A 72,089-nucleotide genomic window follows, 5' to 3' on the forward strand; every position below is an offset into this window, starting at 1 on the left:
CAGAAGTGAGGAGATGACACAAATTTTATTCTGAAGTTCAATCTTTCTTGGGGAAGAGGTAATCTCCGTTGGAGCGGCGCTGGAGCCAAAGCTTGTAGAATGTCACAGAAGACTCTGTTGGAAATATGCCCTAGAGGCAATAATAAATTGATTATTATTATATTTCCTTGTTCATGATAATCGTTTATTATCCATGCTATAATTGTATTGATAGGAAACTCAGATACATGTGTGGATACATAAACAACACCATGTCCCTAGTAAGCCTCTAATTGACTAGCTCGTTGATCAATAGATGGTTACGGTTTCCTGACCATGGACATTGGATGTCGTTGATAACGGGATCACATCATTAGGAGAATCATGTGATGGACAAGACCCAATCATAAGCCTAGCACAAAGATCGTGTAGTTCGTATGCTAAAGCTTTTCTAATGTCAAGTATCATTTCCTTAGACCATGAGATTGTGCAACTCCCGGATACCGTAGGAATGCTTTGGGTGTGCCAAACGTCATAGCGTAACTGGGTGGCTATAAAGGTACACTACGGGTATCTCCGAAAGTGTCTGTTGGGTTGGCACAAATCGAGACTGGGATTTGTCACTCCGTGTGACGGGGAGGTATCTCTGGGCCCACTCGGTAGGACATCATCATATGTGCAATGTGACCAAGGAGTTGATCACGGGATGATGTATTACGGAACGAGTAAAGAGACTTGCCGGTAACGAGATTGAACAAGGTATCGGATACCGACGATCGAATCTCGGGCAAGTACAATACCGCTGGACAAAGGGAATTGTATACGGGATTGACTGAATCCTTGACATCGTGGTTCATCCGATGAGATCATCGTGAAACATGTGGGAGCCAACATGGGTATCTAGATCCCGGTGTTGGTTATTGGCCGGAGAGGTGTCTCGGTCATGTCTGCATGATTCCCGAACCCGTAGGGTCTACACACTTAAGGTTCGATGACGCTAGGGTTATAGGGAAAGTATGTACGCGGTTACCGAATGTTGTTCGGAGTCCCGGATGAAATCCCGGACGTTACGAGGAGTTCCGGAATGGTCCGTAGGTAAAGATTGATATATTGGACGAAGGGTTTTGGAGTTCGGGAGTGTTCCGGAGGTACCGGGTGATGACCAGCATGACCGAAAGGTGTTTCGGGAGCCCCGGCAAGTGTTGGGGGGCTTCATGGGCCAAGGGAAGGGGCAAACCAGCCCACTAAGGGGCTGTGCGCCCCCCTCACCTATTCCCACGTGACCAGGGGGTTTGGGGCGCCCCATCTAGGGTTCCCACCTCCTGGCTTGGGGGCCAAGTCACCCAAGGGGGAGATCCCATCTGCCCTGGCCGCCGCCCCCCCTAGGGGAAACCCTAGGGCACCTCCCCCTCCCCCTTGCCCCTATATATAGTGGAGGTTTTGGGGCTGCCCAAGACACGAGATGAACTCTCCCAAGGCGCAGCCCTACCTCTCTCCCTCCTCGTCTCTCGTAGTGCTTGGCGAAGCCCTGCTAGAGTTCTGCGCTCCTGCACCACCACCACGCCATCGTGCTGCTGCTGGACGGAGTCTTCCCCAACCTCTCCTTCTCCCCTTGCTGGATCAAGGTGTGGGAGACGTCACCGGGCTACATGTGTGTTGAACGCGGAGGTGCCGTCCGTTCGGCACTAGGATCATCGGTGATTTGGATCACGATGAGTACGACTCCATCAACCCCGTTCACTTGAACGCTTCCGCTTAGCGATCTACAAGGGTATGTAGATGCACTCTCCTTCCCTCGTTGCTAGATTACTCCATAGATTGATCTTGGTGTTGCGTAGAAAATTTTGAATTTCTGCTACGTTCCCCAACAGTGGCATCATGAGCTAGGTCTATGCGTAGTTTCTATGCACGAGTAGAACACAAAGCAGTTGTGGGCGTCGATATTGTCAATTATCTTGCCGTTACTAGTCTTATCTTTATTCGGCGGCATCATGGGATGAAGCGGCCCGGACCGACCTTACAGGTACTCTTACGTGAGACAGGTTCCACCGACTGACATGCACTAGTTGCATAAGGTGGCTAGCGGGTGTCTGTCTCTCCCACTTTAGTCGGATCGAATTCGATGAACAGGGTCCTTATGAAGGGTAAATAGAAATTGGCAATTCACGTTGTGGTTTTGGCGTAGGTAAGAAATGTTCTTGCTAGAAACCTATAGTAGCCACGTAAAAAAAACTTGCAACAACAATTAGAGGACGTCTAACTTGTTTTTGCAGCATATGCCGTGTGATGTGATATGGCCAAAAGGATGTGATGAATGATATATGTGATGTATGAGATTGATCATGTTCTTGTAATAGGAATCACGACTTGCATGTCGATGAGTATGACAACCGGCAGGAGCCATAGGAGTTGTCTTAATTTATTTATGACCTGCGTGTCAACATAAATGTCATGTAATTACTTTACTTTATTGCTAACCGTTAGCTGTAGTAGTAGAAGTAATAGTTGGCGAGACAACTTCATGAAGACACGATGATGGAGATCATGGTGTCATGCCGGTGACGATGATGATCATGGAGCCCCGAAGATGGAGATCAAAAGGAGCAAAATGATATTGGCCATATCATGTCACTATTTGATTGCATGTGATGTTTATCATGTTTTACATCTTATTTGCTTAGAACGACGGTAGCTTAAATAAGATGATACCTCACTAAAATTTCAAGAAAATTGTTCCCCCTAACTGTGCACCGTTGCGAAGGTTCGTCGTTTCGAAGCACCACGTGATGATCGGGTGTGATAGATTCTTACGTTCGAATACAACGGGTGTTGACGAGCCTAGCATGTACAAACATGGCCTCGGAACACATGTGAAACACTTAGGTTGACTTGACGAGCCTAGCATGTTGGGGAACGTAGCAGAAATTCAAAATTTTCTACGCATCACCAAGATCAATCTATGGAGTAATCTAGCAACCAGGGGAAGGAGAGTGCATCTACATACCGTTGTAGATCGCTAAGCGGAAGCATTCAAGTGAACGGGGTTTATGGAGTCGTACTCGTCGTGATCCAAATCACCGATGATCCTAGTGCCGAACAGACGGCACCTCCGTGTTCAACACACGTACAGCCCGGTGACGTCTCCGACGCCTTGATCCAGCAAGGGGAGAAGGAGAGGTTGGGGAAGATTCCATCCAGCAGCAGCACGACGGTGTGGTGGTGGTGGAGGAGCGCAGGACTCCAGCAGGGCTTCGCCAAGCACTACGAGAGACGAGGAGGGAGAGGGGTAGGGCTGCGCCAACAGTGAGAGCAAATCACATGTGTTGGGCAGCCCCAAACCTCAAGTATATATAGGGGGAGGGGAGGGGATACGCCCCCACCTAGGTTTCCCTCCCTAGGGGTGGCGGCAGCCCCTAGGTCCCATCTGGGTGGCGGCCACAAGGGGGAGAAGGGGGAGGCGCACCTGGGGTGGGCCTTAGGTCCCATCTGCCCTAGGGTTTGCCCCCTTCCCCTCTTGGAGGCGCCTTGGGCCTTGGTGGGAGGCGCCCCAGCCCACCTAGGGGCTGGTCCCTTCCCACTATTGGCCCATGTAGGCCTCCGGGGCTGGTGGCCCCACCTGGTGGACCCCCGGACCCCTCCGGTGGTCCCGGTACACTACCTGTGATGCCCGGAACACTTCCGGTGGCCAAAACCATACTTCCTATATATCAATCTTTACCTCCGGACCATTCCGGAACTCCTCGTGACGTCCGGGATCTCATCCAGGACTCCGAACAACATTCGGTAACCACGTACATACTTTCCCTATAACCCTAGCGTCATCGAACCTTAAGTGTGTAGACCCTACGGGTTCGGAAGTCATGCACACATGGCCGAGACAACTCTCCGGTCAATAACCAACAGCGGGATCTGGATACCCATGTTGGCTCCCACATGCTCCACGATGATCTCATCGGATGAACCACGATGTCAAGGACTTAATCAATCCCATATACAATTCCCTTTGTCTAGCGGTACGATACTTGCCCGAGATTCGATCGTCGGTATCCCGATACCTTGTTCAATCTCGTTATCGGCAAGTCTCTTTACTCGTTCCGTAACACATCATCCCGTGATCAACTCCTTGATCACATTGTGCACATTATGATGATGTCCTACCGAGTGGGCCCAGAGATACCTCTCCGTTTACACGGAGTGACAAATCCCAGTCTCGATTCGTGCCAACCCAACAGACACTTTCGGAGATACCTGTAGTGTACCTTTATAGCCACCAGTTACGTTGTGACGTTTGGCACACCCAAAGCACTCCTACGGTATCCGGGAGTTGCACAATCTCATGGTCTAAGGAAATGATACTTGACATTAGAAAAGCTTTAGCATACGAACTACATGATCTTGTGCTAGGCTTAGGATTGGGTCTTGTCCATCACATCATTCTCCTAATGATGTGATCCCGTTATCAACGACATCCAATGTCCATGGTCAGGAAACCGTAACCATCTATTGATCAACGAGCTAGTCAACTAGAGGCTTACTAGGGACATGGTGTTGTCTATGTATCCACACATGTATCTGAGTTTCCTATCAATACAATTCTAGCATGGATAATAAACGATTATCATGAACAAGGAAATATAATAATAACCAATTTATTATTGCCTCTAGGGCATATTTCCAACAGTCTCCCACTTGCACTAGAGTCAATAATCCAGTTCACATCGATATGTGATTAACACTCAAGGTCACATCCCCATGTGACTAACACCCAAAGAGTTCTGGGTTTGATCATGTTATGCTTGTGAGAGAGGTTTCAGTCAACGGGTCTGCAACATTCAGATCCGTATGTACTTCACAAATTTCTATGTCGTCTTGTAGATGCAACTACTACGCTACATTTGGAGCCATTTCAAATAACTGTTCTACTTGGAGCTATTCTAAATTGTTGCTCCATTATAAGTATCCGGTATCTCTACTCAGAGCTATCCGGATAGGTGTTAAGCTTGCATCGACGTAACTCTTTACGTCGAACTCTTTATCACCTCCATAACCGAGAAACATATCCTTATTCCTCTAAGGATAATTTAGACCGCTATCTGGTGATCTACTCCTAGATTACCTTTGTACCCTCTTGCCAGATATGTGGCAAGGAACACATCAGGTGCGGTACTCAGCATGGCACACCGTATAGAGCCTATGACAAAAGCATAGGGGACGAACTTCATCCTTCCTCTTTCTTCTGCCGTGGTCGTGCTTTAAGTCTTAACTTCATACCTTACAACTCAGGCAAGAACTCCTTCTTTGACTGATCCATCTTGAACACCTTCAAGATCATGTCAAGGTATGTGCTCATTTGAAAGTACCATTAAGCGTTTTGATCTATCCTTATAGATCTTGATGCTCAATGTTCAAGTAGCTTAATCTAGGCTTTCCATTGAAAAACACTTTCCAAATAACCCTATATGCTTTCCAGAAATTCTACGTCATTTCTGATCAACAATATGTCAACAACATATATTCATCAGAAATTCTATAGTGCTCCCACTCACTTCTTTGGAAATACAAGTTTCTCATAAACTTTGCATACACCCAAAATCTTTGATCATCTCATCAAAGCATACATTCCAACTCCGAGATGCTTACTCCAGTCCTTAGAAGGATTGCTGGAGCTTTGCATACTTGTTAGCATCTTTCAGGATTGACAGAACCTTCTATTGTATCACATACAACTTTTCTTACGAAAACTTGGTAAGAAAACTTGTTTTGACATCCATCTGTAAGATTTCATAACCGAAAAATACAGCTAATGCTAACATGATTCTGACGGACTTAAGCATCGCTACGGGTGAGAAATTCTCATCGTAGTCAACTCCTTGAACTTGTCGGAAAAAACATCTTAACGACAAGTCGAGCTTTCTTAATGGTGATACTTACCATGATTGTCCGTCTTCCTTTTAAAATTCCATATGTACCTAACAGCCTTACGACCATCAAGTAGTTCTTCCAAAGTCTACACTTTGTTTTCATATATGGATCCTCTCTCGGATTATATGGCCTCGAGCCATTTTCGAATCCAGGCCCACCATCGCTTCTCCATAGCTCGTAGGTTCATTGTTGTCTAGCAACATGACTTCCAAGACAGGATGGCGTACCACTCTGAAGTAGTACGCATCCTTATCATCCCATGAGGTTTGGTAGTGACTTGATCTGAAGTTTCATGATCACTATCATAAGCTTCCACTTCAATTGGTGTAGGTGCCACAGGAACAACTCCTTGTGCCCTGCCACACACTAGTTGAAGAGACGGTTCAATAACCTCATCAAGTCTCCACCATCCTCCCACTCAATTCTTTCGAGAGAAACTTTTTTCCTCGAGAAAGGACCCGATTCTAGAAACAATCCCTTATTGCTTTCGGATCTGAGACAGGAGGTATACCCAACTGTTTTGGGTGTCCTATGAAGATGCATTTATCCGCTTTGGGTTCGAGCTTATCAGCCTGAAACTTTTTCACATAAGCGTCGCAGCCCCAAACTTTTAAGAAATGACAGCTTAGGTTTCTCTAAACCATAGTTCATACGGTGTCATCTCATCGGAATTACGTGGTGCCCTATTTAAAGTGAATGTGGTTGTCTCTAATGCCTAACCCATAAACTATCGTGGTAATTCGATAAGAGACATCATGGTATGCATCATATCCAATAGGGTGCAGTTATGATGTTCGGACACACCATCATACTATGGTGTTTCAGGCTGTATTAGTTGTGAAACAATTTCCACAATGTCTTAATTCTGTGCCAAACTCGTAATTCAGATATTCATCTCTATGATCATATCATAGATATTTTATCCTCTTGTCACGATGATCTTTCAACTTCACCCTGAAATTACTTGAACCTTTCAATAATTCAGACTCGTGATTCATCAAGTAAATATACTCAACATCTACTCAAATCATCTGTGAAGTAAGAACATAACGATATCCACTACACGCCTCAGCACTCATTGGACTGCACACATCAAAATGTATTACTTCCAACAAGTTGCTTTCTAGTTCCATTTTACTGAAAACGAGGCTTTCAGTCATCTTGCCCATGTGGTATGATTTGCATGTCTCAAGTGATTCAAAATCAAGTGAGTCCAAACGGTCCATTTGCATGGAGTTTCTTCATGCATATACACCAATAGACATGGCTCGCATGTCTCAAACTTTTCAAAAACGAGTGAGCCCAAAGATCCATCAACATGGAGCTTCTTCATGCGTTTTATACCGATATGACTTACGTGGCAGTGCCACAAGTAGGTGGTACTATCATTACTATCTTATATCTTTTGGCATGAACATGTGTATCACTACGATCGAGATTCAATAAACCATTCATTTTAGGTGCAAGACCATTGAAGGTATTGTTCAAATAAACAGAGTAACCATTATTCTCCTTAAATGAATAACCGTATTGCGATAGACATAATCCAATCATGTCTATGCTCAACGCAAACACCAATCTCGATGGTAGAGGGAGCGTGCGATGCTTGATCACATCAAGCTTGGAAAAACTTCCAACACATATTGCCAGCTCACCTTTAGCTAGTCTCCGTTTACTCCGCAGCCTTTTATTTCGAGTTTACTAACATTTAGCAACCAAACCGGTATCTAATACCATGGTGCTACTAGGAGTACTAGTAAAGTACACATTGACACAATGTATATCCAATATACTTCTATCGACCTTGCCAGCCTTCTCATCTACCAAGTATCTAGGGTAATTCTGCTCCAGTGGCTGTTCCCCTTATTACAGAAGCACTTAGTCTCGGGTTTGGGTTCAACCTTGGGTTTCTTCACTAGAGCAGCAGCTGATTTGCCGTTTCATGAAGTATCCCTTTTTGCCCTTGCCCTTCTTGAAACTAGTGGTTTCACCAACCATCAACAATTGATGCTCCTTCTTGATTTCTACTTTTGTGGTGTCAAACATCGCGAATATCTCAAGGATCATCATATATGTCCCTGATATATTATAGTTCATCACGAAGCTCTAGCAGCTTGGTGGTAATGACTTCGGAGAAACATCACTATCTCATCTGGAAGATCAACTCCCACTCGATTCAAATGATTGTTGTACTCAGACAATCTGAGCACAAGCTCAACAATTGAGCTTTTCTCCCTTAGTTTGCAGGCTAAGAAAATCGTCGGAGGTCTTATACCTCTTGACGTGGGCACGAGCCTGAAATCCCAATTTCAGCCCTCGAAACATCTCATATGTTTCGCGACGTTTCAAAACGTCTTCAGTGCCTCAACTCTAAACCGTTTAACTGAACTATCATGTAGTTATCAAAATGTGTATGTCAGATGTTCGCAACATCCATAGACGACGTTCGAGGTTCAGCACACTGAGCGGTGCATTAAGGACATAAGCCTTCTATGAAGCAATGAGGACAATCCTCAGTTTACGGACCTAGTCCGCATAATTGCTACTATCAACTTTCAACTAAATTTCTCTAGGAACATATCTAAACAGTAGAACTAAAGCGCGAGCCACGACATAATTTGCAAAGACCTTTTGACTATGTTCAGGATAATTAAGTTCATCTTATGAACTCCCACTCAGATAGATAGCCCTCTAGTCATCTAAGTGATTACATGATCCGAGTCAACTAGGCCGTGTCTGATCATCACGTGAGACGGACTAGTCATCATCGGTGAACATCTTCATGTTGATCGTATCTTCTATACGACTCATGTTCGACCTTTCGATCTTCCGTGTTCCGAGGCCATGTCTGTACATGCTAGGCTCGTCAAGTCAACCTAAGTGTTTCGTATGTGTCCCGAGGCCATGTCTGTACATGCTAGGCTCGTCAACACCCGTTGTATTCGAACGTTAGAATCTATCACACCCGATCATCACGTGGTGCTTCGAAACAACGAACCTTCGCAACGGTGCACAGTTAGGGGGAACACCTTTCTTGAAATTTTAGTGAGGGATCATCTTATTTAAGCTACCGTCGTTCTAAGCAAATAAGATGTAAAACATGATAAACATCACATGCAATCAAATAGTGACATGATATGGCCAATATCATTTTGCTCCTCTTGATCTCCATCTTTGGGGCTCCATGATCATCGTTGTGACCGGCATGACACCATGATCTCCATCATCATGATCTCCATCATCGTGTCTTCTTGAAGTTGTCTCGTCATCTATTACTTCTACTACTATGGCTAACGCTTTAGCAATACAGTAAAGTAATTACATGACGTTTATGTTGACACGCAGGTCATAAATAAATTAAGACAACTCCTATGGCTCCTGCCGGTTGTCATACTCATCGACATGCAAGTCGTGATTCCTATTACAAGAACATGATCAATCTCATACATCACATATATCATTCATCACATCCTTTTGGGCATATCACATCACAAGGCATATGCTGCAAAAACAAGTTAGACATCCTCTAATTGTTGTTGCAAGTTTTACGTGGCTGCTATAGGTTGCTAGCAAGAACGTTTCTTACCTACGCCAAAAACACAACGTGAATTGCCAATTTCTATTTACCCTTCATAAGGACCCTGTTCATCGAATCCGATCCGACTAAAGTGGGAGAGACAGACACCCGCCAGCCACCTTATGCAACTACTGCATGTCAGTCGGTGGAACCGGTCTCACGTAAGCGTACGTGTAAGGTTGGTCCGGGCCGCTTCATCCCACGATGCCTCCGAATAAAGATAATACTAGTAACAGCAAGATAATTGACAATATCGACGCCCACAACTACTTTGTGTTCTACTCGTGCATAGTAACTACGCATAGACCTAGCTCATGATGCCACTGTTGGGGAACGTAGCAGAAATTCAAAATTTTCTACGCATCACCAAGATCAATCTATGGAGTAATCTAGCAACGAGGGGAAGGAGAGTGCATCTACATACCCTTGTAGATCGCTAAGTGGAAGCGTTCAAGTGAACGGGGTTGATGGAGTCGTACTCGTCGTGATCCAAATCACCGATGACCCTAGTGCCGAACGGACGGCACCTCCGTGTTCAACACACGTACAGCCCGGTGACGTCTCCTACGCCTTGATCCAGCAAGGGGAGAAGGAGAGGTTGGGGAAGATTCTATCCAGCAGCAACACGACGACGTGGTGGTGGTGGAGGAGCGTGGGACTCCAGCAGGGCTTCGCCAAGCACTACGAGAGACGAGGAGGGAGAGGGGTAGGGCTGCGCCAACAGGGAGAGCAAATCACATGTGTTGGGCAGCCCCAAACCTCAAGTATATATAGGGAGAGGGGAGGGGCTGCGCCCCCACCTAGGGTTCCTTCCCTAGGGGTGGCGGCAGCCCCCAGATCCCATCTGGGTGGCGGCCACAAGGGGGAGAAGGGGGAGGCGCACCTGGGGTGGGCCTTAGGGCCCATCTACCCTAGGGTTTGCCCCCTTTCCCTCTTGGAGGCGCCTTGGGCCTTGGTGGGAGGCGCCCCAGCCCACCTAGGGGCTGGTCCCTTCCCACTATTGGCCCATGTAGGCCTCCGGGGCTGGTGGCCCCACCTGGTGGATCCCCGGACCCCTCCGGTGGTCCCGGTACACTACCTGTGATGCCCGAAACACTTCCGGTGGCCAAAACCATACTTCCTATATATCAATCTTTACCTCCGGACCATTCCGGAACTCCTCGTGACGTCCGGGATCTCATCCGGGACTCCGAACAACATTCGGTAACCGCGTACATACTTTCCCTATAACCCTAGCGTCATCGAACCTTAAGTGTGTAGACCCTACGGGTTCAGAAGTCATGCAGACATGGCCGAGACAACTCTCCGGTCAATAACCAACAGCGGGATCTGGATACCCATGTTGGCTCCCACATGCTCCACGATGATCTCATCGGATGAACCACGATGTCAAGGACTTAATCAATCCCATATACAATTCCCTTTGTTTAGCGGTACGATACTTGCCCGAGATTCGATCGTCGGTATCCCGATACCTTGTTCAATCTCGTTACCGGCAAGTCTCTTTACTCGTTCCATAACACATCATCCCGTGATCAACTCCTTGATCACATTGTGCACATTATGATGATGTCCTACCGAGTGGGCCCAAAGATACCTCTCCGTTTACACGGAGTGACAAATCCCAGTCTCGATTCGTGCCAACCCAACAGACACTTTCGGAGATACCTGTAGTGTACCTTTATAGCCACCCAGTTACGTTGTGACGTTTGGCACACCCGAAGCACTCCTACGGTATCCGGGAGTTGCACAATCTCATGGTCTAAGGAAATGATACTTGACATTAGAAAAGCTTTAGCATACGAACTACATGATCTTGTGCTAGGCTTAGGATTGGGTCTTGTCCATCACATCATTCTCCTAATGATGTGATCCCGTTATCAACGACATCCAATGTCCATGGTCAGGAAACCGTAACCATCTATTGATCAACGAGCTAGTCAACTAGAGGCTTACTAGGGACATGGTGTTGTCTATGTATCCACACATGTATCTGAGTTTCCTATCAATACAATTCTAGCATGGATAATAAACGATTATCATGAACAAGGAAATATAATAATAACCAATTTATTATTGCCTCTAGGGCATATTTCCAACATAGCATGTACAGACATGGCCTCGGAACACGGAGGACCGAAAGGTCGAACATGAGTCGTATAGAAGATACGATCAACATGAGATGTTCACCGATGATGACTAGTCTGTCTCATGTGATGATCGGACATGGCCTAGTTGATTCGGATCATGTATCACTTAGATGACTAGAGGGATTTCTATCTGAGTGGGAGTTCATGAAATAATCAGATGAACTCAATTATCATGAACATAGTCAAAAGGACTTTGCAAATTATGTCGTAGCTTACGCTTTAGTTCTACTGTTTGATATGTTCCTAGAGAAAATTTAGTTGAAAGTTGATAGTAGCAATTATGCGGACTGGGTCCGTATACTGAGGATTGTCCTCATTGCTGCGCAGAAGGATTATGTCCTTAATGCACCGCTCAGTGAGCTGAACCTCAAGCGTCAGTTGTGGATGTTGCGAACATCTGACATACACGTTTTGATGACTACATGATAGTTCAGTGTGTAATGCTAAATGGTTTAGAATTGAGGCACCAAAGACTTTTGATTTTTGAAACATCGCAGAACATATGAGATGTTCCATGGACTGAAATGGGGATTTCAGTTTAGTGCCCACGTCAAGAGGTATGAAACCTCTGACAAGTTTCCTAAGCCTGCAAACTAAGGAGAAAAGCTCAATCGTTGAGCATGTGCTCAGATTGTATGAGTACAACAATCGCTTGAATCGAGTGGGAGATGATCTTCCAGATGAGATAGTGATGGTTCTCCAAAGTCACTGTCACCAAGCTACTGGAGCTTTGTGATGAACTATAACATATCAGGGATAGATATGATCCTTGAGCTATTCGCGACACCGCGAAAGTAGAAATCAAAAGGGAGCATCAATTGTTGATGGTTAGTAGAACCACTAAGTTTCAAGAAGGGCAAGGGCAAGAAAGGGATACTTCATGAAACGACAAATCAGTTGCCGTTCTAGTAAAGAAACCCAAAGTTGAACCCAAGCCCGAGACTAAGTGCTTCTGTAATAAGGGGAACGGTCACTGAAGCGATACTTGGTAGATGAGAAGGCTGGCAAGGTTGAAAGAAGTATGTATTGGACATACATTATATTAAATGTGTACTTTACTAGTACTCCTAGTAGCATCAGGGTATAAGATACCGGTTCGGTTGCTAAGTGTTAGTAACTCGAAATAAAAGACTACAGAATAAACGGAGACTAGCCAAAGGTGAGATGACGATGTGTGTTGGAAGAGTTTCCAAGGTTGATGTGATCAAACATCGCACGCTCCGTCTACCATCGGGATTGGTGTTAAACCTAAATAATTGTTATTTGGTGTTTGCGTTGAGCATAGACATGATTGGATCATGTCTATCGCAATACGGTTATTCATTTAAGGAGAATAATGGTTGCTCTGTTTATTTGAATAATACCTTCAATGGTCTTGCGCCTAAAATGAATGGTTTATTGAATCCTGATCGTAGTGATACACATGTTCATGCCAAAAGATATAAGATAGTAATGATATTACCACATACTTATGGCACTGCAATTTGAGTCATATTGGTATAAAACGCATGAAAAAGCTCCATGTTGATGGATCTTTGGACTCACTTGATTTTGAATCACTTGAGACATGCAAATCATACCACATGGGCAAGATGACTGAAAGGCCTCGTTTTCAGTAAGATGGAACAAGAAAGCAACTTGTTGGAAGTAATACATCTTGATGTATACAGTCCAATGAGTGCTGAGGCATGTAGTGGATATCGTTATGTTCTTACTTCACAGAGTCTGAAATATTGAAAGGTTCAAGTAATTTCAGGGTGAAGTTGAAAGATCGTCGTGACAAGAGGATGAAATATCTATGATATGATCATAGAGACGAATATCTGAATTACGAGTTTGGCACAGAATTAAGACATTGTGGAAATTGTTTCACAACTGATACAGCCTGGAACACCATAGTGTGATGGTGTGTCCGAACGTCATAACTGCACCCTATTGGATATGATGCATACCATGATGTCTCTTATCGAATTACCACTATAGTTTATGGGTTTGGGCATTAGAGACAACCACATTCACTTTAAATAGGGCACCACGCAATTCCGTTTGAGTCGACACCGTATGAACTATGGTTCAGAGAAACCTAAGCTGTCGTTTCTTAAAAGTTTGGGGCTGCGACGCTTATGTGAAAAAGTTTCAGGATGATAAGCTCGAACCCAAAGCGGATAAATGCATCTTCATAGGACACCCAAAACAGTTGGGTATACCTCCTGTCTCAGATCCGAAAGCAATAGGGATTGTTTCTAGAATCGGGTCCTTTCTCGAGGAAAAGTTTCTCTCGAAAGAATTGAGTGGGAGGATGGTGGAGACTTGATGCGGTTATTGAACCATCACTTCAACTAGTGTATAGTAGGGCTCAAGGATTTGTTCCTGTGGCACCTACACCAATTGAAGTGGAAGCTTATGATAGTGATCATGAAACTTCGGATCAAGTCACTACCAAAACCTCGTAGGACGACAAGGATGCGTACTACTTCAGAGTGGTACATAATCCTGTCTTGGAGGTCATGTTGCTAGAGAACAATGAACCTACGAGTTATGGAGAAGCGATGGTGGGCCCGGATTCCGAAATATGGCTCGAGGCCATAAAATCCGAGAGAGGATCCATGTATGAAAACAAAGTGTAGACTTTGGAAGAACTACTTGATGGTCGTAAGGCTGTTAGGTACATGTGGATTTTAAGAAAAAGACGGACGTGGACGGTAATGTCACCGTCTATGAAGCTCGACTTGTGGCGAAGAGTTTTTCACAAGTTCAAGTAGTTGACTACGATGAGATTTTCTCACCCGTAGCGATGCTTAAGTCCGTCAGAATCATGTTAGCATAAGCTGCATTTATGAAATCTGGCAGATGGATGCCAAAACAAGTTTCCTTACCAGTTTTCGTAAGGAAAGGTTGTATGTGATACAATCAGAAAGGTTTTGTCGATCCTAAGGATGCTAAAAGGTATGCTAGCTCCAGCGATCTTCCATGGACTAGAGCAAGCATCTCGGATTCGGAATATATACTTTGATGGAGTAATCAAAGTTTATGGGTTTATACAAAGTTTGTTAGAAACTTGTATTTATAATAAAGTGAGTGGGAGCACTACAACATTTCTGTTAAGTATATATGGATGACATATTGTTGATCCGAAATGATGTAGAATTTCTGGAAAGCATATAGGGTTATTTGAAAGGTGTTTTTCAATGGAAAACCTGGATTAAGCTACTTGAACATTGAGCATCAAGATCTATAAGGATAGATCAAAAAACGCTTAATGGTACTTTCAAATGAACACATACCTTGACATGATCTTGAAGGTGTTCAAGATGGATCAGCCAAAGAAGGAGTTCTTGCCTGAGTTGTAAGGTATGAAGTTAAGACTTAAAGCTCGACCATGGCAGAAGAAAGAGGAAGGACGAAGGTCGTCCCCTATGCTCTTATCATGGGCTCTATACGATATGCCATGCTGAGTACCGCACCTGATGTGTGCCTTGCCACATGTCTGGCAAGAGGGTACAAAGGTGATCTAGGAGTAGATCACCAGATAGCGGTCAAAATTATCCTTAGAGGAATAGGGATATGTTTCTCGGTTATGGAGGTGATAAAGAGTTCGACGTAAAGAGTTACGTCGATGCAAGCTTAACACCTATCCGGATAGCTCTGAGTAGAGATACCGGACACGTATAATGGAGCAACAATTTGGAATAGCTCCAAGTAGAACAGTTATTTGAAATGGCTCCAAATATAGCGTAGAGATTTGCGAAGTACATACGGATCTGAATGTTGCAGACCCGTTGACTAAAAGCTCTCTCACAAGCAACATGATCAAACCCAGAACTCATTGAGTGTTAATCACATAGTGATGTGAACTAGATTGTGAACTCTAGTAAACTCTTTGGATGTTGGTCACATGGCGATGTGACCTGTGAATGTTAATCACATGGCGATGTGAACTAGATTATTGACTCTAGTGCAAGTGGGAGACTGTTGGAAATATGCCCTAGAGGCAATAATAAATTGATTATTATTATATTTCCTTGTTCATGATAATCGTTTATTATCCATGCTATAATTGTATTGATAGGAAACTCAGATACATGTGTGGATACATAAACAACACCATGGCCCTAGTAAGCCTCTAATTGACTAGCTCGTTGATCAATAGATGGTTACAGTTTCCTGACCATGGACATTGGATGTCGTTGATAATGGGATCACATCATTAGGAGAATCATGTGATGGACAAGACCCAATCATAAGCCTAGCACAAAGATCGTGTAGTTCGTATGCTAAAGCTTTTCTAATGTCAAGTATCATTTCCTTAGACCATGAGATTGTGCAACTCCCGGATACCGTAGGAATGCTTTGGGTGTGCCAAACGTCACAACGTAACTGGGTGGCTATAAAGGTACACTACGGGTATCTCCGAAAGTGTCTGTTGGGTTGGCACGAATCGAGACTGGGATTTGTCACTCCGTGTGATGGGGAGGTATCTCTGGGCCCACTCGGTAGGACATCATCATATGCGCAATGTGACCAAGGAGTTGATCACGAGATGATGTGTTACGGAACGAGTAAAGAGACTTGCCAGTAACGAGATTGAACAAGGTATCGGATACCGACGATCGAATCTCGGGCAAGTACAATACCGCTGGACAAAGGGAATTGTATATGAGATTGACTGAATCCTTGACATCGTGGTTCATCCGATGAGATCATCGTGGAACATGTGGGAGCCAACATGGGTATCCAGATCCCGGTGTTGGTTATTGGCCGGAGAGGTGTCTCGGTCATGTCTGCATGATTCCCGAACCCGTAGGGTCTACACACTTAAGGTTCGATGACGCTAGGGTTATAGGGAAAGTATGTACGCGGTTACCGAATGTTGTTCGGAGTCCCGGATGAGATCCCGAACGTTACGAGGAGTTCCGGAATGGTCCGGAGGTAAAGATTGATATATTGGACGAAGGGTTTTGGAGTCCGGGAGTGTTCCGGAGGTACCGGGTGATGACCAGCATGACCGAAAGGTGTTTCGGGAGCCCCGGCAAGTGTTGGGGGCTTCATGGGCCAACGGAAGGGGGCAAACCAGCCCACTAAGGGGTTGTGCGCCCCCTCACCTATTCCCACGTGACCAGGGGGTTTGGGGCGCCCCATCTAGGGTTCCCACCTCCTGGCTTGGGGGCCAAGTCACCCAAGGGGGAGATCCCATCTGCCCTGGCCGCCGCCCCCCCTAGGGGAAACCCTAGGGCGCCTCCCCCTCCCCCTTGCCCCTATATATAGTGGAGGTTTTGGGGCTGCCCAAGACACGAGATGAACTCTCCCAAGGCGCAGCCCTACCTCTCTCCCTCCTCGTCTCTCGTAGTGCTTGGCGAAGCCCTGCTAGAGTTCCGCGCTACTCCACCACCACCATGCCGTCGTGCTGCTGCTGGACGGAGTCTTCCCCAACCTCTCCTTCTCCCCTTGCTGGATCAAGGCGTGGGAGACGTCACCGGGCTGCATGTGTGTTGAACGCGGAGGTGCCGTCCGTTCGGCACTAGGATCATCGGTGATTTGGATCACGATGAGTACGACTCCATCAACCCCGTTCACTTGAATGCTTCCGCTTAGCGATCTACAAGGGTATGTAGATGCACTCTCCTTCCCTCGTTGCTAGATTACTCCATAGATTGATCTTGGTGTTGCGTAGAAAATTTTGAATTTCTGCTACGTTCCCCAACAGACTCCTTATATTCTCCTCGAGTCATCCCCAATGGATGAGCCTCGAATCACTCGGGGTTGATCTTGAAGGCGACCACCACACCTTTACGTATGTCCCCGGAGCACGCCGTAAGCAAGGAAGCTTTCAGAGGAACCTCTAGCCGTCTAGGAGCCCAAGCTCCAAGAGTTGGAATCAATCATAGTCCTTTCGATAAGTAAGAGAGTTGAACCCAACGAGAAGCAGAAGGAATTGATAAGCGGTTTTCAGTAAAATATTCTTTGCAAGTGTTGTAAGAAAGTTTTGCCAGATAGTTTGATAACAAGATAATTGGTAGCAAGTATCAAAAGTAGCACGGCGCAACAAGTGGCCCAATCCTTAATTGTACTAAGGACAAGTCAGCGATATTTCTTATAGTGATTAACGCTCTTGAGGACACACGAGAATATTGTCAAGTTACCTTCATCACGATTCATCAACGTAGCATTCATTTTTTTAATAAGTATTATTATGTGTGTGGACCAGAGCTAAGGTACTTTTCTTACATGAACAAACACCTACTTATGATTATACCCTCCATGCAAGCATCCGCAAATACAAAAAAATTAAGATAAATCTAACCATAGCATTAAACGTATGGATCCAAAGCAGCCCCTCACCGAACAATTCATAAACAACACCACTTGAGGAAGAACCGAAGAACAACACAACATAATAATATCAAAACATTGTATGGTAATCAACTTCACATGATTACTTATAATAATAAGAGTGCAAGAAGGTGGTCCAATCCTTTTTATAGCAAAGGACAATCTGAAAGTACTTCTTATAATGAGCAAAGCGTTCTTGAGGATACATGTGAATTCTCATCTAGCCACGTTCATCATGTTTAGTTGATTCACGTTCAGTACTTTGATAATTTGATATGTGGGTGGACCGGTGCTAAGGTGTTGTTTTTATTTGAACAAGCAACCCACTTATGATTACCCCCTCTCACAAACATCCACAACTACGAAAGAAGAATTAATATAAATCTAAACATAGCATGAAACATATGGATCCAAATTAGCCCCTTACGAAATAACGCATAAACTAGGGTTTAAGATTCTGTCACTCTCGTAACCCATCATCTATTTATTACTCCCCAATGCCTTTCCCTAGGCCCAAACATGGTGAAGTGTCATGTAGTCGACCTTCACAGGACACCACTAGAGGAAGAACAACATACATATCATCAAAATATTAAACAAATATCAACTTCACGTAATTACTTATAACAAGACTTCTCTCATGTCCTCAAGAACAAACAAAACTACTCACAAATCATATTCATGTTTAAGATCAGAGGAGTATTGTATATGATTAAGGATCTGAACATATAATCTTCCACCAAATAAACCAACTAGCATCAACTACAAGATGTAATCAACACTACTAGCAACCCATAGGTACCAATCTGAGGTTTTGAGATAAAGATTGAATACGAGAGATAAACTAGGGTTTGAGATGAGATGGCGCTGGTGAAGATATTGATGAAGATTGGTCCTCCCACGGTGAGAGGAACATTGGTGATGTCGATGGCTTCGATTTCCCCCTCCCGGAGGGAAGTGTCCCCGGCGGAATCGCTCCGCCGGAAAGGAAAAGTGCTCCTGCCCAGATTCCACCTCAAGACAGTGGCGCTTCATTCCGGAAGTCTTCCTCTTGTTTTTTTCTAGGGCAAAAGGCTTCATATAACAGAAGGGTACCTTTGGGCCCCCTCCGATAGTTCTTCGTTCAAGTATTTTTTTTATATTCAATGAAAAATCTTCATAAAGTTTCAAGTTATTTGGAGCTCCGTAGAATAGATATCTCTGTTGTAACTCTTTTAGGTGAAGAATTCCAGTTGCCGGCAATCTCCCTCTTCATATAGATCCTATGTGATGCTCATCGTGTCATATAGTCGAGTAATCGCACAGAGTGACATTCATATAGGCAAACCCATTTCGTGTGTTCCATTCGCTGGCGGGATGCGGTTTTCTGGCGATTCCAGCATTTTTCATTCATGATATTTCAACTTTTTGCTGGTTTTAATCAAGGTTTTATCCTTTTCGTCTATTGACTTTCCCCTCGGTTCTTCTTTTGTCATTTCCCTTCTTTGCCTTTATCCTTTCTACTAGTAAAACATTTATGATGTGTGAATGAACGTTTTTGCCCCTATGATGAACATTTTCAAAATATACGATGAACATTTTTTCCAATACACGATGAACTTTTTAAAAGTAAAAGATGAAACTGTTTTTAAAGCGTTTATGCAATTTTAAAAATGTTTCCACTTTTCTTTAAATGTTTACACTTTTATATTAAAAAAATGTCCATGTATTTGAATAATCGTCCATATTTTAAAACTGTTTTTTTCTGGAAAAACAAACATACCAGAGCGAATTGGAAAATCCAAAGAAAAGAAAAAAAATCATGTAAATAACTTCTCTGAAATACAAATTTGATAATATACTTTTTTGTGATATATAATCAATATTTTTTGCTTAAATAGATTGTCAAAATTAATCTTAAAATACATGTAGGTCTTATAAACCTGAACAAAATAGACCAAACAAGGGAACTACAAGCACCGTTTGGCACCTATAAGAAAGTGAAATGAATTTAAAAATGGAGTTGTCGAGAGATTGGACATGGAGTTGTCGAGAGATTGGACATCGGATGTGTCGTATTTCTATGCCGTTTGGTCTCGAACGGGTACTTGTTGTGAAAGAGACTATTATTGACTAACTCTGTTCTGAGAACGACTAATCTTAGTAACGAAGATCTCCCTATCATCCTTCATCATCTCTTGGATCTCGCTGACTAGCCAAGGGATAACAACACAAGTTATAATGAAATGGTGGGACTTCTAGGATCTAAACTCTTACATCCAATCCCTCCGAAACTATCATTCCCTCCATTCTTATATACTCCCTCTCTCTATCTATGAAGTTGCTCGCCCGCTGCCACACAACTTCACAGTTGGTTCAAACCAGGTGAGTCGAGCAAGTCACTGTCTTACTCAATGACTTGCACAAGACGGAGAAAATATCGTTAGGAGTTACAGTATTATTTTTCTCTCTTGCAAGTCCGTTATGTACAACTATAGCTGTATGCTTTTTTATCTCAATATAAAGCAGTCTGTGTTCTTTAAAAAAAAAGGAAGTGTCTTACCAATGACTTGCACAAGACGGAGAAAATGTTATTATTCGAAATCCAGCTTAAGGATATTAAAAGAAAACAGTGCTACACCCACTGGACGGTGGAAACTATGAGATCCAAGTAACAAGAAAGTCTCTAGCAAATATGCTAGTGCCCCCCAAAAAATGCTGACACCTAGGAAAGCTGTATTAGTAGTAAAATTAAAGAGAATCATGACCAGGTCGAAAAACATCTGCCCAACGAAAATCTACACAAAGACATCCAAAAACATGAACGCGTGCCCTCGGGATGTTTCCGATCGATTATATCGCAAAATAAATAAAATAGAAATGCGTAGTTTATTTGATCGGAGAAGACCTGGTTGCTTCCGTTTCTTCGAGGAATAGGCTAGGCAGCTTCCAGGTCAGGTCGTTTTATAGCTCCCTTCGTCATTCTGCATCACAATAATTAACGGAACCACAGCAGCTGTTGAGCGAGAGAATGGAGTGTGATGTCCCTGCCGTGGAGCTGCAGCCGGCACTCCCGGCAGTGCCAATGGATCAGCCCGGCCAGCCAGAGGCAGCATCTCTGCAGCCGGCAATGGCGCAGGTGCAGCCGGCAATGGCGCCGGTGCAGCCTTGGGAGTACAACCTGCGGAAGTACCTCCTGCTGCTGGCGACCCTGGTGGTGACCGTCACTTACACCGAGGGGTTCAACCCGCCGGGAGGCGTCTGGCAGGCCGCCCACGACGGCCAGCCCGCCGGCGACCCCATCATCCGCTACACCCACTACCACCGCTACCTCGCCTTCCTCTACTGCAACGCCGCCGCCTTCGCCGCGTCGCTCGTGGTCATCGTCCTCATCCTCATCCTCGCCATCCGGCACGACAAGAAGGGGAAGGACAGCCAATGGGTTGTCGTGCCCCTGCGGCTAGTCATGGTGCTGGACCTGCTCAGCCTCATGGGCGCGTACGGTGCCGGTACCTGCCGCGACAAGATTTCAATCTTCTACTTCGCGGTGCTTGTGGCTATCGTCTTCCTTTACATCCTCGTTCTCAAGTTGATGGACTGCTGGGACAAGAACTCTGATTCCAGTGCTGGCATGATTCCTGCCCCCGTCGCCGGCTCCGTAGACGGGATGCCCGTCAACACGGGCTCCGACTCCAGTGGCACGACGCCCATTCCCAATCCTGACTCCGGCACCGGCATGAGTCCCGGCCCCGTCGCCAGCTGCAATGGCGGGATGCCCGTCTCCAACGACAACACCGGCTCCGGCGACATGATGCCCACTCCCAATCCCGACTCCGGCACCGACACGATTCCCGCTCCCATCTTCGGCTCTGACCCGGCCACTGTTGAAGAACGGTTCCGCGACCGCAAGGTCCTGAAGAAGCTGAAAGCCGAAGAACGGCTCCGCAAGGTCCTGATGCTTCTGGCTACATTCGCGGTGAGCATCACGTACGTCGCCGGGCTGAGCACGCCGGGCGGCTTCTGGGACAGCACTGGGGGAAGCCACCGCCCAGGCGACGCCATCCTCAAGGACCAGCACAACCCACGCCTGATGGTGTTCTTGCTCTGCAACACCACAGCATTCGTGGTGTCCCTTCTCATCACCATGCTGCTCATCATCGATGGCAAGAAGCTCCGCAAGAAGAAGACGACTCGGTCCCGCATGCTCTGTGGGTGCATTGTGGTCGCCCTGGTCGGCCTCGTCGGCGCATACATCGCCGGCAGCTGCAGGGAGATCGATACCACCGCCTACGTGGCCAGCTTGGTCGGCGCCGTTCTGGCAATAGCACACATCATCCTACTCTATGGTATCTGCACTTCAACGCAACAGACTGAAGAAATTCAGCAGACTGATGATAATGTCAGGTAAGGAGCACATACGTATTATCCTCTTCTTCCTTTCCTGTCTGCAAACTGAACTGTGTTTCCTATGTTCGTAGCAACACTGTTTCTTCCATCCTCTGCAAACTGAACTGAACTATGTTTCTTCTTCTCTGCAGTACAATACAGTGCAGTGGCAAGGAGGTGCTGGACAAGGCTCGCTCTCTTGTTCTACTGCTTGCCACTCTTGCCGCTGCCATCACCTACACAGCGGGGTTGAAGCCACCGGGAGGGCTTTGGCAGGACAACACCAACGGGCACATGGCCGGTGACCCCATCCTTCTCACAACCAATGCTAGCCGATACAAGGCCTTCTTCTACTGCAACTCGGTTGCCTTTGTGGCCTCCTTGGTGGCCATTGTCCTAGTCCAGATGGAAATTCTGGTCAAGCACCACGTGCTGGAGGCAGCCATGATACTCGACCTGTTTGGCCTCATTGGTGCATATGCCGCCGGGAGCTGCCGGGACGCGAACAACTCCATTTACGTCATCGCTTTGGCAGGCCTCGTCCTGGTCTATGTGGTGATCCATGTTATCTTCTTCACGCTGGACCACGAGGACAAACACCACGGCGACCAGGCAAATCAGTTGCTGGAGAAGAGGCGCAAACGGTTGCTCCTCTTCGCGATCTTGGCTGCGACCATTACCTACCAAGCCGGCCTCACCCCTCCTGGTGGCTTCCTGCTCCAGGATGACAAGCTCGGGCACCAGGCTGGCGACCCGGTCCTCTTGTACAACTTCCCGCGTCGCTACAAGGCATTCTTCTACTGCAACTCGGTGAGCTTCATGCTTTCCATCTCCCTCATCCTCCTCCTGGTGAACCCCAATCTATACAGGCCAGCCATACGAAGCAATGCGCTATCTGTTTGTACGGCGGTGGGCTTGTTTTGTTTGATGGTGGCCTACGCCGCTGGAAGCACCCAACACCTCAAGACATCCATCTACATCTTTGTGTTGGTCGCTGCGGTCCTCTTCGTTGCAACTGGACTGCTGCTAGTATTTGCGCTGAGGGAGCAAAATAATAGTGACAATTCAGCAGCTGCCGCCCCATCCATATCCCATGAACAGGAGGAGGAAGAAGAAGAAAGGAAGAAGGAGGAAGAAAGGAAGAAGCACGCGAGGCGCAAGTACCTGATGCTGCTAGGAATCTTGGTGGCGAGCGTTGCCTACCAGGCCGGCCTGGAACCGCCCGGCGGAGCATGGCAGAGCAGTGGCAATGGATATGAGGCGGGCGATCCGGTGATGCATGATATCAGGAGGCCTCGGTACCTCGTCTTCTTCTACAGCAACTCCTTTTCCTTCGTGGCTTCCATTGTTGTCATCATGATGTTACTGCCGCACTGGCTGCCAAACAGGAAGAAAGAAGAATGGGAGAAATGGTCGTTGAGGGTGATGAACTGGACGATCCTGCTGGATTTGGTCACTCTCCTAGTGGCCTATGCAGCCGGCTCCAGCAGGGGTTGGAAGACGTCTGTGTATGTCAGTATGCTCATACTTGCCGTTCTGGGCTACTTTGCAATCCATATGACGCTGTCAATATGGTCTGATCGTTGTCGTCGCCGTCGTCTTCGTGAGAGGCTTCAGAGCAGCCAAGAAAATCCTCGAGTGTGATTCGTTATTGGTGTGCTCGGTGGTATGCTCTAGCTAGCTGTCCCTGTTTTTAGATTCCTAGTCTAGTTGATGTAGTTGGATAAACCTGCTTCCCAATTAGAGCATGCCAACATTGTTTGTCCACTCACTAGGCAGGTGTGTGTATTGATCCACTGATTATGCAAGGTAGGTGATGCTTTCTGATCCTATTTGTACTCTCTGTCTCATAAGAACTTGAATCTGAAGTGCATATTTAGGAAACTGAAGCATTTGTTACTACTGAAACATACTAGTATGTCACTAGGTACAGCCTGAAGTACTTGTTAATCCACGGATTTTGCATGATAGGTGATTCTTTCCGATCCTATTTTTCTAGCCCTGAGGTATTGTCCAATCGTAATAAATGATAATCACTGACCGAGAGGGAACATACCCTGAAGCCGGAGCCGGGGCATCGGACGCCAGCAGTGCAATCTTCCCGGTGCGGCAATTCACCGAACAGCTGCAGGGCGCCCGATCCCCGCATGCGGATGAAGGCAACAGAGCTGAGCAGCGCGCCGCCGTTAGTCGATAGTAGATGTGTACGCTAGGATCAGAGGCTGGCGCCATTTTAGTTGGAGAGGATTCTCGAGCGTGGGGCGCCTCGATCGGAAGCAGCTGCTCGAGCGCGCGAATGCAGGTGCTGCGCGAATCTAGCTGGCTTAGCCGAACCGACCGCGCCAAGTCGCTCCTTGCGATCTTCCGCACGGGGGACACCGGAAAGCGGAAAGCCAGCGCAGCAGGTGCAGGTCGGGGCGGGCCGTCGACGGCGATTCCCGGAGAGAAGGCGCGGCTCCTGGTTCTGGCTCGCGGGCGGCTTTGTCTTGAGTGGACAGTGACATTCAAAAACAAACCGTGAAAACCGGCAACATGGGCACGTAGTTTTTTTAGAAACAACCATCATAACTAGCTCTATTACGATTAAATAATAAATATATCGTCTACGAGCTTGCTGACCAAAATGTCAGATGGCTCGTGCAACCAAAAAAAAGAGATCTTATTACAATTATTATGATTCGCTAACACATGAGCTGCTTGATTAGCGGACCAATAACAATGTTTATAGACGACCATTCCTATAGCCGTAGCCGTATCCACACACTCCGCAAAGATTGCCGTCGCTGCATCCCACCATCTCGGATACAATGTTTATAGAATCAGACTCCGTCTCAAGGCAATTGTATCCGAGAGAATTAGTTAGCTCAAGTCTTTCATAGCCATCGCTTCGGTTTGTGACTACGTCAACTGCAAAAGGGACAAACTTGCATTTGGCAGCAATAAAATTACCATATGCATCTCTTAGAATAGCTGAGATCGCTCCCATTCCCTCTTCCTCATAGAACGCTGCGTCCATATTTACTTTCACAAATTTTGGATCAGGTTTACTCCATTTTCTGTCTTGTGTTCCACTTGGCTTAGAGAAGGCTTTGTGATAATTGCTTGCAATCGCTAACACTGATATGGGCCAATGGATAATCGGAGGGACTGTCTCATTATGCGTAATGCGTCGCCCGATCCACCATAAATATCAGGAAGCCACTGCCACAACCTGCTTAAAATTCAGAGTTGGTTCGAGCACCATTGGGATATCCGACAAGTTCAGCAGAAACTCCAAAACCATGGACCCTGATCTATCCACTACTGTTGCCTGGTTAATTACTTCAGTTAGCCACAAGCACTGCCACATCTCCTTTGCACGTAGTTTTATTTACACACACATACATAAAAAAAATTACACTCAAATCTTTGGGGTTGCGGAAATCTTCTTGCTCCAAGCAACATAAGCTATGATGAAACTATAGGAGTTGTGTATGCTCTAAACTTCAACATCCAATCCCTCACAAACTATCATTTCCTTCATTCTCACTCCCTCTCTCTAGCTACATAGTTGCTATCCTTTTTGCCTCCTCCGTTTCAAACCCACGGCCTCTGCCCAAGAACATTTTTTTAATACTTCTACACTCTAAACAACGTTAGCATGGTTTATGAGAAAAAGAACCGACCACTTTCCAAATAGACCTCTAAAGAATAGTGAATTCACGAGCTGTCAAAGGAACGATGACATGGCATCCACATGGCCGGGTTTTTCCAGTTGGCTCGGTTTTGGCCTTATTTGATCAAATCAACGAGTTTACGGACTAAATTTGATCACTTCTCGAGTTGTTGGCCTAAAATGTGCAATCAATTTGAGTTCATGGACTAGTAACGTATTTCTTGTGTGTATGTCAACATTTTCCCCCAACTAGGATGAATATTTTTCTAATACATGGCAAATCTTTTTTAAGATAAAAGATGAACATTTCTAAAAGTGCTTATGCAATTTAGAAAATGTTCAAGCATTTTTTTAAAATGTTCACACATAAAAAATGTTCAAGTATTTTTAAATGTTCACTTATGTAAAAAAATCGTCCTTTTATGGACAAATGAAGAAAATGAATACCGGAGCAAACCGGAGAAACCAAAGAAAAGAGAAAAAAAACATGTAAGAACAAACTCAAGTTGACCAAATAAGCGAACTACAAGCGCATTTATTTAGCACCTATTGGAAGTGGTGCAGAGATTAGACATGAGATATGTCGTTTCAAACCCAATAATCTACTGTTTGGTCTTGAACTGGTACGCACACCGGCACACGGGTGACTGCTCCGTTTGCAATGCTTCCCCGTGTTCCTCTGCGACCACTGTTGTGCTTAATTATGTTCTCTGTACCCCCACGGAGAACATCGGTGCGGTTCTGGCAGAGGAGTTCATTTTCCATGGTCGCTTAGCTTGGCTGCACTTGTCCATTGCAGACGCGCGAGCTCCTGCAGTCGGACATTGATCCCTCCAACAACCTGCTTTCACTGCATCCCACGTCTTAAATCCTTGTGGGAGGAGAAGGCGAACTACTATTCAAACTGACTGCCGCAGGGCTGCTGCGGTGCTGCCCATGCCCTGCTTCCGCTGCTCCCGTCGATCCTGCTGCCGCTTGCATTGCGACGAGCTATGCTCTACGGTACGCAAACTTGTGGCCCATACTGCATTTTGGTGTAGTAAAAACAAATTTGACACTGACTACAATCTTGATGATACGCTGGCCCTTAGGAAAACAGTAGTAAAAACAAAGAAAACCACGCGCAGGCCAAAAAACATCTGCCCAACCAAAATCTACACCTAGACATCCAGAAAAGCAAAACTAGACTAGAACCGATTAGAGTAACTCCAACAGCTCCCGAACATCTAAAATAAATAACCACCGTTTACAAAAAGCCCGACCTATCAATGCCCAATCAAAAACAAGATGACCCAACCGGACCCCCTCCCACTTTCTCCGTGACCACTGTTGGGTCCTCGTGCCCACGCCGACGACGGTGCAGACGAGGACACCCAAATTAGAGGCGCGGGCCGCACACCATGAGTGGCGGTAGGCGAGGGAGAGGGCGGCAGCGGTGGAGGCGTTGGCCGCACGCTGGTGGATCTGGAGGACCAGATCCTCCGACACTCCCTCATGACAGCGAAGACGGACACGCGACAGCTCCACTACAGAAACGCCAAAGTGTTCCGGCTCACCATAAAGCAATCGGAGCGCGAGGCTACAACGGAAGGGCGGCCAAGGTGAAGGCGGCCCGACAGACCAAAGCGCAGGACCGCATGGTCGGGAGGATGATCGACAACATCTCCTCTGATGAGGACTCGAACCTCACCAATGGCTTATGTGATTGATGTCTGAATTATGTCCGTTTGTTGTTAGTGTGTGGATCTACATATTTTTCTGTTTTAAGTTTGCATGGGTTGTATAGATATGAGAGTTCGCATATGAGAAAGATGACTGGAGAGGCAGAAAAAATGGTGGGTGACCGGTCATGATCGCATACATTTTAGGGCCGGAGTAGCTACTCACTGCTGTAGATAATCTTACAAAACTAGACCAGAGCTGCTTACTACTACGGCCTCATTCGGTTTGGAAGATTTTTATAGGAAAAACATGGGAACAAGGATTCCAGAGGAAAATTTCCTATATATGCATTCGGTTTGTAGGAAATGCGTAAAGAAATTTCATAGGAATACTATTCATTTCCTATGCTTTTGGAGGAAACTACACATCCACTCAAAGCTCATTTTGTACGTAGGAACGAGGCAAGTCAATTCCTTAGGGTGGCAAGTGCCATCCTATCAAATTCCTATACTACTCCAAATTCCTACGTTTAGATTTCCTCCAAACCGAATGAGCCCTACGAGTTTATTTGACAGGAGAAGACTTGGTTGCTTTCCCTTCTCCAAGGAACCTGACACCCAGCAGTCCGCATGTGGGGATTGCTCCGCAGGGCGCAGAGGCTAGGGCGGCTAGGCGACGACGAGCCGAGTCAAGTCGTTTTATATAATAAAAAAAGACAAAACAGTGTCTCCTCTATGGTTGCTTCGCCGTTCTGCATCATAATTATGAAGGAAGGGAACCACAGGCAGCTGTTGAGTGAGAGGGCAAAAATCATATATTTGACCTCAGGGCCAAATCAAATCACAAAATGATCTGCTCTCAAATTTTTTTTACTCTGCTGACCCTTTTGTGTGGCGCCCGACAGCTAGGCGCCACACACCACTGTGCAGCGCCTCTGCCTTAGGCGTCGCACCTTCTGCCAGCGTGGCAGCCCTGGTTGGGTTGCGGCCCCACAGACAGCAGTGCAGCGCCCAAGGGATAGGCGCCACACTGTGTAATGTGCAGCGCCTATGGCTTGGGCGCTGCACATTGACTTAAGCCGCATCGGGCCAGCCCCTCCCAGCAGTTCTTCCCCCTCTGAGCAGTTGCTCTGTTTACAGAGAGCGGCGGCAGCGGCGCTCCCTTCGGATCCCCCCCACACCCCTCTCAGGTCTGAAGTTTTGAGGCCCGGATTCGATCTCCAATCCCTCCTACTAGGTAAACTCCTCTGTTCCCTTTCTTTTTCTCCGTAAATGCGTTGCAATTTTACGGATTTGCCCAAGATTGGGTGGAACCTTTGATTTGCTTGGTTTGGATCTTTGTTTGCCCAAGATTAGGTGGAACCTTTGACCCCCCCCCCCCACACACACACTATATGATTCTTGTTAGTGAAACCTAGATTGTAATTTTTTTAGATATATATGAGATGCCTAGTTTTGTAGATAGTTATGAGATGTTGAGTGTTGTAGCTATATGTGAGATGTTGAATTTTTTAGATATATATTAAATGTTGAGTTTATTTGAAATATGAGATGTTGATTTACTTGAACACATATGACATACTAGATATATATGAGAATTTACAATCATTTATTCATTGTGTGAGAAGGAGATGTTGAGATTCTTGTAGATGAATACATATGAGATGTTTAGATGAACACATATGAAATGTTGAGTGTTTACCGATATTTGAGATGAACTCATATATGTTTATTGTTTGAACTTTGTAAGGATGGTTTGGCTTCTCGACGATGTCTACGACACGAAACACCGGGCCTACATGATGCGCGAGAAGGAGATGGTAATAACGAGTAATCTAAAAATTTTGCCTTAAGTTCAAATTTACATGCCCTAAGATTTGTCATTACTTGTTTTTTGCAGAAGCTTGAACCTTTGAAGATTCGGTATCACGGGGTCTCTGGTCTTGCCATGCCTTACGATGAGCGGCACACACCGTACATCAAGCAGGCAGGACTACTCCCGTGGATTCAGTTGGTCAGCCGGTCCACGCCGAATCTGAACGCTCCACTGGTGTCCGCTCTTGCTGATCGGTGGAGGCCGGAGACGCATAGTTTCCATCTTCGGACCGGGGAGATGACCGTGATGCTCGAGGATGTCTCGTTGATCACCGGTCTTGCTATCGACGGGATGCCTCTCTGTATGAGCACCAATTCTGATGGGTGGCGCGAGCAGATGATTGCTCTTATCGGTATGGCTCCTACCGAGGCTGAGGCTGATGTAGAGGAGGGAGAAGAGAAGAAGAAGAAGGAAAGGAAAGCATCCGGAGCTGCTTTCACGTGGATTCAAACTCACTTTGCGACGTGCCCTCCTGATGCCACTGATGACGTGATCCAGACACATGCTCGTGTCTACATGTGATATGTTGTGTCGAGGACTTTGTTTCCTGACTCCACTGGCAAGAATGCTCCATGGATGTGGCTGAAGGCGTTGACCTTCTTCGATAGCAAATGGAGCTGGGGTTCAGCGACTCTTGCCTACTTGTACCGACAGGTAGTTGGTCTGTTTTGTGATCAAATCATTTCTTCATTAGCAATGCAAGCTTGCTGTCAAGTTAACATTGTTTTTCTTTCATATGCAGCTGGACGATGCGTGTTGCAGGATCACAGATAGTGCAGGCATTGGTGGTAATATGCTTCTACTTTCTGTATGGAGCTGGGAGCGTCTGCCTGTTGGACGCCCGAAGAGCGTTAGGTTTAATCCTTGGTATGAAGATGAAGATGACGAATTACGGCGCCCCACTTGGGCTTACAAGTGGGATGTGGTTTCCGAGATGACGAACGATGTCAATCTCATGTACCAGAAGTACGTTGCCGAGTTGGACACGATTATGCCTGAGCAGGTAACGAGGTCATTACTTCAGTCATTTCTCATGTTTGCCTAAAAAAATTCACCAATTTTGCATTGTTGCCCTATTTCATAGGTGAAATGGCAGCCATATGGCGCCGATGACAGACTTGGGTACACCCCGGAGTTTACCATCAACTCGATGTGCTTGCGGGATAGGGATCTCTGGCGTATGCGGTGCCCACTGATATGCAACTGGGCTGTTGAGTTTCATTTGCCACATCGCGTGTCTCATCAGTTTGGTCTGTTCCAGCCTCACCCGCCGGAATGGGTGGATACGGACAAAGCACTTCATAGGTAAGACAGCATGAACCGTATTGACTAAGCATCGTCACTCCTTGATTTTGCTAATGTTTGGTTTTGTACCATGCAGGTTGGACAGGAGAAGGCAGCGGAAGATAAAGGACTGGGACAAGCATCATGCTTCGTATGTTACCCGCTTCCAGCTTTGTGTGGAGGAAGCTCGTAGCAGTGCACGCGCCAAGCTTCGTGAGCATTGTCCACTTGCTTTTGATAACTACATACGATGGCTTCTTGAAAATACTCGAGTTGAGATATGCCCGCCAGCATATAATGAGGATATTCTTGAAGAACCCGTAAACTTTGAGGATCTATCAAAGGGGGAGTACAACAGAGATGTCAGGGTAGGGCACGGAGTCCCTGCTGTTCCGGTGATTAACTATGTGGTAAAGTGTTTCTTCTTTACTTTCTCGTTGGCCGTATTAAACATGTTTGAATGGCTAACGTGTTCATTCTTTCTCATCCGCAGCGCACCGAGATCAAGAAAGTAGCTGATGAGAGCCAGTCTATTCTGGAGGAAACACTGGTTGGAAAAGGCAATGATGATGGTCCACTATGAGCATTCCTCAAGGTACAAATCGCATTCACTATGAGAGGTAGTCTATGTTGCGGAGTTTCATATCTTCCACACTTGTTCATGTTACAGCGTCAGGCCAGGAAGTTAAGGAGGTTATCGAATCTTCTCGGTTGCCGTGATCCCGAAATTGATGAACCATCTGCCTCTAGGTCTGGTACACCATCAGACCCCTCATCTCACCATCAGAGGGACGATGTGAGTTCCTCATATGCTTATCAGGATGATGAGGGTGCGGTCACCCAAGAGGTATGACTAATCCTTTAGATGTGATTCTCATTTGATTACGACATCGGTCTTCACCATATTGTTTGATTGTGTGATAGGGCGATGAGCTTGATGATGACATGACTTTGGCGGACGCTCAACTTCGGTCCCCATATATGTTCAAGCCTAGGCAGCTGTGACGAGCGGATAATTAGGCTACAGTAATTCCACGCTAATGATGCCACATCACCTCGGTTACTGTTACTAATCTCGCGATGGTTCAAAAACGGTTCGAATTCAAATTTAAAATCGAGTCAAACAATTAAAGTTTTCAAAAGTCAAAACTAAAATGTTCTTAAAGTGGCAAATAAATCATGGATATTATTGGTGGAGTAACAACATCTTTATAAAATATTTAAATACCCTAAAGTGATTAAAACAACATCAAAACAATTAGTTATACTCCTAATATATTTTACCAAATACTAAACTATTTTTATTCTGAGGTAAAACTTCTTAGAACAGTGGATTAATTTGACACACTATTTTTGGAGCTATTTTCATATTTTACTAAACCAAAAATATAGTGCAACTAAAATAAAACAAAAAGAAAATGAGAAAACAACAACAAAAGAAAAATAAAAGCCCCACCCCTCGCTGGGTCTCGGCCCAGCTGGCCACGGGGCTAGCCAGGCCACCCAGCCGGCCCACTTGGCCCGGCCCCCCCACTCACTCCCTTATCCCCTCGCAACCGGAAAACCCTAGCCCGATCCACCACCACTCCCCCTCGCCTCCTCCCCCGATTCCGCCTGGATCGGGATCGACCCCTCCACTCTCCCCTCACGCCTCGCTCCTCTCGCTCCCTCCCGATCCGGATCGGGGCGCAACGGCGCCCCCTCGCCGCCACTCCGCTAAGGCCGCCGCCCCTCCCGGACTCCTCCGCGCCCCTCCTCTCACCTCCCTCGACTGGATCGGGGCAGCGCCCCGCTGCCCACCTCGGCGGGCGCCTCCCGTCCCCGCCACCAGGCTGGCGCCCCTCGCCGAGTCCACCTCATCGCCGGACCATGCCGGCAGGGTCCCGCCGGCGCGCACCGAACCCGGCCGCAGCCGCTCCCAGCGAGTCGCCCCGCTCCGACGCCCTCCAACGCCGGCAGGCCGCCGGCCACGACCACCACGACCCGTTCCGGCCTCCCCAAGGTCCTCTACTGCTCGATGTGAGCACCTCGCATATCCCCCCCATGATGCCGCTGCTGCTCTTACTTCCTGTTACTGCTGCTCATGCTTAGCTACTACTGCTCCTGCCGTTGCGTTGCCGTTGTCGCTGCGTCGTCCCCTTGTTGCTGGTGCGCCACCGCGCCCCGGCTCCCCTGCCGCCCGCGGGCCTGCTCGTTGCCGGCCCCGCACTCTGTTTCCCCCACGCCGGCCAGCCACTGGCCTCACCACGCCCATGGCTGGCCCCCCCTGCCTGTCGATCTGGGCGCTCGCCCAGTCGGGCGCCGATGCCCAGCGCCCGCACCCGCGGCAACCGCACGCCCGTTAGCCCCAGGGCCCTATGACAAAGGGGGCCCGCCCCCAGAACGTTAAAAAGAAGTATATAAAAATAAATAAAACAATAATTAAAATAAAAATAAATTTAATTAATTAATTAATTAATTAAGTTAATTAACCTTAATTAATTAATCTAATTAACCTGTTAGCTTAATTAAACAATAATTAGTTTAACTAAACCCTAATTAACCTAACAGAGTATGACAGGTGGGTCCCACTGGACCCACGCGTCAGTTTGACCCAGTCAACCCCTGTTGACTGCTGGTGTCAGCATGACATCATGCTGATGTCATAAATCTATTTTTGAATTAATTAAATAATTAATTAAATTTCAGAAATTAATAAAATCTTTAGAAAATCATATCTTTTAATCCGTAACTCGGATTAAATTATTTTCAACATGAAAGTTGCTCAGAACGATGAGACGAATCCGGATACGCAGCCCGTTCGTCTGCCACGCGTCCCTAGCATAGTGAACCTGCAACATTTCACCTCCGGTTCATCTGTCCAGAAACACGGAACACCGGGGATACTTTCCCGGATGTTTTCCCCCTTCACCGGTATCACCTCATACCGCGTTAGAACACGTCTAGCTCTGCTTGTTGTCCTGTTATGCACTTGCTTGCTATGTATTTACTGTTTCTTCCCCCTCTTCTCTCTGGTAGACCCAGTGACGATGCTGATGCCCCTGTGGTCGACTACGTCACCGACGACCCCTCCTTCTTGTCTGAGCAACCAGGCAAGCCCCCCCCTTTGATCACCAGATATCGCCTACTCTTCTCTATACTGCTTGCATTAGAGTAGGGTAGCATGTTACTACTTCCCGTTAATCCTATACTGATGCATAGCCTGTCCTTGCTACTATTGTTGTTACCTTTACCTGCAATCCTAATGCTTAGTATAGGATGCTAGTTTATCATCAGTGGCCCTACATCCTTGTCCGTCTGCCATGCTATACTATCGGGCCGTGATCACTCGGGAGTTGATCACGGGTATATACTATATACTTTATACATGATACATGTGGTGACTAAAGACGGGTCGGCTTGAGGAGCACCCGCGAGTGGATCTTTGAGGCGGAGCGACAGGGCAGGTTCCGACCACCTAGGAGAGAGGTGGGCCTGGCCCTGGTCGACGTTCGCGGATACTTAACACGCTTAACGAGATCTGGATATTTAATCTGAGTCTGGCCATTTGGTCTATACGCACTAACCATCTACGCGGGAGTAGTTATGGGTATCCCGGCGTCGTGGTATCAGCCGAAGCCTTCGTGACGTCAGCGACTGAGTGGCGCGCGCCGGATTGGACTGGAACGCCACTAGGCTAGGTCTGCTTTCGGCCGCGTACGCAACATGCAGGTGTGCTAAGGGCGATGGGCCCAGACCCCTGTGCGCATAGGTTTAGACCGGCGTGCTGACCTCTCTGTTGTGCCTAGGTGGGGCTGCGATGTGTTGATCTTTCACGGCCGGGCATGACCCCGAAAAGTGTGTCCGGCCAAATGGGATCGAGCGTGTTGGGGTATGTGGTGCACCCCTGCAGGGAAGTTAATCTATTCGAATAGCCGTGATCTTCAGTAACAGGACGACTTGGAGTTGTACCTTGACCTTATGACAACTAGAACCGGATACTTAATAAAACACACCCTTCCAAGTGCCAGATACAACCGGTGATCGCTCTCTCACAGGGCGACGAGGGGAGGATCATCGGTTAGGATTATGCTATGCGATGATACTTGGAGGACTTCAGTCTACTCTCTTCTGCATGCTGCAAGATGGAGGTGTCCAGAAGCGTAGTCTTCGACAGGATTAGCTATCCCCCCCTCCTATTCTGGCTTTCTGCAGTTCAGTCCACCGATATGGCCCTTTTCACATTTACCCCTGCATATGTAGTGTAGCTCCTTGCTTGCGAGTACTTTGGATGAGTACTCACGGTTGCTTTCTCCCTCTTTTCCCCTATCCCTTCTACCTGGTTGTCGCAACCAGATGTTGGAGCCCAGGAGCCAGACGCCACCATCGACGACGACTCCTACTACACCGGAGGTGCCTACTACTACGTGCTGCCCGCTGACGATGACCAGGAGTAGTTAGGAGGATCCCAGGCAGGAGGCCTGCACCTCTTTCGATCTGTATCCCAGTTTGTGCTAGCCTTCTTAAGGCAAACTTGTTTAACTTATGTCTGTACTCAGATATTGTTGCTTCCGCTGACTCGTCTATGATCGAGCTCTTGTATTCGAGCCCTCGAGGCCCCTGGCTTGTAATATGATGCTTGTATGACTTATTTTATTTGTAGAGTTGTGTTGTGATATCTTCCCGTGAGTCCCTGATCTTGATCGTACACGTTTGCGTGTATGATTAGTGTACGGTCAAATCGGGGGCGTCACAAGTTGGTATCAGAGCCGACTGCCTGTAGGAATCCCCCTTCCACACTCCTTGGCCGAAGTCGAGTCTAGACATTACGAAACTTTTTACTAACATGGCTGTGTGCCTTACGGGCCCAAGTCGCTATCTGGGTGGTATTAGGATCTTTTATTCCTTGTCTATACTTTGGAACTCTGATCTCTCTTCTATTCGGGTTAAATGATTTTGCTAAAAACAAAACTAACTTTAGGTTCTCGAAAGTACTTTCTCCCGGAGAACCCCCTTCAGTCCAGATGATCGTCGGCTGCACTAGAGGATTTCGAAGATACTCTCCGATATTCTGTTGAAACCTTATGCCATTGCTTTTGCAAGTCCCTACCACCGAAATATCCCTATGGATAAATACTTACACCTGTCGTGCTTACTTTTATTCCCAGTCGATCTTGTTATTATAAGATACCCCGAGAATACTTTGTGCCTACTGCCTTGCAGTTCTTTGCCACATGCATACCACTATGGATAATTACTCGCATTTATCGAGTATCCGCTCATCCCCAGATATTCATGCAGTTCACAAAATTCTTCGAAATACCATTCGGTCTTCCGAAAATCCTGAGCAACCTATTGCTCCTGAAATTCTTGCTTGCTTGCATTATGGTTAATCCCATAAGTATAGTAATCTTATTGGCAACCTTTGTCAATATCATTTTGAGTCCATTGACTCAATATGTTGCGAATTCTCGCAATCCTCACTCAGATCGTAGAATTCATCCTTCCAGCTCAGATGTCATTTAAAATGTGAGCTGGTCCTCGGCCAATCAAATTGCCATCGATTGTACCCCTAAGTCTATTCAACTTGTCCGTCCTTGATCAGAGCGTTTGCTCCTGATCCCTTGATTTGAAAATCATAATTCCTTTGTTATCTAAACATCGAATTATTTAGATGTTCTATAATATGATGTTGTGCATTCTTTCTTTGTCTGATTGAGTACCGATACTCACATCAGCTCCGTTGTGGATCGCCCGATCCATTGTTGGATTTCATCCGACATCGTCCTTCATATTCAATAACCTTGTGAGCCTTTCCACGGGTATATAATGCCTTTGGTAAATTGTATCCTCCGCTTTGTCAACCATGCTCTACTTTTGAGCTTGTGTTATTTACTCCTGAAGTTCGTGGTACATGTGCTAAGAAGCCCCGATGGCTTGAACCTATGCCTTCCTTAATATGTGTGAACTCGAAAGTTTTCACGAGTCATACTCTTCTGGTATTTTGCCAGATAAAATTTCAACACTACAACTTCATCGAACGCGAGAAGTAAATGAAAGGTTATGCATTGGAGAAGTGGGAGTCGACCTTGAACTTTGTGTTCATGCCCATGGACATGATGTAGATCCTATCATGGAAACTTCTTGTAATAATAACTATTTCCTTGGTATAATATCATCTGGTACCTGTGAATTGATCCTTTGCTATCATGGCTCCGACCATGATTGATCCCCTTTGATTCCATTTCTCAGACAAGATGAAGTACTTGTCTTCTGCAGATCACTTCACGTGTCCACCCTCTACTCTGCTCTACCGTCGAGTATTACAATCTGGTATCTCAAGAATATCATGGAACATCATAACTTCTTATGGGTTCTTCATCAATTGTTATTACTCACCAGGTCCAATTGTTCTTAGGTTATAGGTTGTTGTCAACCGAGAACACCGACTAGTGAAATTATTCCGCACTACAAATCAAATACCCCTAGTATTTTTACTGGGAAATTCTAAACTCAAGCTGGTCATTCCTAGACTATCAGCTGCATCCTGGTCTTGCTACCTTTGACTATGCTACCTTGTCATTCTCTGGTGCACGTATTCTTCAGTGTGTGAGCACGACTTACGTCAAGCTTTCAACATCTTGTTGCTTGTCTTGGAATGCAACTTTGGTTCCGAGCTTGCCTCTTATATATTGATCCTATAACTTGCCACTTTGTCATTTCCTTGCTTGTTGCCGTTGTTATTTGATTGCATCCTCTTGAAACCTCCCGGCAAATGTGTCGGATCACCTTCAACACTTTGACTTCTTCCGAGATGTCAACTGTGCTCATGATGAGGAATACCCTCCTTGCCCTCGATGATTTTTATTATCATCGACAACACCCTTGACTTCCTTTCATCATGAACTTCCCCACATAGTGAATGCAACTTGTTCTCCAGCTAGTGTTGTGTTCTGCCTTGAAGTATTACTGTCTATTATGTCGAGAATGCTGTTGGGATTGCTCCACCTCTTACAAATTCTCGGCATGTTGATACTTCTCACCATCACCATTCTTCCTTGGTCCCCATGTTGTTTTCAACCAGGATACCAATATGCTAACGATGCTGTTTGAGTTTTGTACTTCTAGCAACCCTATTGCCTTGAAGTTAATGATCGACATTTCGTTCTTAGACTGTTGGTTATTGAGTCGTCATTCTAACATTGATCTTGCTGCCTAAGGTCATACTTTGGGCACACCTTTCAACTAATGATTGATGGTGTATGTTTTCCTAGAGCATACAACATTATATCATTTGAATTGACAAGTGCCATCTTCTTGTTCACATTATTGTGGAAAGCCATCCGTTTGGAATTCTCGATGAATTGTCGCTGAGCCCATCAGCCACCTTCTCATCCCCTCCTTGGTTTAATGATGAACTATTGTTTCAGGAACCCGCTTCCATAGTTCATTTCCCGAGAATCTTGCAATGTCATTTCGTCTATTTGTGTTGCACCTTTTCTTCTCGAACATCCTGAGTCTAAGGTATCATGACACCTATCGGATCTGAATCTCGGTCAGATATGATGGTTGGGACATTTCCAAGAGTTATAACATTGGCCTTGATATGACCCGGTAAGGTGATGTCATGCCTAGCACACCTGGCCGAATGGCCCTATTTTTATAGATTCCTTTTCAGCAAGCTTATCCATTCGTCCATGAGGAAACTATAAGACTTATTCTACAAGTTATTCCTAATGGATCCTTTGTGTTTCCAAAGTCCGATCTTTGCTTAAAGACCTTGTCAATGCTATCTCGAAGCATGTCTGTGGTACTTCGATTTTCAACAAGAATGTTTGAAATCCAATGCTAAATGTTTCTTGCTCTATTATCCAAACACCGTTGTATGGGTAATGTCATGAAATTTCTCTCTCCCCTTACCTAAAGGGTTTTCTACCTTATGTCCTGTCTTGGATACCATGCTCTGCTTGACTTTGGGAAGGATATACCCCTGACATATGTGTTTAAACACATTTTTCTTTCCATTGTTCTGTTTAAATCTGATGATCACATTTCCTTTCCATTGTCTTGTTTAAACTTTCTCATGGTTTATATGATCTAAGAAGTAATGATTCGCTGCTTATATAAACACCTCGGTTGTACGACTCTGTCAATAAGACCCTGTTACTATTGTTGATGACATTCTGGTAGCCACCGATGGACGAGAACCTTGCCTATTGGTCCGCCTCGTTCAACGAGCAGGAAAATGGTTCTCTTCGTCCCTCGCCCTTGGTACCGTCGTTGTTGCCGACATAATCGACAGGCTAGCCTCTGACTTGCCTTGCTTGCATGATCACGCAAGACGTCTCCACCCTTCCAACTTTTAACCCACATGGTGGGCCCATAACCCACAGTTCCACAGGATCGAAACCTGACTCTCCTGAACAACCCTGTTTCTAATGGTTATTCCTCGCGCTTGGCTTCGAATTTAATTCACGAGCCACCTTCCTAGTGATCTATTCTGGTATCAGACGCAATACTTTCCCATTGCTCTGAACCCCCTTTCACATTTCGTAATCAGGCAACGAACGATTGCCTATGCGCTTGAAACTTATATTGTGCACCTTCTTACTTTGCTCTCGATAATTTCTTAAGTTTCAAATCGAGGGTTGCTTCCCGCCACCTTCACTGATGTTATCTACCACACAAGCAACATTGTAGCGGTTCCTTCTTCCGAAGTTACCCCTTATCCTTCGTACGTACGACGAAGACTCCGAAGAAAAGATGATGATTTCATCATGACGACCTAAAGCAGAGAAATGAAGACATCAACGTTATGGATCGACCTCTTCGAGAAGAGCAACCAAGACCGAGAGGGTTCGTTAGAATTTCGTAACCAAATCGCTTCCCCGTCACTTCCCCTCTTAAATCTCGGGACGAGATTTCTTGTAGTGGAGGAGAATTGTGACGCCCGGATAATTAGGCTACAGTAATTCCACGCTAATGATGCCACATCACCTCGGTTACTGTTACTAATCTCGCGATGGTTCAAAAACGGTTCGAATTCAAATTTAAAATCGAGTCAAACAATTGAAGTTTTCAAAAGTCAAAACTAAAATGTTCTTAAAGTGGCAAATAAATCATGGATATTATTGGTGGAGTAACAACATCTTTATAAAATATTTAAATACCCTAAAGTGATTAAAACAACATCAAAACAATTAGTTATACTCCTAATATATTTTACCAAATACTAAACTATTTTTATTCTGAGGTAAAACTTCTTAGAACAGTGGATTAATTTGACACACTATTTTTGGAGCTATTTTCATATTTTACTAAACCAAAAATATAGTGCAACTAAAATAAAACAAAAAGAAAATGAGAAAACAACAACAAAAGAAAAATAAAAGCCCCACCCCTCGCTGGGCCTCGGCCCAGCTGGCCACGGGGCTAGCCAGGCCGCCCAGCCGGCCCACTTGGCCCGGCCCCCCCACTCACTCCCTTATCCCCTCGCAACCGGAAAACCCTAGCCCGATCCACCACCACTCCCGCTCGCCTCCTCCCCCGATTCCCCCTGGATCGGGATTGACCCCTCCACTCTCCCCTCACGCCTCGCTCCTCTCGCTCCCTCCCGATCCGGATCGGGGCGCAACGGCGCCCCCTCGCCGCCGCTCCGCTAAGGCCGCCGCCCCTCCCGGACTCCTCCGTGCCCCTCCTCTCACCTCCCTCGACTGGATCGGGGCAGCGCCCCGCTGCCCACCTCGGCGGGCGCCTCCCGTCCCCGCCACCAGGCTGGCGCCCCTCGCCGAGTCCACCTCATCGCCGGACCATGCCGGCAGGGTCCCGCCGGCGCGCACCGAACCCGGCCGCAGCCGCTCCCAGCGAGTCGCCCCGCTCCGACGCCCTCCAACGCCGGCAGGCCGCCGGCCACGACCACCACGACCCGTTCCGGCCTCCCCAAGCTCCTCTACTGCTCGATGTGAGCACCTCGCATATCCCCCCATGATGCCGCTGCTGCTCTTACTTCCTGTTACTGCTGCTCATGCTTAGCTACTACTGCTCCTGCCATTGCGTTGCCGTTGTCGCTGCGTCGTCCCCTTGTTGCTGGTGCGCCACCGCGCCCTGGCTCCCCTGCCGCCCGCGGGCCTGCTCGTTGCCGGCCCCGCACTCCGTTTCCCCCACGCCGGCCAGCCACTGGCCTCACCACGCCCGTGGCTGGCCCCCCCTGCCTGTCGATCTGGGCGCTCGCCCAGTCGGGCGCCGATGCCCAGCGCCCGCACCCGCGGCAACCGCACGCCCGTTAGCCCCAGGGCCCTATGACAAAGGGGGCCCGCCCCCAGAATGTTAAAAATAAGTATATAAAAATAAATAAAACAATAATTAAAATAAAAATAAATTTAATTAATTAATTAATTAATTAAGTTAATTAACCTTAATTAATTAATCTAATTAACCTGTTAGCTTAATTAAACAATAATTAGTTTAACTAAACCCTAATTAACCTAACAGAGTATGACAGGTGGGTCCCACTGGACCCACGCGTCAGTTTGACCCAGTCAACCCCTGTTGACTGCTGGTGTCAGCATGACATCATGCTGATGTCATAAATCTATTTTTGAATTAATTAAATAATTAATTAAATTTCAGAAATTAATAAAATCTTTAGAAAATCATATCTTTTAATCCGTAACTCGGATTAAATTATTTTCAACATGAAAGTTGCTCAGAACGATGAGACGAATCCGGATACGCAGCCCGTTCGTCTGCCACGCGTCCCTAGCATAGTGAACCTGTAACATTTCACCTCCGGTTCATCTGTCCAGAAACACGGAACACCGGGGATACTTTCCCGGATGTTTTCCCCCTTCACCGGTATCACCTCATACCGCGTTAGAACACGTCTAGCTCTGCTTGTTGTCCTGTTATGCACTTGCTTGCTATGTATTTACTGTTTCTTCCCCCTCTTCTCTCCGGTAGACCCAGTGATGATGCTGATGCCCCTGTGGTCGACTACGTCACCGACGACCCCTCCTTCTTGTCTGAGCAACCAGGCAAGCCCCCCCCCTTTGATCACCAGATATCGCCTACTCTTCTCTATACTGCTTGCATTAGAGTAGGGTAGCATGTTACTGCTTCCCGTTAATCCTATACTGATGCATAGCCTGTCCTTGCTACTATTGTTGTTACCTTTACCTGCAATCCTAATGCTTAGTATAGGATGCTAGTTTATCATCAGTGGCCCTACATCCTTGTCCGTCTGCCATGCTATACTATCGGGCCGTGATCACTCGGGAGTTGATCACGGGTATATACTATATACTTTATACATGATACATGTGGTGACTAAAGACGGGTCGGCTTGAGGAGCACCCGCGAGTGGATCTTTGAGGCGGAGCGACAGGGCAGGTTCCGACCACCTAGGAGAGAGGTGGGCCTGGCCCTGGTCGACGTTCGCGGATACTTAACACGCTTAACGAGATCTGGATATTTAATCTGAGTCTGGCCATTTGGTCTATACGCACTAACCATCTACGCGGGAGTAGTTATGGGTATCCCGGCGTCGTGGTATCAGCCGAAGCCTTCGTGACGTCAGCGACTGAGTGGCGCGCGCCGGATTGGACTGGAACGCCACTAGGCTAGGTCTGCTTTCGGCCGCGTACGCAACGTGCAGGTGTGCTAAGGGCGATGGGCCCAGACCCCTGTGCGCATAGGTTTAGACCGGCGTGCTGACCTCTCTGTTGTGCCTAGGTGGGGCTGCGACGTGTTGATCTTTCACGGCCGGGCATGACCCCGAAAAGTGTGTCCGGCCAAATGGGATCGAGCGTGTTGGGGTATGTGGTGCACCCCTGCAGGGAAGTTAATCTATTCGAATAGCCGTGATCTTCGGTAACAGGACGACTTGGAGTTATACCTTGACCTTATGACAACTAGAACCGGATACTTAATAAAACACACCCTTCCAAGTGCCAGATACAACCGGTGATCGCTCTCTCACAGGGCGATGAGGGAAGGATCATCGGTTAGGATTATGCTATGCGATGATACTTGGAGGACTTCAGTCTACTCTCTTCTGCATGCTGCAAGATGGAGGTGTCCAGAAGCGTAGTCTTCGACAGGATTAGCTATCCCCCCCTCCTATTCTGGCTTTCTGCAGTTCAGTCCACCGATATGGCCCTTTTCACATTTACCCCTGCATATGTAGTGTAGCTCCTTGCTTGCGAGTACTTTGGATGAGTACTCACGGTTGCTTTCTCCCTCTTTTCCCCTATCCCTTCTACCTGGTTGTCGCAACCAGATGTTGGAGCCCAGGAGCCAGACGCCACCATCGACGACGACTCCTACTACACCGAAGGTGCCTACTACTACGTGCTGCCCGCTGACGACGACCAGGAGTAGTTAGGAGGATCCCAGGCAGGAGGCCTGCACCTCTTTCGATCTGTATCCCAGTTTGTGCTAGCCTTCTTAAGGCAAACTTGTTTAACTTATGTCTGTACTCAGATATTGTTGCTTCCGCTGACTCGTCTATGATCGAGCTCTTGTATTCGAGCCCTCGAGGCCCCTGGCTTGTAATATGATGCTTGTATGACTTATTTTATTTGTAGAGTTGTGTTGTGATATCTTCCCGTGAGTCCCTGATCTTGATCGTACACGTTTGCGTGTATGATGAGTGTACGGTCAAATCGGGGGCGTCACAGCAGCCCAGACGCCGGTACACGCCCAATGACTTTGACAACAGAGGCAACCCAAAGGTGGTCGTAGGGACCTCGCGGATGGCTAGCTTGGATCATGAGGCGGAGGCGGAGGCGGAGGAGGAAGTGCAGGAAGAGGAGGCTCGTCCATCCAGGAAGAAGAAGATTGCCTGCAGGCGTGGCACCAGGAACACGCGCGGAAGGCATTAGTGTTTGTTACTATGGAAGTGCTCTCTTGTAGCCGTTTCGTTAGGTTGATGAACTTGTTTGGTTATGTTATATGTTGGTGAACTCTTACTATTGTGGTATTTGTGTTGTCCTAAAAGATGTGATGTTCAAATTATTATGGTATTGTGGTATTTGTTCAGTTGAATTGTTCAGTATTTGTGGTATTGTGGTATTGTGGTATTTGTTCAGTTGAATTGTTCAATATTTGTATTTGCCAAAATGGAATCTGTTTCTGCAGTTTGGCAGTTAACAGCACTGCAGCGCCTGACAGTCAGGCGCTGCACTGTACAATGCAGCGCCCAAAGCCTAGGCGCTGCACCTCACAGTGCAGCGCCCAAAGCCTAGGCGCTGCACCTTACTGCAAAAACAGAGTTGACAGCACATTCATTTCACCGGAACATCATAATACTTACAATGACTGCATCATCACAATAATTTGAACAAACAAAAATTTTATGCCGACGAGTTCATAACTTAAGACAATTCGAACTACGACATGGTTCACGACACATTCATTACAAATGACAAATGGTAGCTTGCCCTAGAAAATAGTTCACCAACATCTTACATGCCCTCACAAGTTCATGACTCGTGCACCGAACCGAAGTCCCTACTGAGTAGAGCGAGGCCATTTCCCCTTCTTGTCACGGGCCGAGTCCTCCTCTTGCGCCTCGCGAGCCTTTGCAAGCTTTCTTGCCCTCTCCTCCTCATGAGCAAGTTTCGCTTGGCGTGCCCTCTCCTCGTCTCATTTCTTCCGCTCCATCCTCTCCTTTTGACGACGCTCTTCCTCCAAGCCTCTTCGAAACGATTCTTCGAACCGCCGTTGCCGCCTAAGACAATCTTGGTATTGGTCCTTTTTGACATCTTCTGGCACTTCAAGACCTATCCACGTGAAGTACTTGCATAGAGGAGGCGGTGACTGCATACAAAATTTTTGTTAGTGTTGACACACATTTAATAGTAACATTTTACTTCTTGAGCTTACCGGTGGTTGGTCATAGGCGTTAGTTGGAAGTGCACGATCATAAGCATAGTTCGGGCATACAAAATATCTCCGCCCTTCCGTCCATGATTTATTTCGGTCGGTGGATACCTTCACCTTGCAAACATCTCCACACCAACATGGCGGGATGTTGGCATCTTTCTCCTTCACCTTGTCCAAAGATGCGTCCTCCCACTTGTTCGGCATGTCTTCTTGGTTAGCACACGGTGGCCTCGTCATGGAACCGGATGAAGCCATGCCTACAAAACCGATAATTCTTGGTTAACCCTAACCCCCACTTAACAATAACACAATCCTAACCATAGCATAACCCTAACACCAACATCAAACACACATACCCCTAACCCTAGCATACCATGAAAACCTAACCAACCCAAATTAGCAAAGAAACTTAACATCATTCAACAAATATTTGCAAATCCAATCCAATCCCCAAAGTAGCAAGATTTGAGAAAATGTGACAATTCCTATGGATGAAAACGAGGGGAACGGAGGAGATTACCTTAAGGGAGGGTTTGGCTTCGAAATCCACGGTCAAATACTCCGGATCTGAGGAGGATTTGAGAAGGGGAGAGAGGAGGGCAGAGGGGAGGCATTGAGCTTCGGGTTTGTGTGGGGGTGGGGATGTGTGGGGTGGGGATGGGTGGGAGGGGGTGAGTGCAGCAAATAGATGTCCAGCCGTGCAGCGCCTAAGGGAGAGGCGCCACACACCATAGTGCAGCGCCTACTCTTTAGGCGCTGCACTTCTGGACATCCCAGTCCAGAGAGCAACAGAAGCTTCCAGTATGTTTTCTGCCCAAAAAATGCTAAGTGAGTGTGCAACGCCCAAGGGATAGGCGCTGCTCTTTACTGTGCAGCGCCCAGGCGTGAGGCGTTGCACATTACAGTGTAGCACCCCTCCCTTAGGCGCTGCAGACTGACTTAGAAAATTTTCGGGTGCAAAAGCTCCTGGAACGCTTCTGTTGCTCTCTGGACTGGGATGTCCAGCAGTGCAGCGCCTAAGGGAGAGGCGCTGCACTATGGTGTGTGGTGCCTCTCCCTAAGGCGCTGCACGGCTGGACATCCCAGTCCAGAGAGCAACAGAAGCATTCCAGGAGTTTTTGCACCCGAAAATTTGCTAAGTCAGTCTGCAGCGCCTAAGGGAGGGGCGCTGCACTGTAATATGCAGCGCCTCGGCCTTAGGCGCTGCACTATCTGCTGTTTTCATATACAAAGTGATTTTTATGTTTTGTGATTCACATAGATGGCACATAATCATATCCAAATCACATATAGTAGTCCAAATCACATACTCATACACACATAGCAATAGAGTTGTCCAATCAGATAGTCATACACAAACATTTATCCAAAAAGACATAGTCATTTACGTCTCATATCACATAGTAGCACACATTTTGCTTCATAGAAAAGGTCATGGTCCTTGTCCCTTCTTCTTCCTCTCTTCTTCTTCTTCTTCTTCTTCTTCTCCCTCCTCCGACCACCAAGGGAGCTCACCTTTCGCCTCCGCGTCCTCCACCCCCTTCATTGTTTCCATACCTATGAAAATGTCAATATAATAGTTAGTCACACAATGCAAAATGACAACACAACATTGAGCCAAAAGAACAAGATCATAGTAAGTGACATACGGCAATGGTCCATTGAGCCAAGTGAACATTCCTCCACCACGGCCGCCGCCAAGGCCAAGATCACCACCACTGCCTCTACCACCACCACGGCCTAGACCACCACCACGGCCTCTACCGCCACCATGGCCTCTACCGCCACCATGGCCTCTACCGCCACCATGGCCTAGACCACCACCACGGCCTCTGCCACCACCACGGCCAAGACCATCACCACGACCTAGGCCTTCACCACGGCCAAGACCATCACCACGGCCTAGGCCTTCACCACGGCCTCTACCACCACCACCACGGCCTAGACCATCACCACGGCCTAGGCCTTCACCACGGCCAAGACCATCCCCACGGCCTAGGCCATCACCACGGCCTCTACCACCACCACGGCCTCTACCACCACCACGACCTCTTTGTTGCCTAGTGCCTCGTTGGCTTGTTTGACTTGGTTGGCTACTCCTTGGTTGACTTGGTTGGCTATCATTTGCTTGGCTTGTGCTTGCATCATTTTTCTTTGATCTTTTTCTTGATTTGGGACAAGTTCTTGTGTTGTGTCCCCCATGACTGCAGTCCCCACAACGGGATTGCTCACGAGGCTCTTGGAATTGGCCGGTGCCGTATTCTCCACCGCCACCACGGCCCCATCCGTCCATGTCACCTCTAAGACGCTTTGTCTTACGTCTTCCCCGTCTAACGACCTTCAATTCCGGGTCCGGCCATAGTTGAACTCCATGATACTCCGGCCATTGTGATTGGTCCAAGTATGGCTGAAACCGGGGAGCCCATGTATTCTTTACCGTCATGATTGAGAACTCGGACTCCCTCACGGTAAGAGGGTGATTGACGTCCACATTCCTAACAGGGCTGCATTTAACAAGTGCGAGCATGGGAGATGAAGCAACGATGGCCTCATGCAGCTGCAATCACACCATGTTAGGGAGACCTTGAAAGCGCGACCTCCGTGTTGGTGGCCATCATTTCTGGTTCCTCCAGGCTCTTTCACCTCATACTTCCACTCGTTGTCGTCATATAGTACAGCTTCTTGGGAGTCTGCCTTTCGTGATTGAAAGTCCAACCATTCTTCAACCTTTGGTGGGAAATAGTACTTGTGCTTATCCTTGTTCTCACCAGCAATCTGCTTATCCGTCTCCATTGAATACTTCAAAAAGTATCCATTCATCTTGTCAAATGTGTATTGAACTATTGCCGTCACAGGTAATGCACGTACACCCTTGAGCACCTTATTGAAGCATTCTGCCATATTGCTTGTCATTTGACCGTACCTCCGGCCATCTTCATCGAAAGCACGTGCCCACATATTCCTTTCGACAATGTTCTTACTGAGAAATTCATGACCACCGGGGTCAAGTTTCTTGTGTCTGAGCAATGCATTGAACAATGTGGCAAACCGCTTGTTGGTGAAAGCGAGACAACAATCTTGAAGATCATCGGCCAACTCCTTGATACCACATGCCCTATAGAAGTTTGCACAAAAGTGCCTCATGCACCATCGATGGTGCAACTTTCTATGTCCGGGAATGTCAACCACCACCGCATTGAGAATTCTGGATGGCGATCCGATATGACACAAATTTCCCTTTCAGCCGGTAATACCCTTGTTCTCAATTGACGCAAGAACCACTCCCAGTTATCATTGTTCTCCACCTCAACCAAAGCGAAAGCCAAAGGCAACACCCGGTTATTGGCATCACTTGCTATTGCAACCAATAAAGTGCCCTTGTATTGTCCGGTTAAGAACGTGCCATCAATGGCGATGACGGGCCGACAATGCTTAAAAGCCCTCATGAATTGCTCAAAGGCCCAAAATGCACGGCCAAATACTCGGACGGTCCTCCCGTTGTGAATCAATGTTTGGTGCCCATGAGGCTCAACCACGTGAACCATGCCTGGGTTTGTAGTGGCCATAGCTAACAACAACCTAGGGAGTCGGTTGTATGCTTCCTCCCAATTGCCATACAAGATCTTGAATGCGGCTTGCTTTGCCTTCCATGCCTTGCCGTACTTCACCTTGTAATGAAAGATGGCTTTCACAAGGTCAATGACACTCTTGATGCTCATTGTTGGAAGTGTGGATATTTGGTTGGAAAGCCTATAGGCGATGAACTCGGACGTGAGTTGTCTGTGTTGTTGGTACACAAGCTTGCCATCCGCATTCTTGTGCCGGCACATGTGATTTGGTAGACAACTCACTATGCGCCAAGTGGGACCTCCTTTCCATGGCCTTGCACGCACAATCTATGGACAACTTGGCACTTCACATTTGACCGTGTAATGCACATTGACGTCCGAGTTGGTCACTTTATGTGGACGATAATGCGTAACCGAGTAGTTGTCGAGCCACATCTTCAATTCCAAGAAGGATTGAAACTCACAACCGGGATATATCCCGTTCTTGCCGTCTTCCAAATCACGGTGAGAACTTGGCCTAGCTCCAAGAGATATGCATTTGCCACCATCCACAACGGCTTCATCCGCGAGACTAAGATCCTTGAACAATGGTGTCTTGTGATCCCGCCCGAATACCTTCTTGAATGCTTGGGCCTCCTTCGGTGTGAACCCCTCCTCATCAACTTCTTCATCGGGACCATCGTCATCCGAGTCCGATGCATATGCACGGGAAAAAGGGATGGATTGGTCCATTGTCTCTTGCACATGATATTGGTCTAGATCACCCACATTGTTGTCATGGAGATCAACTTTGTTGTCATCCTCCTCGTACTCATCATTCTCCTCTTCAAAACCTTCATTTTGGTTGTTTGGAGTCGGTCTCAATGTTGGCCAATCTTGTTGCGTGAAATGAGGTTCACTCATTTGATCTTGGTTCATGGGTGGTGGAGTGCTAGCAACCAACGGGGAGGGGTTCCGGTTCAAGTCCAAATTCAAAGTAGACTCAACCTTCTTGGAGGCAAATAACTCAAGAGCCTTGTCTAGAGATTCGGCAACCGTCTCCTTGTATGCAACCCAACGTTGCTCGGAGTTCACACGCATTGTCTTCCAACGGATGTGCATTCCAAAACCAACATTATGCCTTCCCACGAACTCAACAACGTCACTTGGGTCCATCCAATTCAAATCCTTCCTCACTTGGTCCAAGAGCTCCGCATAGCTTGGACTACTCTCAAACACCATGTCAAGCTCATCCGGGTCCGGCTCAACATTGCCTTTCAAAAAGGCCTCTTTATCCACATGATGAACATAAACACATGTTCTCCCCATCCCTACAATAATAAAAAACACACATATATCAAGTAAGTACTTAACAAAAAATATTTGCACAAAATACATATGCCATAACATATATATGAATTAATAACCCTAACCCCCACTTAACAATAACCACAACCCTAACCATAGCATAACCCTAACACCAACATGAAACACACATAACTCTAACCCTAGCATACTATGAAAGCCTAACCAACCCAAATTAGCAAAGAAACATAACATGATTCAATACAAATTTGCAAATCCAAGCCAAAACTAGGGTTTCCCCAAAGTAGCAATATTTGAGCAAATGTGACAATTCCTATGGATGAAAACGAGGGGATCGAAGGAGATTACCTTAAGGGAGGGGTTGGCTTCGAAATCCACGGTCAAATACTTCGGATTTGCAAGATTTGAGAAGGATTTGAGAGGGGGAGAGGGGAAGAGAGGAGAGGCGCAAGGCTAAGGGTTTGTGTGGGGTGGGGTGTGTGGGGTGGGGGTGGGATGGGAGAGAGGGTGGGGCCAGCCTAGGTGGAACACAGACTGTGCAGCGCCCAAGAGCTAGGCGCTGCAGTGCTGTCTGTGGGGCCGCAACTGGACCAGGGCTGCCACGCTGGCAGGAGGTGCGACGCCTAAGGCAGAGGCGCTGCATAGTGGTGTGTGGTGCCTAGCTATCAGGCGCCACACAAAAGGGTCAGCAGAGTGAAATTTTTTCGGAACGAGGTCAGTTTGTGATTTGATTTGGACCTCAGGTCAAATATGTGATTTCTACCGAGTGAGAGAATGGAGTGTGGCGTCCCTGCCGTGCAGGTTCAGCCCCCAGTGCTAGTGGATGGCTCAGCCCCCGTGCAGCCGGCAATGGCGGCGCAGACGCAGCCGGTAGTGCCAATGGACCAGCCCATCCAGCCAGAGGCAGCATCTCTGCACCCGGCGATGGCTCAGGTGCAGCCGGCAGTGCCAATGGGTCAGCCCGTCCAGCCGGAGGCAGCATCTCTGCAGACAGTAGTGCCAACAGATCTGCCCGGGCCAGGGCAGCCAGCAAAGCCACCCATGCAGCCATGGGAGTACAGCCTGCGGAAGTACCTCCTATTGTTGGCGGCCATGATGGTGACTATTGATATGTCTCCGTCGTATCTATTTTTTCAAACACTTTTGCCTTTGTTTTGGACTCTAACTTGCATTATTTGAATGGAACTAACCCGGAGTGACGCTGTCTTCAGTAGAATTACCATAGTGTTATTTATGTGCAGAAACAGAAGTTCTCGGAATGACCTGAAACTTCACGGAACAATGTTTCAAAAATAATAAAAAATCCTTGTAAAAGATGAAGACCAGGGGGCCCACCACCTGTCCACGAGGGTGGGGGCGCGCCTCCCCCCCTAGGGCGCGTCCCCTACCTCGTGGGCCCCCTGAAACTCCTCCGACCTCAACTCCAACTCTATATATTTGGTTTCGGTGAGAAAAAATTAGAGAGAAGAATTCATCGCGTTTTACGATACGGAGCCGCCACCAAGCCCTAAAACCTCTCGGGAGGGCTGATCTGGACTCCGTTCGGGGCTCCGGAGAGGGGAATCCGTCGCCATCGTCATCATCAACCATCCTCCATCACCAATGTTGGGGAACATAGTAATTTCAAAAAAATTCCTACGCACACGCAAGATCATGGTGATGCATAACAACGAGAGGGGAGAGTGTTGTCTACGTAACCTCGTAGACCGGAAGCGGAAGCGTTAGCACAACGCGGTTGATGTAGTCGTACGTCTTCACGGCCCGACTGATCAAGCACCGAAACTACGGCACCTCCGAGTTCTAGCACACATTCAGCTCGATGACGATCCCCGGATTCCGATCCAGGAAAGTGTTGGGGATGAGTTCCGTCAGCACAACGGCGTGGTGATGATCTTGATGTTTTACCGTCGCAGGGCTTCGCCTAAGCACCGCTACAATATTATCGAGGACTATGATGGAGGGGGGCACCGCACACGGCTAAGAGATCAATGATCAACTGTTGTGTCTATGGGGTGCCTCCATGCCCCCGTATATAAAGGAGTGGAGGAGGGGGCCGGCCAAGGAGGGTGGCGCGCCCTAGGGGGGAGTCCAACTCCCACCGGGAGTAGGACTCCCCTTTTTCCTATTAGGAATAGGAGAGGGAAGGAAGAGGAAGGAGGGAGGAAGGAAGGGGGGGGCCCTCCCAATTCGGATTGGGCTTGGGGGGGGCGCCCCCTCCCTTGCTCCTTTCCCCTCCTTTCCACTAAGGCCCAATAAGGCCCATATACCTCCCGGGGGGTTCCGATAACCTCCCGGTGATCCGGTATTGTCCTAATCTCACCTGGAACCTTTCCGGTGTCCAAATATAGTCATCCAATATATCGATCCTTATGTCTCGACCATTTCGAGACTCCTCGTAAAGTCCGTGATCACATCTGGGACTCCGAACAACCTTCGATACATCAAAATATATAAACTCATAATGAAACTGTCATCGTAACGTTAAGCGTGCGGACCCTACGGGTTCGAGAACAATGTAGACATGACCGAGACACGTCTCCGGTCAATAACCAATAGCGGAACCTGGATGCTCATATTGGCTCCTACATATTCTACGAAGATCTTTATCGGTCAGACCGCATAACAACATATGTTTGTTCCCTTTGTCATCGGTATGTTACTTGCCCGAGATTCGATCGTCGGTATCTCAATACGTAGTTCAATCTCGTTACCAGCAAGTCTCTTTACTCGTTCTGTAATACATCATCTTGCAACTAACTTATTAGTTGCATTGCTTGCAAGGCTTAAGTGATCTGCATTACTGAGAGGGCCCAGAGATACCTCTCCGACAATCAGAGTGACAAATCCTAATCTCGAAATACGCCAACCCAACATGTACCTTTGGAGACACCTGTAGAGCACCTTTATAATCACCCAGTTACGTTGTGACGTTTGGTAGCACACAAAGTGTTCCTCCGGTAAACGGGAGTTGCATAATCTCATAGTCATAGGAACATGTATAAGTCATGAAGAAAGCAATAGCAACATATTAAACGATCGGGTGCTAAGCTAATGGAATGGGTCATGTCAATCACATCATTCTCTAATGATGTCATCCCGTTAATCAAATGACAACTCATGTCTATGGCTAGGAAACTTAACCATCTTTGATTCAACGAGCTAGTCAAGTAGAGGCATACTAGTGACATACTGTTTGTCTATGTATTCACACATGTATTATGTTTCCGGTTAATACAATTCTAGCATGAATAATAAACATTTATCATGATATAAGGAAATAAATAATAACTTTATTATTGCCTCTAGGGCATATTTCCTTCAGTCTCCCACTTGCACTAGAGTCAATAATCTAGTTCACATCGCCATGTGATTTAACATCAGTAGTTCAAATCACCATGTGATTAACACTCATAGTTCACATCGTCATGTGACCAACACCCATAGGTTTTACTAGAGTCAATAATCTAGTTCACATCGCTATGTGATTAATACCCAAAGAGTACTAAGGTGTGATCATGTTTTGCTTGTGAGGGAAGTTTAGTCAACGGGTCTGCTACATTCAGATCCGTATGTATTTTGCAAATTTCTATGTCAACAATGCTCTGCACGGAGCTACTCTAGCTAAATGCTCCCACTTTAAATATGTATCCATATTGAGACTTTGAGTCATCTGGATTAGTGTCAAAACTTGCATCGATGTAACCCTTTACGACGAACCTTTTGTCACCTCCATAATCGAGAAACATATCCTTATTCCACTAAGGATAATTTTGACCAATGTCCAGTGATCTACTCCTAGTTCACTATTGTACTCCCTTGCCAAACTCAGGGCAGGGTATACAATAGGTCTGGTACACAGCATGGCATACTTTATAGAACCTATGGTTAAGGCATAGCGAATGACTTTCATTCTCTCTCTATCTTCTGCCGTGGTCGGGTTTTGAGTCTTACTCAACTTCACACCTTGTAACACAGGCAAGAACTCCTTCTTTGACTGTTCCATTTTGAACTACTTCAAAATCTTGTCAAGGCATGTACTCATTGAAAAACTTAGCAAGCATCTTGATCTATCTCTATAGATCTTGATGCTCAATATGTAAGCAGCTTCACCGAGGTCTTTCATTGAAAAAATCTTATTCAAGTATCCCTTTATGCTATCCAGAAATTCTATATCATTTCCGATTAGCAATGTGTCATCCACATATAATATCAGAAATGCTACAGAGCTCCCACTCACTTTCTTGTAAATACGGACTTCTCCAAAAGTCTGTATAAAACCAAATGCTTTGATCACACTATCAAAGCGTTTATTCCAACTCCGAGATGCTTGCACCAGTCCATAAATGGATCGCTGGAGCTTGCACACTTTGTTAGCTCCCTTTGGATCGACAAAACCTTCCGGCTGCATCATATACAACTCTTCTTCCAGAAATCCATTCACGAATGCAGTTTTGACATCCATCTGCCAAATTTCATAATCATAAAATGCGGCAATTGCTAACATGATTCGGACAGACTTAAGCATCGCTACGGGTGAGAAGGTCTCATCATAGTCAATCCCTTGAACTTGTCGAAAACCTTTTGCGACAAGTCGAGCTTTGTAGACAGTAACATTACCGTCAGCGTCAGTCTTCTTCTTGAAAATCCATTTATTCTCAATTGCTTGCCGATCATTGGGCAAGTCAATCAAAGTCCATACTTTGTTCTTATACATGGATCTCATCTCAGATTTCATGGCCTCAAGCCATTTCGTGGAATCTGGGCTCATCATCGCTTCCTCATAGTTCGTAGGTTCGTCATGGTCAAGTAACATGACCTCCAGAACATGATTACCGTACCACTCTGGTGCGGATCTCACTCTGGTTTACCTACGAGGTTCGGTAGTAACTTGATCTGAAGTTACATGATCATCATCATTAGCTTCCTCACTAATTGGTGTAGTAGTCACATGAACATATTTCTGTGATGAACTACTTTCCAATAAGGGAGCACCCCACTCACTTCTTTCGAGAGAAACTCCTTCTCTAGAAAGGATCCATTCTCAGCAATGAATATCTTGCCTTCGGATCTGTGATAGAAGGTGTACCCAACATTTTCTTTTGGATATCCTATGAAGACTCACTTCTCCGATTTGGGTTTGAGCTTACCAGGTTGAAACTTTTTCACATAAGCATTGCAACCTCAAACTTTAAGAAACGACAGCTTAGGTTTCTTGCCAAACCATAGTTCATACGGTGTCGTCTCAACGGATTTAGATGGTGCCTTATTTAACGTGAATGTAGGTGTCTCTAATGCATAACCTTGAAACTATAGTGGTTAATCGGTAAGAAACATCATAGATTGCACTATATCCAATAATAGTACGGTTATGACGTTCGGACACACCATTATGCTGTGGTGTTCCAAGTGGCATAATTTTTGTGAAACTATTCCACATTGTTTTAATTGAAGACCAAACTCGTAACTCAAATATTTGTCTCTGCGATCAGATCGTAGAAACTTTATTTTCTTGTCACGATGATTTTCCACTTCAGTCTGAAGTTTTTGAACTTTTCAAATGTTTCAGACTTATGTTTCATCAAGTAGATATACCAATATCTGCTAAAATCATTTGTGAAGGTCAGAAAATAATGATACCCGCCGCGAGCCTCAACATTCATCGGACTGCATACATCAGTATGTATTATTTCCAATAAGTCAGTTGCTTGCTCCATTGTTCCGGAGAACGGAGTCTTAGTCATCTTGCCCATGAGGCACGGTTCGCAAGCATCAACTGATTCATAATCAAGTGATTCCAAAATCCCACCAGCATGGATTTTCTTCATGCGCTTTACACCAATATGACCTAAACGGCAGTGCCACAACTAAGTTGCACTATCAGTATTAACTTTGCATCTTTTGGCTTCAATATTATGAGAATGTGTATCACCACAATCGAGATCTAACAAACCATTTTCATTGGGTGTATGACCATAGAAGGTTTTATTCATGTAAACAGAACAACAATTTATTCTCTTACTTAAATGAATAACCGTATTGCAATAAACATGATCAAATCATATTCATGCTCAACGCAAACACCAAATAACACTTATTTAGGTTCAACACTAATCCCGAAAGTATAGGGAGTGTGCGATGATGATCATATCAATCTTGGAACCACTTCCAACACACATCGTCACTTCACCCTTAACTAGTCTCTGTTCATTCTGCAACTCCCGTTTCGAGTTACTACTCTTAGCAACTGAACCAGTATCAAATACCGAGGGGTTGCTACGAACACTAGTAAAATACACATCAATAATCTGTATAGCAAATATACCTTTGTTCACTTTGCCATCCTTCTTATCCGCCAAATACTTGGGGCAGTTCCGCTTCCAGTGACCAGTCCCTTTGCAGTAGAAGCACTTAGTCTTAGGCTTAGGACCAGACTTGGGCTTCTTCACTTGAGCAACAACTTGCTTGCCGTTCTTCTTGAAGTTCCCTTTCTTTCCCATCAACACTTGATGCTCTTTCTTGATTTCTACCTTCACCGATTTCATCATCATGAAAAGCTCGGGAATCGTTTTCATCATCCCTTGCATACTATAGTTCATCATGAAGTTCTACTAACTTGGTGATGGTGACTAGAGAATTCTGTCAATCACTATTTTATCTGGAAGATTAACTCCCACTTGATTCAAGCGATTGTAGTACCCAGACAATCTGAACACATGCTCACTGCTTGAGCTATTCTCCTCCATCTTTTAGCTATAGAACTTGTTGGAGACTTCATATCTCTTAACTCGGGTATTTGCTTGAAATATTAACTTCAACTCCTGGAACATCCATATGATCGATGACGTTCAAAACATCTTTGAAGTCCTGATTCTAAGCTGTTAAGCATGGTGCACTAAACTATCAAGTAGTCATCATACTGAGCTAGCCAAACGTTCATGACGTCTGCATCTGCTCCTGCAATAGGTCTGTCACCTAGCGGTGCATTAAGGACATAATTCTTCTGTGCAGCAATGAGGATAAACCTCAGATCACAGATCCAATCCACATCATTGCTACTAACATCTTTCAACTTAGTTTTCTCTAGGAACACATATAAAACATAGGGAAGCAATAACGCGAGCTATTGATCTACAACATAGATATGCAAATACTATCAGGACTACGTTCATGATAAATTAAAGTTCAATTAATCATATTACTTAAGAACTCCCACTTAGAAAGACACCCCCCTAATCTTCTAAGTGATCACGTGATCCAAATCAACTAAACCATAACCGATCATCACGTGAAATGGAGTAGTTTTCAATGGTGAACATCACTATGTTGATCATATCTACTACATGATTCACGCTCGACCTTTCGGTCTCAGTGTTCCGAGGCCATATCTGCATATGCTAAGCTCGTCAAGTTTAACCTGAGTATTCTGCGTGTGCAAAACTGGCTTGCACCCGTTGTAGATGGACGTAGAGCTTATCACACCCGATCATCACGTGGTGTCTGGGCACGACGAACTTTGGCAACTGTGCATACTCAGGGAGAACACTTTTATCTTGAAATTTAGTGAGATATCATCTTATAATGCTACCGTCAATCAAAGCAAAATAAGATGCATAAAAGATAAACATCATATGCAATCATAATATGTGACATGTGTTGGGTTTCGTAGTAATTTCAAAAAATTTCCTACGCACACGCAAGATCATGTGATGCATAGCAACGAGAGGGGAGAGTGTTGTCTACGTACCCACGCACACCGACTGCGGAAGCGTTGACGCAACGTAGAGAAAGTAGTCGTACGTCTTCACGATCTAACCGATCAAGCACCGAAACTACGGCACCTCCGAGTTCGAGGACACGTTCAGCTCGATGATGATCCCCGGACTCCGATCCAGCAAAGTGTCGGGGAAGAGTTCCATCAGCACGACGGCGTGGTGACGATCTTGATGTACTACAGCAGCAGGGCTTTGCCTAAACTCCGCTACAGTATTATCGAGGACTATGGTGGCAGGGGGCACCGCACACGGCTAAGGAATAGATCACGTGGATCAACTTGTGTGTTCTAGGGTGCCTCTGCCTCAGTATATAAAGGGCTAGAGGGGGGAGGCTGGCCGGCCAAGGTGTGGCACGCCAGGAGAGTCCTACTCCCTCTGGGAGTAGGATTCCCCCCCAATCCTAGTTGGAATAGGATTCGTGGAGGGGGAAAAGAGAGAGAGGGGGCCGGCCACCTCTCCTAGTCCTAATAGGACTAGGGGAAGGAGGAGGCGCGCAGCCCATGTAGGGCTGCCTCTTCTCTTTTCCACTAAGGCCCATCATGGCCCATTTAGCTCCCGGGGGGTTCCGGTAACCTTCCCGATACTCCGGTAAAATCCCGATTTCACCCGGAACACTTCCGATATCCAAACATAGGCTTCCAATATATCAATCTTTATGTCTCGACCATTTCGAGACTCCTCGTCATGTCCGTGATCACATCTGGGACTCCGAACAACCTTCGGTACATCAAAAATGCATAAACTCATAATATAACTGTCATCGTAACCTTAAGCGTGCGGACCCTACGGGTTCGAGAACAATGTAGACATGACCGAGACACGTCTCCGGTCAATAACCAATAGCGGGACCTGGATGCCCATATTGGCTCCTACATATTCTACGAAGATCTTTATCGGTCAGACCGCATAACAACATACGTTGTTCCCTTTGTCATCGGTATGTTACTTGCCCGAGATTCGATCGTCGGTATTCCAGTACCTAGTTCAATCTCGTTACCGGCAAGTCTCTTTACTCGTTCTGTAATACATCATCCCGCAACTAACTCATCTAGTTGCAATGCTTGCAAGGCTTAAGTGATGTGCATTACCGAGAGGGCCCAGAGATACCTCTCCGACAATCGGAGTGACAAATCCTAATCTCGAAATACGCCAACCCAACATCTACCTTTGGAGACACCTGTAATGCTCCTTTATAATCACCCAGTTACGTTGTGACGTTTGGTAGCACCCAAAGTGTTCCTCCGGCAAACGGGAGTTGCATAATCTCATAGTCATAGGAACATGTATAAGTCATGAAGAAAGCAATAGCAATACATTAAACGCTAAGCTAATGGAATGGGTCATGTCAATCAGATCATTCAACTAATGATGTGACCTCGTTAATCAAATAACAACTCATTGTTCATGGTTAGGAAACATAACCATCTTTGATTAACGAGCTAGTCAAGTAGAGGCATACTAGTGACATTTTGTTTGTCTATGTATTCACACATGTATTATGTTTCCGGTTAATACAATTCTAGCATGAATAATAAACATTTATCATGATTATAAGGAAATAAATAATAACTTTATTATTGCCTCTAGGGCATATTTCCTTCAACATTATATGGCCATGATCATCTTGCGCCTTTGATCTCCATCTCCAAAGTACTGTCATGATCTCCATCGTCACCGGTATGACACCATGATCTCCATCATATTGATCTATATCAATGTGTCGTCACATGGTTGTCTCGCCAACTATTGCTCTTGCAACTATTGCTATCGCATAGCGATAAAGTAAAGAAATTATCTGGCGCTTGCATCTTATGCAATAAAGAGACAACCATAAGACTTCTGCCAGTTGCCGATAACTTCAACAACACATGATCATCTTATACAACAACTTATATCTCATCACGTCTTGACCATATCACATCACAACATGCCCTGCAAAAACAAGTTAGACGTCCTCTACTTTGTTGTTGCAAATTTTACATGGCTACTACGGGCTTAGCAAGAACCTTCTTACATACGCATCAAAACCACAACAATAGTTTGTCAAGTTGGTGTTGTTTTAACCTTCGCAAGGACCGGGCGTAGCCACACTCGGTTCAACTAAAGTTGGAGAAACTGACACCCGCCAACCACCTGTGTGCAAAGCACGTCGGTAGAACCAGTCTCACGTAAGCGTACGCGTAATATCCGTCCGGGCCGCTTCATCCAACAATACCGTCGAACCAAAGTATGACATGCTGGTAAGCAGTATGACTTATATCGCCCACAACTCACTTGTGTTCTACTCGTGCATATGATATCTACGCATGAAACCTAGGCTCTGATACCACTGTTGGGGAACATAGTAATTTCAAAAAAAATCCTACGCACATGCAAGATCATGATGATGCATAGCAACGAGAGGGGAGAGTGTTGTCTACGTACCCTCGTAGACCGGAAGCGGAAGCGTTAGCACAATGCGGTTGATGTAGTCGTACGTCTTCACGGCCCGACCGATCAAGCACCGAAACTACGTGAAAGAACATGCGGTGCCCCCATGTTTGGTTTTGGTAATTGATGACAATCTCTATGGACTAATGGTTGCCTTGAGTTATATTTGAAGATTTTGTCCATAGGCTTTTCTTGGAGTACATGTGTTGGTTTCAAGGAGAGTTTGTGTCGACCAAGGTGCTATTCAAGGAATTACCTAAAGATTGGTCTTGTGAGAGGTTGATCAAGACTAAGTTAAAAGAGTGAATCAAGATGATCAACCCACAAAGCGTAGAAGATGTACCGAGAGGGATCAAGTGATCCCATGGTATGGTAAGCATTGTCAATTACGCTTTGTGTACTAACCCATGGTCTTCGTGAGGGTTCTTTGTGGGGTTAGGTTGCGGTGTGCAAGTTCAAGTGGAGCACCACGAAGAGATCAAATGCTTGAAGCTTGTTGTCCTTTGTGGTGACAATGGACCTGTGAAGATGTGCGAAAGAGTAGCTCGCCCATAGTAGAGTATGGGGGAGCAATCAACTAGTCTTCATCGACTCAACACAATCAAGAAAGGTTGCGATGCAAGTTCAAGTGAAGCATCACGAAGAGATCAAATGCTTGAAGCTTGCCGTCCATTGTGGTGACAATGGACTTGTGAAGATGTGCGGAAGAAAGGCTCACCCATAGTGGAGTATGGGGGAGCAATCAACTAGTCTTCATCGAGCCAACACAATCAAGAAAGGTGGTCCAACTTGAGGGAGTCAAGATCGTCATCATCTAGCTCAAGTGGACCATGTGCAAGGAAAAGGTTTTCCCTTGATAGGTTTTCTATTTTACCGGTCTCATGATGGTAGTTGGGAGACCGGGTTATAGGATCGATTGCCATACTATCAAGGGGGGCTCTCAATGAGTAGCTTGATCGTATCGTTCGTTGAGATCTCAAACCATTGCATCCTTGCATCATCTTTCTTGGTTCTTGTTTGGTTCTCTTTGTGAGTCTTAGAGCTTACGGTCATCTTGTTGACAAGCTTGAGTTCATCGAAAACGGAGTTCGCTTGCATCTTCTATGATGTTTTCGATGTTGGAGGTTTTGCCGGTTCTTCTCGGTTGGAGGTTTCACTCCTCTTTTTGTTAGGCATACCTCCCCTACCTCTTCTTACTATAACCAGTCGCTGTTTTGATGCTACTCGTCGTCTTGTTTCCAACAAGCTTGAGTTTGCTCAATTCATAGCTCATATGCAGAAGTTATGGCAGTTCTAGTTTTCTTGAGTGTGGTTTTTGTCAGGGTCCCAGCGGTAGTACCGTGGTACCCAGCGGTAGTACCGCTGAGGAGTCACAAGCGGCAGTACCGCTCCGCAGCGGTAGTACCGGCGGTGACTCCGCAGCAGTACTACCGTTGGCTTACCAGGTCCCTACCGTGTCGTTTCGAGGGGTCTTTTTCTGTGTCGGATTGTGCGGTACCTCGCTGCGGCAGTAGTGCAGCAGTACCACTCCTTAGCGGCAGTACCGCCCTTCCTCCGCGGCAGTACCGCCCGGTTCCCTCTTTCCCTTCCCCCTTCGTTCTGCGCGGCAGTACCGCCGAAGGGAGCGGTAGTACCGCTTAACCCAGCGGTGGTACCGCTGTCTCCTGCGGTACTACCGCCCCAAGGTTCATGTTTTGTTGCTCCTTTTCCCTGTTTCTTCCGCCTGAGCGTTAGTGCCGCTCATGGAGCAGTAGTACCGCTCGTGTGCAGGCTGAGCACATAACGGTTGGATTTTCCTCCTCCTATAAAAGGGGGTCTTCTTCCCCATTGAACCTAATCCTTTGAGCTCGTGTTCTTCACCCATTGTTGACCTTCTTTGAGCTTGCTAACTCTCAATCCCTCCATGGATTCTTACTAGTTTTTGAGGGAAAAGAGAGAGGAGATCTAGATCCACATTTCCACCAATCACTTTCTCCTCTATGTGAGGGGAACCCCTTGGATCTAGATCTTGGAGTTCTTGGTGTTCTCTTTCTTGTTCTTCCTCTCATTTTCCTCCCTAGCATTAGTTGCTTCGGTGGGATTTGAGAGAGAAGGACTTGGGCACTCCGTGTGCCCTTGCCATTGCATTTGGTGCATCGGTTTGAGTTCTCCACGTGATACGTGGAAGTTACAAGTTGAGAAGCTTATTACTCTTGGGTGCTTGGTACCCTTGAGCTTGTTCCTCTTGGGTGCCTGGGCGCCCTAGACGGTTGTTGGTGTTCGAAGCTCAATCATTGTGGTGCAAAGCTCCGTGCAAGTGTCGGGGTCTCCAATTAGGTTGTGGAGATCGCCCCAAGCAATTTGACGGGTACCGGTGACCGCCCCCAAGGGTTGCCAAAGTGTACGGGTTCGGTGACCGCCCCCAAGGGTTGCCATTTGTACGGGTTCGGTGACCGCCCTCAAGGGTCCCTTAGTGGAATCACGGCATCTTGCATTGTGCGAGAGCGTGACGAGATTACGGTGGCCCTAGTGGCTTCTTGGGGAGCATTGTGTCTCCACACCGCTCCAAACGGAGATTAGCATCCGCAAGGGTGTGAACTTCGGGATACATCGTCATCTCCTCGTGCCTCGGTTATCTCTTACCCGAGCCCTTTACTTATGCACTTTACTTTGTGATAGCCATATTGTTTCTTGTCATATATCTTGCTATCACATAGTTGCTTATCTTTCTTAGCATAAGTTGTTGGTGCACATAGGTGAGCCTAGTTGTTTTAGGTTTTGTGCTTGGCAAATTAACCGCTAGGTTTATTCCGCATTTGTTCAAGCCTAAACCGTAATTATTTTAAAATGCCTATTCACCCCCCCTCTAGGCGACATCCACGATCTTTCACTACGGCACCTCCGAGTTCTAGCACACGTTCAGCTCGATGACGATCCCCGGACTCCGATCTAGCAAAGTGTCGGGGATGAGTTCCATCAGCACGACGGCGTGGTGACGATCTTGATGTTTTACCGTCGCAGGGCTTCGCCTAAGGACCGCTACAATATTATCGAGGACTATGGTGGAGGGGGGCATCGCACACGGCTAAGAGATCAATGATCAACTGTTGTGTCTATGGGGTGCCTCCATGCCCCCGTATATAAAGGAGTGGAGGAGGGGGCCGGCCAAGGAGGGTGGCGCGCCCTAGGGGGGAGTCCAACTCCCACCGGGAGTAGGACTCCCCTTTTTTCTATTAGGAGTAGGAGAGGGAAGGAAGAGGAAGGAGGGAGGAAGGAAGGGGGGCCCTCCCAATTCGGATTGGGCTTGGGGGGCGCGCCCCCTCCCTTGCTCCTTTCCCCTCCTTTCCACTAAGGCCCAATAAGGCCCATATACCTCCCGGGGGGTTCCGATAACCTCCCGGTGATCCGGTATTGTCCTAATCTCATCTGAAACCTTTCCGGTGTCCAAATATAGTTGTCCAATATATCGATCCTTATGTCTCGACCATTTCGAGACTCCTCGTCAAGTCCGTGATCACATCCGGGACTCCGAACAACCTTCGGTACATCAAAATATATAAACTCATAATGAAACTGTCATCGTAACGTTAAGCGTGCGGACCCTACGGGTTCGAGAACAATGTAGACATGACCGAGACACGTCTCCGGTCAATAACCAATAGCGGAACCTGGATGCTCATATTGGCTCCTACATATTCTACGAAGATCTTTATCGGTCAGACCGCATAACAACATACGTTTGTTTCCTTTGTCATCGGTATGTTACTTGCCCGAGATTCGATCGTCAGTATCTCAATACGTAGTTCAATCTCGTTACCGGCAAGTCTCTTTACTCGTTCTGTAATACATCATCTTGCAACTAACTTATTAGTTGCATTGCTTGCAAGGCTTAAGTGATGTGCATTACCGAGAGGGCCCAGAGATACCTCTCTGACAATCGGAGTGACAAATCCTAATCTTGAAATACGCCAACCCAACATGTACCTTTGGAGACACCTGTAGAGCACCTTTATAATCACCCAGTTACGTTGTGACGTTTGGTAGCACACAAAGTGTTCCTCCGATAAACGGGGGTTACATAATCTCATAGTCATAGGAACATGTATAAGTCATGAAGAAAGCAATAGCAACATACTAAACGATCGGGTGCTAAGCTAATGGAATGTGTCATGTCAATCACATCATTCTCTAATGATGTGATCCCATTAATCAAATGACAACTCATGTCTATGGCTAGGAAACTTAACCATCTTTGATTCAACGAGCTAGTCAAGTAGAGGCATACTAGTGACATACTGTTTGTTTATGTATTCACACATGTATTATGTTTCCGGTTAATACAATTCTAGCATGAATAATAAACATTTATCATGATATAAGGAAATAAATAATAACTTTATTATTGCCTCTAGCGCATATTTCCTTCAACCAATTTCATGATGCTCACTGCCGTGCGTGAATAATTCCATCGTAGGTTTGCTGGACGGTGATGGGTTGGATGAGATCTATCATGTAATCGAGTTAGTTTTGTTAGGGTTTGATCCCTAGTATCCATTATGTTCTGAGATTGATGTTGCTATGACTTTGCTATACTTAATGCTTGTCACTAGGGCCCGAGTGCCATGATTTCAGATCTGAACCTATTATATTTCATCAATATATGAGAGTTCTTGATCCTATCTTGCAAGTCTATAGTCACCTATTATGTGTTATGACCCGTTAACCCCGAAGTGACAATAATCGGGATACTTACCGGTGATGACCATAGTTTGAGGAGTTCATATATTCACTATGTGCTAATGCTTTGTTCCGGTACTCTATTAAAAGGAGGCCTTAATATCCCTTAGTTTCCGTTAGGACCCCGCTGCCACGGGAGGGTAGGACAAAAAATGTCATGCAAGTTCTTTTCCATAAGCACGTATGACTATATTCGAAATACATGCCTACATTACATTACTAACTTTCCTAGAGAATATATTGTTCTTTGCTTATTTACTTTTCCATTGCTATTGCTATCATCATTGCAAAATACCAAAACATTACTTTTGCTACCGTTACCACTACTATCATATTACTTTGCTACTAAATACTTTGCTGCAGATACTAAGTTTCTAGGTGTGGTTGAATTGACAACTCAGCTGCTAATATTTGAGAATATTTTTTGGCTCTCCTTATGTCGAATCAATAAATTTGAATTAAATACTCTACCCTTGAAAACTGTTGCGATCCCCTATACTTGTGGGTTATCAACCATCACTTATACCGCGGGGTTCAACCCGCCGGGAGGTGTCTGGCAGGCTGCCCACGACGGCCAACCCGCCGGCGACCCCATCATCCGCTACACCCACTACCACCACTACCTCGCCTTCCTCTACTGCAACGCCACCACCTTCGCCGCCTCGCTCGTGGTCATCGTCCTCATCCTCGTCCTCGCCATCCGGCACGACAAGAAGGGGAAGGACAGCCGCTGGGTCGTCGTGCCGCTGCGGGGCGTCATGGTGGTAGACCTCCTCAGCCTCATGGCCGCGTACGGGGCAGGCACGTGCTGGGACAAGATTTCAACCATCTACTCGGCAGTGTTGGTGGCCATCTTCTTCCACTACATCCTCGTTCTCAAGTTGATGGGCTACTGGGACAAGAACTCTGATTCCGGTGCCCCCTCCGCCGGCTCCAGAGACAGCGGTGCGACGCCCACTCCCAATCCCGACTCCGGCAGTGGGACGATACCCGCCCCTGTCGACTGCTGCGATGACGGGATGCCCGTCTCCAACATCAACACCGGCTCCAGTGGAGTGATGCCCACTCCCAATGCCGACTCCGGCGCCCACACGATTCCAGCCCCCATCCTCAGCTCTGACCCCGTGGTCGAAGAACGGCTCCGCAACCGCAAGGCCCTGAAGAAGCTGAAAGCGGAAGAGCGGCTCCGCAAGGTCCTGATGCTCCTGGCGACGTTCGCGGTGAGCATCACGTACGTCGCCGGGCTGAGCACGCCGGGCGGCTTCTGGGACAGCACCGGGGGCAGCCACCACCCAGGCGACGCCATTCTCAAGGACAAGCACAGCCCGCGCCTCATGGTGTTCATTCTCTGCAACACCACGGCTTTCGTGGCGTCCCTGCTCATCCCCATGGTGCTCATCATTGACGGGAAGAAGCTCGGCAAGAAGAAGACGGTTCGGTCTCGCATACTCTGCGGGTGCATCGTCATCGCCCTGATCGGTCTCGTCGCCGCATACGTCGCGGGCAGCTGCAGGGAGATCGATAACACCGCCTACGTGGTCAGCCTGGTCGGTGCCGTTCTGGCAATGGCACACATCATCCCAATCTACGCTTCAGCGTCAAAATCCCTGTCTTCTTGTTTCTTTCGCTACCAACGCTTCAGCATCAGAACTCTGAAGAAATTAAGCAGACTGATGATAATTCAACAGACTGGTGATAATGCCATGTAAGGAGCACATTTGCAAACTGAACATTGTGTTTCCTCCTTCCCTCTGTTTGCAATTACACTGTTTTCTCTGCAAACTGAACTGAATTCTGTTTCTTCTTCTCTGCAGTACAATAGAGGCTCTGGACAAGGCTCGCTCTCTTGTACTACTTCTCGCCACTCTTGCTGCCACCATCACCTACACAGCAGGGTTGGACCCGCCAGGTGGCCTTTGGCAGGACAACACCGACGGACACATGGCCGGTGACCCCATCCTTCTCACCATCAATCCTAGGCGATACAAGGCCTTCTTCTACTGCAACTCGGTTGCCTTCGTGGCCTCCTTGGTGGCCATCGTCCTAGTCCAGAAGGAGATTCTGGTCAAGCACCATGTGCTGGAGGCAGCCATGATACTCAACCTATTTGGCCTCATCGGCGCATATGCCGCCGGGAGCTGTCGGGACGTGAACACCTCCATTAACGACATGGCTTTGGCAGGCGCTGTCCTAGCCTATGTGGTCATCCATATCGTCTTCTTCACGCTGAACTACAAGGAAAAAGAAGACGACGACAAAGCAAGTCAGTTGCTGGAGAAAAGGCGCAAACGGTAGCTCCTCTTTGCAATCTTGGCCGCGACCATTACCTACCAAGCCGGCCTCACCCCTCCAGGTGGCTTCCTGCTCCAGGATGAAAAGCTTGGGTACCACGCTGGTGACCCGGTCCTCCTGTACAACTTCCCACGCCGCTACAAGGTCTTCTTCTACTGCAACTCTGCGAGCTTCATGCTGTCCATCGCCCTCATCATACTCTTGGTGAACCCCAATCTGTACAGGCCAGCCATACGAAGCAATGCGCTATCTGTTTGTACGGCGGTGGGTTTGTTCGGTTTGATGGGGGCCTACACCGCCGGAAGCACGCAGCACATCAAGACATCCATCTACATCTTCGTGTTCGTGGCCATGGTCCTCTTTGTTGCTGCCATAATGCTGCTAGTGTTTTTGATGAGGGAGCTGAAGAGAAACGTCAATTCAGCTGCTGCTGTGTCATCCATATCCATTGAACAGAAGCACGAAGAAGAACAAGAAAGGAAGGAGGACGAAGAAGAAAGGAAGAAGCACGCAAGGCGCAAGTACCTGATGCTGCTAGGCATCTTGGTGGCAAGTGTAGCCTACCAGGCTTGGCCTGGAACCGCCGGGCGGAGCGTGGCAGGGCAGTGGCAATGGGTACGAGGCGGGCGACCCTGTGATGCATGATAACAGGAGGCCCCGGTACCTCGTCTTCTTCCACAACAACTCTTTTTCCTTCATGGCTTCCATTGTCGTCATCATGATGTTGCTACCGCACTGGCTGCCAAACAAGAAGAAAGAAGAATGGGAGAAATGGTCGCTGAGGGTGCTGAACTGGACGATCCTAGTGGATCTGTTTGCTCTCCTAGTGTCCTATGCAGCTGGCTCAACCAGGGTGTGGAAGACGTCTATGTATGTCGTTATGCTCATAGTTGCCGTTCTAAGCTACTTTGCTATCCACATGACGCTGTCAATGTGGTCCGATCGTCGCCGTCGTCAGCGGCATGAGGGCCATCAGAGCAGCCAAACGCATCCCCCAGTGTGATTCATTATCAGTGTGGTCAGTAGTTCGTTTTAGCTTAGATGTCCCTGCTTTTAGATTCCTAGTCTAGATGATGTAATCTGATTAACCTGCATCCCAATTGGAGCATGCCGACATTGTTTGTCGATTTACTGGGCAAGTGTGTATGTATCCTAACCCAATGAATATGCAAGGTAGATGACATTTCCTGACCCTATGTGCACTTTCTATCTCGTAGTAGAAACTTGAATGGGAAGTGCATGGATTGCAACTGCATTAACATTCAGGAAACTGAACCATTTGTTGCTACTAAAACCAACTAGTATGTCACTAGGTACAGAAGTACTCAGTATTGAGTAATCCTAATAGTGATTACTGGTCTGGTCGAGATGAAACATACCTTGAAGCTTGAATTCTTGACCCGGCTCCCGGGCGGCTCTTGTCTCTGTTTTCTTGAAGTAAAAACGTGGCTGTGTCTCGACGAGGGATACGCGGTGGCTGTGTCTCGACGAGGGATACGCGGCGGCTGTGTCTCGTGTAGACGAGCGGTGCGATGGGCGAGTAAAGTCTATTTTGAACCTTGAATTTATACGGCTGGTCGAAATCAAACCTCAATCTTCCAATCCCTGAAATCGGCAGCCTGTAATCTTTAATCCCGTTCAATCTTGACCCTAGATCAGTTTGGCTCACCAGGAAAAAGGTCATCCCGGCCCGGATCAATGGCTACCCTCATGAGGCTGATGACAATGGCGGCCCCCATGAACGTCCACGACTTAGTTCCGCCGATGCCGAGCGCATAGATGGGTCTGCAGGAGGATGCGTCAACTGAGACGACGAGGCTGGGCAGGGTCTGGAGCGGCTGATGTCCCACCAGGAGGCTCAGGACGGGAGCCGTGGACTGCCGGACCTTGTCGACCGGCTAATCGCCTGCTGTGGCCATGCCGGCGCCGGGGAAGACGGCGTCACAGACCTCAACATCAAGCGCTACTCACCATATGCACATACTCGATGCGCTCGCCCTGTAAATAACCATACAAGCATGCATGCATCGTACATGAGACATGACATGTGTAGTGCAAATGCAGTACTTGTTCACGGCGCTGGCGAAGATGATGGCGAACCCAGAAACACCGATACTCCGACGAGCATAAGAAGAGACGAACGACGTGGTGGATTGCCGCGCCTCACACACCTTTACGCCATCTGCAAAGAGACCGTCCGCAAGCACCTCGACGCACTCGGGCGCCGCGGTATGCGCGTGCGGTGTCACACGGCCACGTCGACGTATTCTGCGAGCTCGAGCATTGCCTGTTGGGCGGCTACGGCGTGCAGCACTCCTTGCTCGATGGGCACCGCCTCCTCATCCAGGGCAACGTGTGGGAGCTCACCGCCGCGGTCACCGCGTCGGTCTTCGAATGACCGCGCCCCATCCCATTCTTCATGCATGTCACTCAGAGATAGGCTACGGCGCGTACACCACGCTCGGCTCAGGACGCGTACTCATTCGCGTCGCCCATTCTTCTCCGTGCCCACTGATTGGGAATGTTGTTGCAGAAACGGAACCACCGGAGCACGACGAACACCGGAGACAAGAAAGAAACCAGGGGGAGGCAACACACAAGATTTCCAGGCGCTCGAACACCTTGCCGCACGGACGGCTCCTGTGTATTTCCGGCGAGCTCGAACTCGACTCCCAACTGTTACAATGACCAACACACGGGTTTTATACCCAGGCACACGATAGACACGTTCTCCACGCCCCTGCCTGCTCGCGCCCACGACCCAGCTCGCTCTGGCCGCGTCCTCCGCGTGCGCCCGCAACGCACGCGACGCGCCGAGCCTTCCCGATCGCCACGCTCATCCTGGACCTGGTCTCTAACAGCCCCATACACACACGCATCCTATGCACCACACGTGAACACACACACGCACACACACCACGGCCAGCACGCGGCCAGAACCGCACCTGGCACATCCAGTGCACGCACACACGCACGGTTTATTGGCTAACAGGGAAGCTGTACTGAGGCGTGCAGGCGACATGATACGGCGAGGCGGCTGGACATGCAATCTTGAGTCACAGACGACAAAAGGACATGTACGCGTGTGCATGACCTCTGTTGGCGTGGCAGCGCACGCTCTCGGCCACGGCACCCACCGTCTTGCTCTCATAGTCGGCGAGCAGGCTCTTCATGCCACCGCTGAGCGTAGAGGAGTAGGCGACAAACGGCGTCGTCGATGCAGCTGACCGAAACGATCGGCGGCGCCTGTCCTGAACGACAGTTCTCGGGAAAGAGAGACAGAGAGAAATAGGAAATTGTGGTAGAGAAGATAAATATGACATGTGTGACCATATAGTCAGTGAGAGTAATAAATTATCCCGGCCGGGACTGTTATTTTCCCAACCCGCCAAACTAGTCCGTACGGGTATAGGGTTAGGATTAACCGGGATTAGAGAGCACAGGGTGCTGATTTCAAGGATTGGAAGGTTAGGGTTTGATTCTAACGAACCGTATGAATTTAGGGTTTAAAACAGACTTCACCCGTGATGGGCCGAGCGAGCAACGGACTCATCCACGAATGGGTTAAACGGGTCGATACGGCGGCCCATTTTCCGTAAATCGTGTTTAAAAAAGATGATGTTTGTGTCATCAATCAAATCTGATAAATTGTGCAAAAAAAATTCGAATCTCATAAATTGCAACTAAAAAAATCAAATATGATAAATGGTATAAAATGGTTTGCATGAATGTCAAGGTATGAAATGAGGTACTTACATTCTGCCACGAAAGTTATCTGCACTAGTAGTACTTATTTTTTGCGGGGAATCTGCGGTGGTAGTACAAATTAGAACATGTTCTATCTTTTTTTGTGGGGTAGAACATGTTCTATCGTTTAAGCCAAACATACTCATATCATTTATTCATAATGAGTGTAGTTATTTAATGTTACAATAATTTAAGGGAGCGCATATCCATCAGGCTAGTTGTAGTGGGAAGTGACTTAGACTAGTGGGTAGGATTTCATTTATATTAATCTAAAGGATCTATCATGGTACTTCAACATTATGATCTATTTGTGGTATGTATCAATCTAAAATTTTGCTTGTTACGCACAAATAAATACATGAACACGACATTGAATTGATCCATAATAGATAAAAGTAAAGTGCCAATAGAATAGCATTATAAAACTGTTTAGCACTACATGGATCAAGACACGAAATAATCTACCGTGGCATAAACTTTCCCCAAATATGCTCAATCAAATTATTTTTTAGAGCCCTATCATTGGACGATCCCGGATTCTACATCTCTTTCAAGTACCTCGACAAACACAGGCATGGCACTATGAGTAAATATCGATGAAGACAATAGATGAGTCTGCTTGTTCAAATCAAGAATATTGCCCGCCTCTTCTTTTTTGTCATCCACTATCATGTTGTGCAAAGTGACGCAAGGTATCATAATACTATGGATATCGCCCCGGTCATATAAACGTGTCGGGCGGCGTAGAATGGACCATCATGCTTGGAGCATGCCAAATGTGTGTTCCACATCTTTGAGTTGCTCAACGAATAAATAAGCTAGTTAATATCGTTGTTTGATTTAGTAACACCAAAGAAGTCATGCCATATCCAAAAATCATGTGGAGCAACTGCCTCCTGTTACAAATATGAGAACTCATGAGCATAGTACAACTCCATTTGGATGGAGTATAGTACAAATCCACAAAAATGATAATCCAAAACTGCAGTAACCCCCAATACCAAATGGAACAATGCTAGCACACTGATTAATAAGAAAAATGTGAGATAGATAGTTTGATTAGTCATCTGGTAAGAAAAATGCTACATCTATACGTATTGGAGGACATGTTGGGACTCTGCCAACTCTTTTACCTGCATATGTACACCTAATCTTAGGGATGGAGGCAGGGGGTGCTGGGGCCATGCCCCCCTCCCCCCGCGCGCGTGATTTTTTTGCAAACAAACACCTATCTATTAGCTTAAATACTTTAAATCTTTCATTGGCCCTCCTTTATAATGTATACCTGGCTCAGTCACTGCCTAATCTAGTACAAAGAACTAATTAATTGGCTAAGCTAATTGACTGAATCTAGTAACTCAGGTCAGAAGCTAAATGCTAATTAAGGGCCATATTTTGTAGGCATCTAGCAGCTAACTACTGACGGGTCACCAAAAGTTATTGTGTGCAATCAAGCAAGCAACGACATGCACATGAGCTCATTGTTTAGTTAATTCAGAGCAGAGGTTGCTACAGAGTACAGACTTGGAGTCTCTGCTTGAACACCTGCACCTAGGACACCCACGCCGATCATCCCGACATCCATTCCAGATTTTG

General features: G+C 46.8%; 1 protein-coding gene, 1 long non-coding RNA gene and 1 pseudogene across 2 annotated transcripts; all 3 read left to right on the plus strand.

The window, feature by feature from the left end:
- The first annotated feature begins 20,575 nt into the window (after positions 1 to 20,575).
- Positions 20,576 to 24,820, plus strand: LOC147966441 (uncharacterized). The gene is made up of 2 exons (XM_087528903.1): positions 20,576 to 22,341; positions 22,476 to 24,820. Exons 1-2 carry the CDS (start codon positions 20,969 to 20,971, stop codon positions 23,965 to 23,967), a joined length of 2,865 nt encoding a protein of 954 aa, XP_087385029.1. The 5' UTR covers positions 20,576 to 20,968; the 3' UTR covers positions 23,968 to 24,820.
- A 3,721-nt stretch (positions 24,821 to 28,541) lies between these two features.
- On the plus strand, positions 28,542 to 29,579 carry LOC147966442 (uncharacterized). The gene is made up of 3 exons (XR_015608923.1): positions 28,542 to 28,876; positions 29,390 to 29,459; positions 29,540 to 29,579. It is a non-coding gene; the product is annotated as an uncharacterized LOC147966442 (long non-coding RNA).
- A 35,193-nt stretch (positions 29,580 to 64,772) lies between these two features.
- Positions 64,773 to 69,731, plus strand: LOC147966443 (uncharacterized; annotated as a pseudogene).
- The last annotated feature ends 2,358 nt before the right edge of the window (positions 69,732 to 72,089 follow it).

This window comes from Triticum urartu, chromosome 6A, assembly GCF_056163025.1.
Source record: "Triticum urartu cultivar PI428250 chromosome 6A, HENAU_Tu73, whole genome shotgun sequence".
NCBI classification, from domain to species: domain Eukaryota; kingdom Viridiplantae; phylum Streptophyta; class Magnoliopsida; order Poales; family Poaceae; genus Triticum; species Triticum urartu.

Coding starts and splice junctions, on each gene's coding strand:
- LOC147966441 (XM_087528903.1), top strand. CDS start 20,969: ATGGAGTGTGATGTCCCTGCCGTGGAGCTGCAGCCGGCACTCCCGGCA. Junction 22,342..22,475: donor CAGACTGATGATAATGTCAG/GTAAGGAGCACA, acceptor TCTTCTCTGCAG/TACAATACAGTGCAGTGGCA.